Source organism: Sphaeramia orbicularis, chromosome 3 (genome assembly GCF_902148855.1).
Source record: "Sphaeramia orbicularis chromosome 3, fSphaOr1.1, whole genome shotgun sequence".
Taxonomy (NCBI): Eukaryota; Metazoa; Chordata; class Actinopteri; order Kurtiformes; family Apogonidae; genus Sphaeramia; species Sphaeramia orbicularis.
The window spans coordinates 60,362,825-60,434,913 of NC_043959.1; the positions used below are offsets into that span (position 1 = coordinate 60,362,825).

Here is a 72,089-nt window from a genome sequence, read left to right on the forward strand (position 1 = left end):
AAGGAATGTAAATAGAGAAAAGCGCAGGTTAGAATGTGTCCAGATGTGACAGCGAAGATGAATGAACACTTTTAGAACAACTGTTTTCCAGTGAATGAAAAACAGTGAAATACTGGAACTAAATGGTAGAAAAAGACAGGATTTAATTCAATTCAGTTCAGTTCAGCTTTATTTGTATAGCCCAATATCACAACAAGGTTATCTCAAAGGGCTTTACAGAGTCAGTTGGAGTAAACAACAGTCAAACAAACAGCAAGAAAATGAGTAGTGTCCAGGGCATCCCCCGTCCTTAGACCCTCCTTCTCGGCAAGGAAAAACTCAAAACCCAGTGGGAAAAGGGAGAAACCTCGGGGAGAACCACAGTGAAGGAGAGATCCACTCCCATGGACGGACAGGCCATAGATGCACCAGGACTGATGGACGTCCATTTGCAGATGTAGTTCTAGTCTGCAAGGATGCCGTAGGGTGGACACATGGGGGGTCCATCCCGCTGGATGAGACAGGCAGGAGCGAGGAGGCCCAGGATTTAAGGAAGATGTCAGGTGCCAGTCTGTCGCTGCAGTGACTCCTTTTTAATATTGTAATATGTGTGTAGAGCCTAGTGTCTTTTTTTATCTTCAGTCTATAGGAGCACAAAATGCTAAAGGCTACAAGACTTGGCATGTGATGTGTGTTTTTATAGGCTTATCTTGGGAAGAAAGTACTTATATAACATGAAGAGAACAGTCTTTTAAATATGATGCTCCAAGCTAATTTAACCACTGCTAAGTATGACTAATCTGACACTACATTACACTGTAATGAGAAAGAAATACAGTTATTATATGACTTGTTTGAACTCAGTAACCTCTTCAGATTTATACAACTTTGCTCTCCTTCCTGCTTAACCTATCTATATATTTCTGTAACATGCTGGTGTTGTCATTCTTTGTGGGTAAGTTAAGTCCAGTCTTACGTTGCCTAACTAGGGATTAGAGCTGCAACCGATTAATCGATGGGGTCAGTGGTTTCCAACCTTTTATGGCTCCTGACCCCATTTTAACATCACAAATTTCTGGTGACCCCAGACATTAAAAACAGAGACATTGTTTTTGCTAAAATTAATTTGTTTTTGATCATGTAATAGTTTGCTATACTATATTGCAAACAAACATTAATTTTAGAGGACATTTAGTCTATATAATGTATATTATTATGGACGAAGGCAGAAAAGCCAGGTGCAGATTACTGCACAAAGTGGGAATTTTATTTTCCTCGCGTGTACAGTCAGTCCAGCTGTGATTTACAAGGAGGACAATAATACTGAACAAACAAGAACTGAAACTATGAATTATGAAAGAGCTGCAGCATCTGAAACTGACCACAGTGAACATTTGACACACAAACAGAACCACAGTGCTGCAGTTTCACACTCATAGTTTGTCTTTTATGTATGTGACTGTCTCTCTCGACTCACCATATATTTTTTATTATTAAGTTTTGTTTTTGTTTTTTTTTAATCAATTACTAGAAATTTCAGGTGACCCCATTGGAATTCCAGGCGACCACATGTGGGGTCCCGACCCCAAGGTTGAAAAACACTGGATTAAGTGCTTGAAGCAAATACAAAAATTCATGATTCAATTAATTGACTCGAATTGATTGAAGGGAAATATTCTATTGCGGTTTTCCTGTATTGAAGCTTCTATGTGCGTCACAATAAGCGTCCGTGTGAAACACAACAGTGGAACCAATGTTTAACAGCAGAGAAATGAAGGAAACAAAGCTTTGATTCAGGAGAATTCTGGTTGAATGATTTATTTATTTTTTAGCACTTTGAGTTGATTAATTGTTTCAGCTCTACTAGGGCTAGACATTGTAATAGATCATATTACCTTTTTTGATCCGCATGTTGGGGAATAACAGTCTGGATAGACCGGACAAACAGCTTCGACCAAGGAAGTTGTGAGAACTTTTAAATTAAAGTTAAATGAATGAATATACATATATACTGTATATGCACTCTTGATCAAATTCTAAGACCAGTTGAAAAATTGCCACTGTCTTAGTTCATCCAACCTCAGCAGTGATGACGCGTTGCCAGAGGCCTTACTTATGCAGCTCAACAATCCGACCACATTCACAGAAAGGTTTTTTGCCTTTGCCACAGCAGGTCATGACAATGTGAATACCTGATAGAAAATGACACTGAATCCACATTTTTGCCCAGATTTTGGTTTTTAAAGGCTGTGGTCTTAAACTTTTGATCAGCTGATGAACAGCCTATTTCATTTTAATTGTTGTTTTCAATAAATTACATTATTTATTATTAAATAAAAAAAACTCAGATTTTTTTTTTCTCTCTCCCATTTTTTCTTTTTGCATTTTGAAACTCTACTTAGAACCTTCTACAGATCCAACTGTGCGAAATGTACATTCATGCAGTTTTTCAGCTGGTCTTAAAATTTTGATCAGGAGTCCATATGGGTTCCATGTATTGTGATAAATTCAGAAATGTAACAGGGTGGAGCATTTTCATCTAAGTCAGGTCTTTGACTTCGATTAAAATTTTTCAAGTGAAGCATTATAGATAAACCCAACTTTTATTACTTGATCAGACATGTATTACAGTTTATTAATGGACAAACAGCTATTAGGATAACATTTCTGATAGGTTGTAACTTTAAGGTGTGAAAAACACAGTAATGTTCAAAAGAAGGTGATGACAGCTCAAGTTTATTATGGTTGGCACTGCTACAGTCTAACAATGGTCTCAGTGAAATTATAGTCTTTTATGGAAGGTGTCAAAATACACAGGAACAGGATGTATGATGGCTTCAAGGACATAAAGTAAAGTAAGCAAATAGAACAAGTAACTAGTTTCACCTGGATTAAATGCTGTTTAAATGGTAATGTTATTTAAATGTACGACTGGGGGAAGTTTAACTTTATAATATTTTTAGGTTTGTAGTCTTTGTTGAAGTTAAGTATGAATCACAGACTAGAAGCACTGAATGTATATATTCATAAAAAGGGGTATAGAATGTAATATGGCATATGCATATTAATGTTGATTATCTCTGTTTAACAATAAAACTTAAACTGACTAGTTTTAGAAAGAATATAACTTGTATAACAATGTATAACAAGTGTAAGGAAATATGGCAGGCAAATATGAAATGTAATAACCAAATGACAAAAAAATAAGTAAGGACATAAATAAATATATATATTTTTTAAAATTAATAAATACAAAGTACAAGGGGAATATGGCCAATTTATGTCATAGATGCACTTCAGTGAGGAAATTGTTATGTAATATATAACTTCTGTGCTTTTTACACAACAGTTAATGAGTTTAAGAAGTTTAACAGTCTTTGAGGGAAAAAAATCGTTTGTATTTTTTGATTGAATTGAGAGTATAGAACTCACATTCACTAATAGGCTGTTTGTACTGTTTTATAATAAATTCAGAGAGCTTTCATAACCAGTTTGTTACCTATTCATTTATTTATTTATTTATTTATTTATTCATTTTTATTGGCACAAAGCAAATTTACTTAACAAGAATGGGAAAAATATTACAGAAGAATAATATAGAAATACATTTGGAGACACGGTGGAATGGTTAAACACAACTATTACAACTATCTGAAACAAAATAAACAAAAAAAAATTAAGGCACTTGAAATGTAATGAAAGGATTGAAACAGAAAAATAAATAAATAAATAAATAAATAAATAAATAAATAAATAAATAAGTAAATCTGACTGGACAATAGAGCACAAAAGACTAAGGCAAGATAAAATTAAAACAGCAAGGACTTAGATAAACTAAAATAAAGTTTTCTGTTTTTTTTTTTTTTTTTTTTTTTTTGACATATTTACAATATACTGAAGAGATTTGTTATACTTAATAAAATCACATAAAAACAAGTTAAAGGAGGGGTTTGTGTTTTTCCACTTACAAGCATGAATGTAATATTTACCCAAAATAATAATAAGGTTAACAGTATCTCTGACATAAACTTCTAATGAATCCATAAAATAAATAATATCACATAAAGTAAAAGATGGAATATTTTAAATTTTTAAGGACAACCAACCGTGAATATCAGCCCAAAAGGAAATGCTGTGTGGACAATTAAATTATTTATAATAATTTATAATTTAATAATTAAATTAATTGTTACCTCTCTGCTCTTTGACTGACATGCCGTTTGTGGGAGTGTCGCACGCTGATGACGTCATCGCCCATGTTTTGAGTCGGACTTGGTGTGCTACGTTAGACTTCACACACTTAAAGGTGAGTAATTATAGTCTGTACATGATTTTGGTCTAAGCAAGAGAAGCAAAACCAATGCGACGTATTTCGACTACAAGCGTAACCGAAGCACCACTAATATCAGTGAAACTAAGTGACTTTAACCACTAATGCGACAGACGCTAGCAGTTAATGCATGTGTTTAGCGCGTGCACTGTATGACAGAAGAGTCAGTCATTTTAGTAAATACTCCAATATTTGTTCAACTAGAAACAACCTACTGCACAAGGTGTGGAGGTCGAAGAATTATCTGGTTAGTAGTGTTTGATCCTGTACTAAGTAGAACTCTTAATGATGATTATGAGTTACCTTCCAGACTGAAAAGTAAGGACATGTTACATGAAAGTTAGAATCTGTTATTAAATGACAGATACACAGCACTTCAGTAATTAATTTAAAACCCACGGGACATGAAAACTGTATGTTTGACTCCGCACATCTACATATTATGTTGCTGTAGTAACTGTATGCCTGTAATCCATTTATTATTATTATTTTTTTTAGTTATTTATTTTTTTTACATTGCTTAATTCAAATTTTCAGTATACAAAAGGCACAAAAATTGCACAGTTACATATTCATTGTCCATAAAGGCACAGACAGTGTGCAAACTCCAATTGAAGTGTACAAAAAAAAAAAAAAAAAGACATACATATGCTCTCAACAGTCAAATAAATAACGAGAAGACATAAATCAACATAAGAAAAATAAAGAAGTCCCAATAAAGTAAAAACAACATTAAGTCTCTTTCTCTTTAAACCACATATCGTGTAGTTTGACAGTTTTTATGCTCTTCATTGAATCTAAATATCTCAGTGCTTTGATGTATTCCTTAAATTCACAATTAAAACAAATAAAACAGGGGGTTACTTTGGACACTCTACTTTTGTGGATGTGAAATTTCCCAAACAAAATTAATAAATTAAGAAAAAATTCCATTTTGTCGTTATTGTGATCAAAATAAGTGATAGTGTTTTTACATTCTATCTTCACACTTATTTTAATTTTGCACAGAATAGAACTTTCTCATCGAGACCAGAACTCACTTGAATGTACACAGTAATAAAATAAATGTGTTATTTTTTTCTTATTCATTGTTTCCTGTAATCCAATTATTACTGCTGCTCCAGTATGAGGTTTCATCACTTTATTTATTCATTCTTTTGTTTATTCCAAGCATTTACACAATACATGTAAATTCAAAATTCCAAAATCATTCATTTACACTCAAAAAGGTGTGGGAAGAAGAAGGATTTATTTAATCCCAATCCCATTCTTATCATCAAATAACATACACTGTAAAAACAAACCTTTAGAATCTACTCAATAAAAGTGAGGTAACAATTTGCATTCATTTGGGTTGAGTAGATTTTACCCCATATTTTGAGTGAAATGTGATTAAATTTAACAGCTATAACACACTAAAAGAAATGAGGTAAAATCTACCTTTCATATCCCAATAGATTACACAACAAATTACTCATAAAAAGTGAGTAATATTAACTCTCAATTGTTAATAGGAATATATTCATCTACTTAATTTAGGGCAGGGAGGATCAATCTAAATATTGATAGTATCAATACTAAGGTGTGTGTGTATTGGTATCAGATTAATACCAAAATTCCCGGTATCGCCCACTCTTAATTTAATTGTTATTGTTAACAACTAATCAGTATAACTATTTAACCATTACTTATTAGAGGAAGGTTAGTTTTAGTTGAAAAGCTGCCAGTCACAGGACGTATTCATCATTCAACCCCAACCCTAAGAAACATGCAAAGAATGACAGATGAGGACTTCAGTCTGGTATTTTATTCTTACCCAGCCTTGTATGGAACACCATTACAGAGAATAATGAAACAAAGGAGACACTTAGCTCATGGTGCAAGAACATGCAACTCAACAGAAACATTCATTCAACAAAAAAAATAACTAATTAAAACAGTAAAACACAAAATAATTGGGCTATATATTTAAAAAAAAAAAAAAAAAAAAAGAAAACTTCTTATCACCTTAAAACACTGTTAAACACATAAAAACTGTCCCAACTAGTTTGTCCCAATGCATGCTGGGAAACTCCCCCCAGCTGCTCCTCCAGCACATCACATGTTATAGGGTAGGTATAGGTATTATGGGGTAGATTTTATTCTATTATTTTAAGTAGCAATTGTTACTGTTAACAAATAGGTAGAATTGAAGCAGTCCTAATAGATTTCACTGGCTAAATATTACAGCTGATTAAAATGTAACTGATTTCCATAGTTCGCATTTACCAACCCCCAAAACCCTTTTTTACAGTGTAATAACTGTTGTAGCCAATTTAGATTTGTGCTGCACGTGTATGGTTGTACGTATGTGTGAATGTGGGTGTGTATTTGTGGTGAGGCACTTGGTTGCTATGGTCACCTGCACACCTGTGGGCATAGGTAGCAATCATCCAGGCAGAGGTTATGGAAGGGAGACGCCGGTGATCAGCCAGTGGGATTTAAGCCACCCAGTTTTTCAACCGTGTGTGTGTGTGTGTGTGTGTGTGTGTGTGTGTGAGGCCGTCTGAATGGGTGTTGTAGTAGTATTTTTGTATACGAGCTCATTTTAAGTCATTCGGCACCCGGCCTTTTGTTGGTGTTTTTTAAGATTTGCAAGTAAATAAAGTGTTATACGCACATCTGTGGCGGACTTTGTTTTTACACACCATCACGAGTTGGAAATGTCTTCAAAATCCCTCAAGTGGCATTTTTTGTAGCTAGGTCGCCACTATAATAACGATTTAAATACTCACTCCTGTCCTTAGACTTCAAGCCAGAACAATGAACAAAATAAGCCTATATCAAATTATTTCATCATGTTATTATCGTCTGCTAGTTTTACATATATTTGTCTTTGAGTTACCACTTTGTTATCATCTACGGTTATGTTTTTTCTCTCTCTCATGATATAATGCAGGGTTTTTCAGCCTTGGGGTCACCTGGAATTCAAATGGGGTCACCTGAAATTGATAAAAAAAACAAACAAACAAACAAAAAAACAAAAAAACTTACTAATAAAACAAAATGAATGGTGATTTGAGAAAGACTATCACAATACATAAAAGATGGGACAAACTCTGAAGCTGAAACTGAAGCACTGTGGTTCTGTTTCAAATGTTCATTGTGGCTGGTTTAAGACACTGCAGCTCTTTCATAATTCATAGTTTGAGTTGTTGTTATTGTACATATCCTGTCCAAGGAAAATAAAGTTCTTACTTTGTGCAGTAATTTCAACCTGGGTTTTCTGCCTCCGTCCATAATAATATACATTTTATAGCCTAAATGTAATCTAAAATTAACGTTTATTTGCAACATAGTATAGCAAACTATTCCATGATTAAAAACAAATTAATTTCAGCAAAAAAATGTCTCTGTTTTGAATGTCAGGGGTCGCGAGAAATTTGTGAAGTTAAAATGGCGTTAGGAGCCAAAAAAGGTTGGGAACCACTGATATAATGCGTCTCATTGTAGTCTCACTGGCCTCACAGTATAATATTATTAAGCCAGTATTTATATTCATAGTAGTACAGCCATTGCCATGTGATTCTGAGGTAATTGAAGAAAAATTAAAAGCATTTTGTATGTTTCTAATACTCTTATAGGCAAATAAATTGTATTTATGCAAAAGTCAGTTTGTGTCATTTCTAAAACTTTTAGCCATGACTGCAGAATTGCTATGCGGTATTCATTCAGTTTTCACTTAGTGCCAAGATTCCAATGTTTTGCCTAGGTATTTGTACAACTATGGTGCTCGAGTGAGACAAGAAAACATTTTTTCAGTAGAAGAAATGAAATCTGAATTCCTGAACACTGACATGTAGGACCAGTTGCTGATCTATGAATAAAATAAATTGACTTTTAGTCAAAAACTCCACATTGAGTTTTTTTTTTTTTTGCTTCAAAATGATAGAGAAAACCCTGTGTTATCACTAACAGTAACATTTAAAGGAAAACAGAAGAGTGTTGGGGATGAATAAAAGCTTGACTGTGATTGAAACTTGAAGCCACACTGAAAAAAAATTATGCAAATATACATAAAACATCTCCCTTTTGTATATAAATAAAATAAGTAGTGAAACTGTACATGTACTGTATCAAAGGAAATGGTGAGGAAAAATGAAACAGGGTCTTATAAAGTCATCTCTCTTTAGAAATTAGAAATCAACTTGTACTTCCTTTGGGACAACAAATGGGAGAGAGAAGAGCTGAGATTCTCCATCAGGTTTATTTTAGTTGTACATGGTTTAATAACCATCAGTTTGCCCTGATTTATGAGCAGTTTCAAGAATCCTTTCAAGATTTGGACACTCTCTTAATTTACAAATTAATGTAAAATCAATATGGAGAGACTAAAAACTCACTCTGATGTTTGATGTCTGGCAAGTTTGTTTGTATTTATTTTAGATTATGTTATCTAGCTGGTCAAGGTTTTCCAACTGATGGACACAGATACGATAACAACAATACATGAAACAGTCTACAGGGTGAGTCAGAAAAAACGCTCTTTTCATTTAAACAAATTGTACCACTGAAATGGAAATGCTTATTTTTCTTTTGATCATACAGTCATATTGATGTGGTTATTGAGCATGTCTGGCGATTGAATCATTGATTTATGGCATAGCATAACAGAGGGAATGTCCATTGTTTATTGTGCACTGAAATATCTGCCAACACAGTTTATGCCACAGTGAATGAAATTGAAATTGTCAACCATTACAGCAAGACTCTTGATCATCTACAATTGGTCATATGTTTGAAAAGTTTTAATAATTTTTTTCTGTTATGACGTGTAACGCAGGTCACGTGTTATGATTAGACGCCACATATAGAACACCTGTGTAAGTTTCTGTCCTCAGTCTGATGAAGGGCCTTGGCCCGAAACGTCACGATTAAATGGTTTGGGAGCTCACTGGTTGTGCGGACCTTCCTTTATTTTTTCTCACGTTCTACTTTTTTGGGATCCGGCACACCTCTAATTTTGGATGTGCGTGTCGTTCACCTTTTTTCACCGAAATATCTGCCAACACAGTTTATGCCACCGTGAATGAAATTGAAATTGTCAACCATTACAGCATGTTTACTCGCCATCAAAATGTTTTGCCTCAACGAAGTCGTCTGGCGCGACCTTCAACCTGGCTACCATTCAGATTGATGCAAATCTGTGCTCGTTGTCGCATCTCTAACACAGCTCTTCTCGCCATTCGTGTTCGTCGTAGGGCTTGGATTTCAGCCGTGATGCGATTTCGGAGTTCCTGAAGAGTTTGTGGAACAGTCTGATACACACGGTTTTTAAGATACCCCCACAAGAAAAAATCAAGGGGGGTCAAGTCAACTGCCGGATGGTTTCTTGGACACTACCAGTTTCGCAGAATTTTGTCACCATGAAAGCTCTCTGCACATCCGTAAACTGTGGTCTTGCCATGATGAAAACTCCCTGGGCACTGTCATGTAGGCCTATGTCCTGAGTGTGAAAGCAAAGCCCCGACTCCTGTAATTGTTGTCAATTTCAAGTTTGTTCACTGTGGCATACATTGTGTTGGCAGGTATTTCAGTGCCCAATAAACAATGGACCTTCTCTCTCTTATGCAATGCAATAAATCTATGACTACATCACCAGACATGCTCAATAACCACATCAATATGACTGTATGGTCAAAAGAAAAATCAGTGTTTCCGTTTTAGCAGTACAGTTTCTTTAAATGGAAAGAGCGTTTTTTCTGACTCACCCTGTACACAGCCTGGCCAAGCACAGATCCACTCTAGTATTTGACTGGAGCCCATTAGCTTTGATTATATGATTATGTGGATTCGCTGTGGCATCATTTCAGTAAGCTTATATCAGTGATAGTCATTAGTAGGGATGTAAGAAAATATTGGTTCTGCAATATGTCACGATATTTCATTTCACAATACTGTATCGATTTTAAAAAGCACTGTATCGATATTTTTCATTCACGTTCATTTTTGTTTTTCTTTTCTGTTTATATTTAGTTTATTATTATTTATCACTCTTTTATTAAATAATGTCAGTTCCTTTCTTGGGATTGCACAAAAATAATGTTCTGATGTTGGTTATAAATTAATAGAATATGAACATTTGAGCAGGATTTTAAACTGTAATGTCTGTAAAACAGAATTTAAGTTTTAACAGAGGAACATTTTGTGATACAGCATTAGATCCTGTTGTGGTCAAATAAAAATGTGTTTAGTATTTGTGCAGATTTCTGGTGTAGTTCAATTCTTCCAGGAAAAAATCTTTTAAAAAAAGAAAGAAACAAAAAAATTGCCTTTTTAACAGTACCATGATATATTGTGATATATCGTATCGTGATCCTAGTATTGTGATTTGTATCGTATTGCCAGATTCTTGCCGATACACAGCCCTAGTCATTAGTAATGCCATATCATCTGCCTCTGTCTACGGTTGCATTCATTTTTACTCTAAGATCTTGCATTGATGATGAAGAGTCCGCTGTGTAAAGTCTTCATCACATCCCAAAGACTCTCAGTCGGGTTCAGGTCTGGACTGTGATGGCTGACTCGTGTGAAAATGATGTCGAATGCTCCCTGAACTGCTCTTTCACAATCGAAGCCTGATGAATCCTGGTATTGTCATCTTGGAACGTGTCTGTGTCTGGGAAGAAAGAACCCACTGACGTTCATTCTAGTCATTCAGTATTTTCAGGTTCAGCTGAGTCATTTTATGGACACGTAACATTTCTGAACCTAGACCTGATCAACTGAACCAACCTCAGATCAGAACACTGCCCCCACAGACTTGGACTGTAGGCACTAGGTGTTAGGGCTGTAAGAAAATATCGCTTCTGCAATATATCGCAATATTTTATTTTGCAATACTGCACTGATATCAAAAAGTTTGTCTGTGTGCAAGAAAACTCAAAAAGTTATGGATGGATTTGGATGAAAATTTCAGGAAATGTTGATACTGGCACAAGGAACAAATGATTCAATTTTAGGGGTGATCTGGGGGGGGGGCACTGATCTGCCTTGGCAGAGGTCTGCTCTCTCCAAGTGCTTCTAGTTTTATAGATCTATTTATTTTTAATAATACAAGTAGTTATGTTAAGCAACAAGGTTGTATAATTTTATCGTCGTAGAGAACAAAGTATTTGCCTGAAGCGACTATCGGTGAACTCAGTGATACTCTAATCTGAGCTGCTTGCCAAACTCAAGCAACAGTAAATATGTCCCTGCTGTCACACAATCTTATCTAATGTAGTTTCACTGCAATCAATTTTTGCATAGTGTTCAGTGACTCAGCTGTGCATATTAAAGAATTCACACTGACATGTGCTGACGGGTGATGGTTTGATCAGAATGTAAATTATGGGAATCAGTTTCTGTGGTCTTAACAGTCTCTAGATCTCAACCCAACTGAACACCTATAGAAGATTTTACACCGATGTGCAGCGTTTCCCCTTGAAATTTTTGTAGCAGTGGTGCTGTGTCGGTAACCTAGCAACACTAGGGGGGTCCAGAGGAAAATTTTGCAAAGTAACTAGGGATGCACCGATACCACTTTTTTCCAGACCGAGTACTTACATTTGAGTACCTGCCAATACCGAGTACCAATACTAGTCCTTAATAATCCCATTCCAGTTGTTAGTTCCTTTTGTAAATGTGCTTTATTGTCGTTGTCATTAGTCTGACTGGAACAAAGTGCTGCTACTGACATTTAATGTGTTGGAATGAGCATTTGTCAATTAATCCACCAGGGGGCGCCGCTCTGAATTAACCATACTGGACAAATACCACGAAGAAGAGGAAAGTTTAATGAGAAGAAGAAGAAGAAAGTCAGTAATAACAAACCTGTAGACGACAGAGGAACACTAATGTGATACTAATGTTGCAGCGTTTTCTCTGGTAAGGTTTAAAAGTTTAGCTTCAGCAGGAAGAGAAAAGACAAATGAGTGAGAAGTTTGGTTTTCACTTCCGCTGGCAGCGGTCTGCACCACAGAATACCCACTGGTATTCTGTGTCTGGGTACTCATCCTCCATCAGCTGGAAAACAGATGGAATGTACGCAGAGGACGGACAGAAGGCTGCGTCTGTATCTGTCTGTGTCTGAACGCTACTGTCAGTCAGCCTTACTGTGATCACCCTCATTTATTTGGTTCAGTCTCCACACTCTTCACACTCACACACATTATTCCTCCTCCTCGTACCTGCTGCACTGAACTGGGAATGGCACACGGACATAAGTGATATCGGTGCATTTGTATCGGATTACTTTTACAAATACGAATATGAGTACACACTGAGTATCAGAGCCGATACCCGATACTCGTATCGGGATTGGTGCATCCCTAAAAGTAATCCTTTAAATTGTGACTTCTGGAGAGTTTTGTGGACAGCAGTTGACAAATTGCAACTTACCAATCACCAGATTCAAGTTATCTTGACCTAGATGTCTCATTTAAGTACCAATTTTATAGATTTCCAGCACAAATTATAACAAAAAGACAGAGGAAAAAATAACGGTGTGTCAGTGGTAAAGATTTATTTAAGCCAGTTTAATGGCATAGACCACATCTTTCATTTGAACATATGAAAAAAAAGAAAAAAGGGAGATGTTGTATTGCTACTGTTTTGTCCGTCAACACTTACCATAGATGTAGTAGGACTGATGCATGATGGGATAGGTTGTAGGAGAAAAACCGCGTGTCTGCAATGTACGAGCGGCAGTAAAGATGACACAGAACTCTCAAAAGATGGTTTTTATTTAATGCAACACAGAACATTACAACTCGGTTTCTCGGCCATTTTCCACATTTGTGTTTTCTGGGTTTGTTTATTTTTTTGCTTCTAACCTGGATCCACCTGGTGACATCCACTCATGTCGTCACAGTTCATTTAGAAAAAACAAGTTGTACTTGGCGCCCATTGGGAACCACATTTTCGGTTCCTGAACGCTCTGACTTATAGTGTGAACACGTCGGTCAGTTCGAGATTAGGTGTGTGAACCAGCACCGGCACGGTTCTCTGTCACTCTGAAAACACCACTACAGTGTGTGTCTGGTTCTACAATGTTTCTTTTTCATTCTAAGTGGATTCCAGATCGTTCGCTTCAGTAGCATCGGCAGAAAGGGTAGGGAGGGAGGAGGTTGCATTATGACGCCTAAAGCAATAGCCAAGTTGGTTAACTAGCAGCTAACAACTTGTAATAAAAATTAGCACATCACGTTACTTCAAAGTCAGTGTTTTTTTTTGTTTTTTTGCAGTGGCACTGAGAATTCAGCAGCAGCAAATATATATAGGGTAACCCTGGATGAGTTAGAAAATGCATTCCATGACCAGCATCAAAAATCAAGAGGGGGAAGCCTTTTGGAGTAGCGGTGTTCATCCCTTCAGTTAAGTTCAGACTTGTAGAATCGATACCGAGGAACACTGAAGCTGTTCTGGAGGCTTGTTCTGGCTCAACACTAAGGCACTTTCTGTGGGGTTTTCCCCTTTGATTTGTCACTTGTCTGTTCACTGGATTTCCAAAGAAGCTACCAGAAGGAAACAGTCTTCTCTTGTATGAGCCAAGCATTTTTTAGTAAGTCAGGGTGATGAAGTAAAAAGTCGATTCCTTTCAGGGCAGACACACCGTAGAACACACTGGAAGCACAATGCAAACTTCTGCACAATAATAGCTCTTTGTTGATATTAAGAGATTGGCCTAGAGCAGTGGACCTCTGCTGGTCTGGCTTTGGGACCCACTATCACCCCCCAGTGACAAGCCATGGCCCAAACTGATAAAAGTTAAACTTCTTAAATTTATTTAATGAAAAGTTTGATGAAGGGTTTGTTTTGAACCTGAGATAATACAGAATAACACAGTATGAAAACAAAGAAGACAAGTTAAATGATAAGCCTAAGTGACCAGCAGGTGGTGATGCTAAAGAGGGAAATATTCCCTTTAACACTCAGTTAGGTACATTTTAACAAAAACTAAAAAGTGCATTCAGTCACTTATTCAAGAATTAAACACACCGAGGTTTTTGTCCAATGTTTGTAAAACCGTATCTGATGTAGTCGTCCTACCTGAGTTTTACCATGATTTGAAAAGAAACTTTTGGGTCTTTTTTTATGCTGTGAAATGTCTGGTGTTAATTAGTATTACAGTGGATTACTGCCACCTACTGTTGCGGAGTGCACAGGATTTGTCTCTTAACATTATTTTTTGTCCAAACAAAGGCCCACGACTCACTGAAAATGGGTTTGTGACCCACTTTTGGGTCATGAACCACTAGTTGAGAATCACTGGTCTGTACCACAAGCCCATTGATTGTAAATAAAGGAAAACCTAAATCATATGCATAGTTAATACATATAATCTACAAGGTCTTTCAAAATGACACATTTTTAGGTTGACTTTGCACCAAGTCTCTCTGGAGGCTGGTTTAGTGTTCTACTTAGCTAGTGCTAATAAGGGTGTTTATTAATTATGCAAGGATGACATTATTTTTTATTGAACACGGCTCCATATTTTAGTGTTTATTATGTACTTTAAACTTAGTTTATGTAGCTGAAGTCAGTAGACGTCAACATGACTGACTTAGTCGGTGTGGTCTGTATTTTCACAGTGGTTTCTTGGTGAGACATTTCCTCATCACTTTCCCCAGCGCCAGCTTCTTGTCCAAATATGGTTATGTTTCTTTTCAATAAAACAATATGATGATGGGCAAAACGGCAAACCTGAGGCTTCTCAACTGGAGTTCATAACCAGAAATAGGGCTGGGAGATGTCAAAGAGCTTAGTTTGTCTTATGATCTTCATTTGCAGGGTAACATACAGACTGTGTCATTAAAAATTAACCACTGTCACAACTTCTGTACTTGGCTAGCATTTGTTTTCTATTCTGTAAAATTGCAGTATTTTACAGAGTAAGTTTCATTAATCAATGGGTTTGTAACATTAACTTTGCTAGCGCAGGTTTCTAGGCTAGTGACTTTTTTTCAGGTTGTCTATGGTGATGCTTCAGTGTCTGCTTGTGATTAAGTGTTCGGGTTTAGTCAGTCAGTCTGATTTTATTTATATAGCGCCACATCACAACAAAAGGTATGTCACGACACTACATTTAGAGTTGGTCTAAACCAGACTCTTAAGCCAATTCACAGAAACCCAACAGAATCCAACAGGAGCAAACATTTGGTGACAATGGTGAGGATAAGCTTCCTTTTCATCGGCAGAAACCTGGAGTTGACCCCGACTCTGGAGGATGGACCACTGATGTGACCAGTTGGGGTTAAAGAGAGAGAGAGTGGGGGGGTGTGGGTGGGGGTGCTGTTACTAGTATAACTACCAATAGCTAGTACAAATACCTATAACTGCTATCACCACTAAATAAGAAATGCACAAGAAGAAATGATGTAAGACACTAACCGCAGAATGTCAGATGTTAGTCCATGTTAAGGACTTGTTTTGCTGCTGCTGAAGAAATAATGAATAATTCCCTTAAGTGCATTAGCTGCAGGTCTGATGTGATTTACACAGATGCTTTGGGGTTACACATAAGTGAAAATGCTTTTTCAATAATATAGTAATGTTGTAATGTTGAGTTGGAATGAGTTTCTAGTTAGATATGACAAAAAAAACAAACAAAAAAAAAAGATGCACAACCTAAATCTCCCGAGATTACAGAAAAAATACAGAAAAACATGGACAGTATTTTGGTTTTTATCTGTTATACATTTTAGAAGAGATGAGAAGATTGTGACTTATGCTGCGTTTCCACTACGTAGAACCGGCTCGGCTTAGCTCGGGTACCAGATCCTCTTCCTGGAGACCGTTTCCATTACAGGATACTACTGACTTTACAGTACCTGGTCGTCATAGCGATGCGGCGTGTTACTTCTGTGTCGTCTGCTCAGAGTTGCTGATAAACTCACTCGTTGCATGTTGTCTCATCAAGCTCATGCTGAATTTTTACGTCGGCCACCAAAGACTGAACCTCCTGGACCGACCATGGTGTAGTTTTGTGGGCTGTCATCATGTGGATTAACCTACCGCTGTATTTACTGTAAACTTCCGCATCTGTTTTTTGTAAAATGTCGGGTCACAGAGACGACTCTCTGACCAATCAGTGGTCTGCAGTGTTTACACCTCACCTTTTAGTATCTGGTCCCCAGTCCTGGAACCTCGCTGGAGGTGATACCAAAAAGCTAGTATCAGGTACATGATTCCAGGTCCTTTTTCGTAATGGAAACGCAAAAAGGCCGAGTTTAGTCGAGTCAAGCCGGTACCATGTAGTGAAAATATGATATTAGATCATGGATCATGATTCTACCTGGTTTCATGCACTTTTTAGGTAAAGTCTATGGTTTACATGTACTAATATTCCAGAAATGAAAAAATAAGTGTGACCTTGCGTTTTCCAGTATGTTTAACCCTCTGGTGTCCCGTCCACCAAGGCCCTTACCAAGCACCAAGTGTGCCTTTTTGGCACATTTGTGGAATAATGTCAAAAAAATGTTCATACAGTTTGTTTTTAATTCTTTACACTTTTTTCTATTTCATCAACTTGAGCCGTAAATAAAAATACCAAATACTCAATAATTGTTACATTTTTAACCCTTTAAATGTTTGTTATGGAAACAAACCATTTTTTGGATGCAAAAAACACAAAAAAATTGTTTTCAATATACTACATAAAAAGTGGATCACATATTATTTGATTTTTTCATCCTGGCATATGTCAGTGATTAACTCCAACACTGGTTAATTTGTATTATTATTTTTGGCGCTAGGTCAAATGTTCAAAAATCCTAGCATCTGTCACCAAGTGTGCGTAAAATGCACACCTATAAATCAAACTATGAAATATTATATATTGATTTATTTTTCTGCTCTAATTTGATTTTATTTTTGTAAATCCAGCTCAGTCCTAATCATACAGATCAAATGGAAGCAATAGTGTTTTTTATGCACACTTGGCAGACAGATGCTTGTCTGGTCATTTTCTTTTGTTTACAATGTGCACATTTGAGTTGGTGGACAGAATTTTAAAGATCATGCAAAAATGAACAATTTCTGAATTCTAACCTTATTTAAATTGTGAAAAATAGTATGAAGTTTTTTAACATGAAGTGCAAAGTGTGCCTAAAAGGCACACCTGTATACCGGAGGGTTAAACAGCAGGTTCAGTATTTCTGTTCAGGCCAAACCAGAGGGTGTATTTATGTCTCCAATCAGTCCTCAGCCATTCCATCCTGTGCCTTTTCCTGCTGCTTGTTATTTAAGTTGGAATAATCAATAAGACTAATATGGACGGTGCAGTTTCATCATGTCATGTTATTGCCCCCACAGCAGATGTCATCCTTGTGTGGTACCAGCAACAGTTTCCAGGATGCAGGTCAAGAGTCCACAGAGAAACAGGCGAGTATAACAAGACAGTAACTAGCATTTGTCAGTGTTGTTCTGTAAATGCACTTGACAAATGCTAGAGTGAGACACATCAAAGTGTGTTTTATGGACTTTTATGACTCATTTTACTTTGGGAACCGTAATCTCCTATCATGCACTCATTAAAATGAATAATGTTTCAATTATACTGACTCACTTGCAGCCCAAAGGAGAAATAGCCATGGCGTGAAAGTGAAGCCAATGCAGAAGAATCTAAGTAATTGACTTTCATTCAAAAAATGTCAGCCTCTCTGTTGTAATATTATTAAGGCATTTCTTCCATGTGGCAATCAGGTCTTACTTTATTTGGATCCTCTAATAAAGTACTAGTCCGTTTTTTTTGGGGCGGGGGGGGGGGTTTCATTACTGCTCTGTTAATAAGATTGTAAGGCTAATAGAATGCTTTTACATGTACCGTGTTATCTCTGACAGACGGATTACTCACCAGCTGAGTCAAAATATTTTGACACAGATCAACTGCAATTATGGTTAAATTACACACAACATCCAGTTATGTCACTCAAATATTTAATGCAGTTTACCTTTATTTAAAACCCAGACTGTGATCGTAACTTAGTTGCATTAGCTAATGTTTGTATTAATATAGTTTTTACATTGTTAGCTAGCTTCCTAATTAGGCCAGAAAAGGCTAATCAGTGAGTTTATGTCATATTCTCAGTTGAGCAAATAATTGAAATTACTTGGCGCTTCTCCTCATTAACTGTGTGGACAGTGTTTTCTATAAGTTAGTGTTAATGTTAGGTCGACAACTTTCATCTACAGAAGTCATTTTAGGGCCAGAAATGACCATATTTGGATAAAAGGGTCAGGCTAAAGGTAAAAGCTAGCTTACCAGTAAGCATTTGCTTATCTGGTCTGGTTTCAGCTGGTTCTATATGTGAAGTGTCATGAGATAACTTTTGCTGTCATTTGGCGCTATATAAGTAAAATATGATTGATCGATTAATTGATTGATTTGCATACTAAAGTCATTTTACAGTCTTCATAGTTCAAGTTATTAACCACAAATGCAATCGAGGTGTGTGTCAGGAACAGAAGTATACTTTATTCAGTAAACAGAATCTTCAAACATGCAGATCAATCACAGCCAGGCACAATTAATATCATCACCCTAAAGCAGTGTTTCTCAAAAGGTGGAGCGGACTCCCCCGGGGGGGCGCGAAGGCTTGCCAGGGGGGGCATGGGATCATTCCTAGGTGTTTATTTTTTCTTCAGGTTCGAACATGTAGCAGGTGGAACTAATGTTTTAGCGTTGGAGCACCCTGGACTCATTTTAGGGACGTACAACAAATAAATGTACTGCCATGGTGATCTGTGACTGGACTAGACAAAGAGTTTAGGTTTGGAGAGTGGACAAGGACTGGACTGGAAAAGAAAAATGTGCAATGTTTCTGCTTTTGCACAGTTTGTACAGTTTGCACTTTGATGTTCTCAGATGTGCAGTGTAAACGGGCTCATTGCAGCCATTGATATTGTTAAAATGTTCATCTTTGTTACCAAAATGTGTTTGTTGTTCTAAAAAAAAAAAGTACCTTATTGTCATAGTTGTAAGATAATTACACATTTCCTATTTTTATTTTGAAAAATAATGTCTCAGGGAGCAGTCATGTTGAGTTCATTTGTATTGTTCAGTCAAAAATCTATGTTATTTTTAATTTGCACAACAAATTATTCAAGGAAAAGCACAAAGTATTCTTACAATATTGATGTTTCTTTCAATAAAAGTAATAATTGCACCACAGGCACAGTGTTGTTGGGGCTGGGGGGGGGGCTTAGAGATTTTTCGTGCTCCAAAGGGGGGCCCGACAGAAAAAGATTGAGAACCACTGGTCTAAAGTCTTCTTAATGCAGCAGTCATTTAGAGATGGACAAATAGTACAACTATCTGAAGGTCAAAATAGGAGCAAATAAATAAGACTAAACTAACTCCCATCTAAATATGTGTGTAGTACTTTTATAGCAGGGGTATTAAACCTACGGCCCGTGGGCCAAAAGTGGCCCACCAAAGGTCTGTGGGATGAATGTATGAAATGCAAAAATTACAGTGAAGACAATAACAATCAAGGGTGTCGATTCGATCTTAAGCGGATCGGACCAGTAAAATAATAACACAACCTATAAATAATGACAACTCCAAATTTTTCTCTTTGTTTTCGAGTGAAAAACGTAAAATTACATGAAAATGTTTACACTTACAAATTATCCTTTCACAAAAAAAGGAATAACATGACCAACCATGTGCGACCTGATTTGATTTGATTTATTTCGAACATGCAAAGAAACAAAATAAAACAAAACAAAGCAACTTAAGACAAAACCAAATAACATGTAAATGGACAGAATCTATCTTCAAGCACATACAAGTCTGAATATTGCATGGTCAAAAAAGAGTAGGAAGGAGTGTAAACTTATTTAATCCTACCCCTCAGTGCTTTTACACCTTTATCATTAACTTAATACAAGACTCAAACAATACTATTTTCCTAATTTTAGCATCTGGAATAAGAACCTGGAATATCTTAAGAAAAAAAAAAAGCTGTTTTAACAATATTCTGCCTGTTAGTAAATGTTTTGTACCTTTGTAGATCCATTATAAATAAGTTGTAATATATATGTGTAAACTAGTGCTGCCACTAACGATTAATCTTTCGACTCATTTTTCGATTAGTCGACTAATTTAAACTACTAATTAAAAAAAAAAGTACTTGTTATTTTGTTGTGTCTCTTTTATTTTGAATACAACTCGAGGGCCAAAACATAAAATGTCACCTGTACCATAATAAATGTAAACAATATAAATAACTTAAATATTACCAAACAAAAAAATTACAAAGTGGGATGTTTTCCAGTAAGAGCGGGGGACCAGGGGAGGGGGGAGGGGGGAGGATGAACGGGTGCACACCGATCCGCAGACCGATAAGATAGATAAGCTGAGGTATAATATTAGTGTTCATGCTATTCACATTGTTTTAAATGGTACTTGTAAACATTTTCATAATGTAATTTTACTTGTAATTTTAGTTGTCATTCTTTATAGGTTATTATGTTATTATTTTACTGGTCTAGCTCTCTTGAGATCGTTTTGGGCTGTATGTGGCCCCTGAATTAAAATGAGTGTGACTCTTCTGTTTTAAAGGGAAGTTCAGTGTAAGTCTATGGGAGCTAAGGATGGAACCATATGAAAATTTCATATCATAGTTATTGTGACCAAAATTATCATGGTTACCATTATTATTGCGATATGGTTGAAACTGTGCTCAAAATGTTCAAAAAGTACTAACACATACTGAAATAATTTAACCCAATTGTATTTAAATAAATAAATAAATAAATAAATAAACTAATTGACACAATGTCCTTTCTGTTGCAGAAACATTCAAATATTAACCCTTAGTGGTCTGAGTCTATTTTGTCCATTTTTCAGTCCTTTTGATTTTGCCTTTATATACTATATAAACAAATGTTTACTATACCCATGTTTGGGATCTGTTTTTTCAGCACAATTTCATCTAAATCATCTGTCTATTATTTTTTTCACTTTAACCTACTATAAAAACACAAAAGGACAGAAAAGACACAAAAAATATAAAATCTGATTTGAAAAATGTATATACTTTATTGCATAAATAACACAAAGATGTTTAACGAACCTTTTCAAAGACTTTAAAAGTGAATATTGGTTCCAAATATTAGATATAGGAAATTAAAATTGTAATAGACTAAAACTACACTCAAATATTTGACATAAAAGCAGATCTTTACAGAGGCGTTTTTCCCCTAAACGTGTGGTAATCAAACACGGTTATCATGATAATTAGAATTTAAACGGTAATTCTAACTGTCTGCAATTTTACCGTGGTTTATCTTTATACCGGTAATCGTTACATCCCTAATGGGAGCCAATTAATTCTGGAACCTAGTGGCTGCCAGTGGTATTACACGTAAACATACAGTACATCCACCTTCACCCTTGGTTTTATTCCACACTCTTCTGACTCAAACAAAACCAAACTAGTGATGCTCAAAATACCAAAATGAAGTCCACAAAGTGTGTAACTTCACCATGGCTACATCCACTTTGTTTTGTCTTTAAAAATGAGAAGACAGCTGCACTAATGTAAGATTCCTCATTTATACGAGTGCAGGCTGTTATATGTGCCGGTTTGCTGTCGTTAAATGAAGTGTGTGTTGATTTTATGCAGCTCCCTCTGTTTCTAAAGCTGCTGGAGTCGATAGTTTTATGCAAACAATGTGAACATTGTGTGTTTGGTTTGGACTACTTTCAGCTGTGGGTTTATACTTGTTTACTGCTCAGGTAAGTACTTGCACTCGCAGGAAAGTGTCTGTGGTTTAGGACTTAAAATACACGACAGTCAGTGTTGTAACCATGGAGCGTGTGTGCTGTTGCAGGTTACAGAAAATCAAGGAGGAATAAACTATAGTCAGGTTTTATAGAAAAACCCTGAAGCTACAGGAGCTACTGAAGCGTTCTTTATTTAGGATGTGATTTTGTGTGTAGACCAGTGTTTTTCAACCTTGGGTTCAGGATCCCATGTGGGGTCGCCTGGAATTCAAATGGGGTCGCCTGAAATTTTTAGTAATTGATTAAAAAAACCCTTCCTAATAAAAAAATATATGCTGAGCTGCGAGAGACAATCACAATACATAAAAGACATGACAAACTCCAAAGCTGAAACTGAAGCACTGTGGTTCTGTTTATCTGTCAGATGGTCATTGTGGTCAGTTTCAGATGCTGCAGCTCTTTCATAATTCATAGTTTGAGTTTTTTAAGTATTCATTGTCAGCCTTGTAAATATAAGCTGGACTGACTGTACATATCCTGACGGGGGAAAGTAATAAATAAAATAATAGTCATAATAATAATAAGAAGAAGAAGAAGAAGCAGAAGAAGAAGAATTCTCATTTTGTGCAGTAATCTCAACCTGCCTTTTCTGCCTCTGTCAATAATAATATACATTATATAGACTAAATGTCCCCTAAAATTAACCTTTATTTGCAACATAGTATAGCAAACTATTACATGATCAAAAACAAATTAATTTTAGCAAAAAAATGTCTCAGTTTTGCATGTCTGGGGTCACCAGAAATTTGTGATATTAAAATGGTCTTTTGTATTTTTATTTGTGTCGTTTTTGGTCTTTAAAAGTATTATTGGCAGATTTTTATTACTATCCTCGATGCACTTTCAATACATTTTTCTTTTATATACCAGGAATTCCGTCCTTCTGTCCATTTGAGATTGTTGTCCAACTGATTTGTCAAAGACTCAGTTCTTTTCAAATTCAACATGCATGTTCTCCACCACTATGGGAGGTGCAGTGCATAGTTGAAGTGGATGGATTTCAGTTTTTGGATTTTTTAGATTTGGACAGAATAATGTTTGTCTTGGTTGGACTGAACTACCCAAAAAGGACAGTAATGTAGTTTACATTACATTACATTACATTTACAATTATTTTTTATCTAAATTACAAAAATTTCTGCTCACTTTTTCACTTTTTTTGGTAATTTAATTTTTTTTTTTTTTTTAATCATTGTGACAAAATCAGCTGTGACACCACGCCATTTTGTTGATCACATGTGCACTTAAAATGATCATTTGGACCCCAGTAGATGCACATGCATTATGTAAACAGTGATTATACTGAACAGTTCACATCAATTGCCAATGAAACACCAACATTAAACACTCATCGTTAAACCACTTCGGCCTGAGTGGTCCTGGTACCTGACTGAGACGCATTTATTAATAAAACATGAAGTCCACTATTTTGAAAAAGGATGGGAAATTAGAGTTTCAAAATATGCAACAAGTTCATTATAAAAGTATTTTGAGTACCGATGATCTGAATTATCATAAAATTGGAACAAACACATTTAAGGTACAGATTTTCGTTCATTCCACAACATAAATAAAACAGATGGTCTCAACTGTCTCACCTGAACAAACTGGATGAACAACACAAACTCTAAAAACCTAAAGGAAAATGATCAATACAGCCACAAAGTCCAAAATTATACATTTTAGTAGTTGTGTTTCATCCAAAACTCATAATTGCTTGAAATGAGAAGCTTATCATCTTCTATTCCAACCTGAGGAAAGACTTTCCCTTTCATTCATTACTTACAAGGAGAGTGATTTTATGAAATGAGGATGATGATGATGATGATGAAAACCTAAATGAGTAACACATGGAATTTGCCACCCCCTGCTGGTTACATCCAACTAGCTACACAGATGAACTTTTTTTTTAGTTCAGTTTAATTTAGTTTATCTAACCCAGACATCTATCGGTAAAGGATGACTTAGGATAGCAGTCAAGGATAGCAAGAGCTTTTAGAGTTTGATCGGTTGTCAGGAAGTAAAAACAAAAAAAAAAAAAAATCCAACAGCTGTTTGGAACACTTGGTTCTCCACACCTCTCCAAATAGCTAAAATATCCACCTATGGCTGTGACTAAACTGGGTGTAACATTGTAGTGCGTGTTTTCTGTTAGGGTTAGGCTGTATTTCTGTTGTATCAGAATTAATGCAGTCAGTAAACACGGATCTTACTGAACCGGTTCAGTAACATGTGTCATGTGTGTTTACTGAGTCATTAACTCTTGCCCCACCAGCCTTTTTGGTCATATTCACTAATCTTTGAAGGCTCACTGAAAATGTTGTGTTAGGAGTATGTGAACACTAAATACGTCAAAAGAAAGAACAGAACTTCAACTTTTAAACACAAAAAACTATTTTGTTCTATCTTTATTTGTTTGTGAGATATGAACATTTGAATATTGGTCATTTTCAGGAAAAAACTGAATTTTGAGCAAAAAACTGAGAAAATTGTGGGGTTTTTTTGTTTTTTTTTTTTCAAAAGATATTGATTTTCAAGATAAAACTGATTTCCTATTTACATTTTTGACTCTTTCTTGTTTACAAACAGTAACACTGTATTCAAAATCCCAAAATAAAATAATAATAACAACAATAATAATAACAAACAGCTGTAAGATATCCCATCATTCCACAAAATCTGAGGGGAATCCACACCAGACTGTACACCAAACATCTAACAGATGAACACTAGCTGTCCTTTGTCTTGTCCCACCTCTGTGTCTGTCTTCTCCTTGTATGTCCTCTAGAAATGTCTCTTTTCTCTTTCTCCTGTCTGTCATGTCGCTCTGTGCCCCCCCCCTCCTCCTCATCTCCGTGTCGGACCCTCGCCGCTCTGTGTTTCCCGTGTTCCGTGTCCGTCTCCCTCACCTTCTATTTCTCTGCTGCTGTCTCTAAAACAGGGGTGTCAAACATGCAGCCCGGGGGCCAAATGCAGCCCCCCAAAGGGTCCACTCCGGCCCCTGGGTTGAATTTACAAAGTGCAAAAATTCCACACTTTTGAACTGAATTAAGCAAAAAAATAGCTTGAATTGAGGAAAAAATCTTGAATTAAGCAAAAAAAAAAATTCAATAAAGTAAAAAAAATTTTGAAGTAAGTAAAAACAAATTACCTTGGATTAAGGAAAAAATGTTGAATTAAGCAAAAAAAATCTTAAATGTAGCAAAAAAAAATCTTGAATTAAGCCAAAAAAAAAAAAAATAGCTTGAATTAAGTAAAAAATGTTGAATTAAGCAAAAAAAAAAAAAAAAAATCTTCACTTAAGTAAAAAAAAATCTTGAATTAAGCAAAAAAAAATCTTAAATTAAGTTAAAAAAAAAAATTAGTTTGAATTAAGGAAAAAATCTTAAATTAAGCAAAAAAAATCTTAAATTTAGCCAAAAAAATCTTGAATTAAGCAAAAAAAAAAAAAGCTTGAATTAAGGAAAAAATGTTGAATTAAGCAAAAAAAAAAAAAAATTCACTTAAGTAAAAAAAAAAATCTTGAATTAAGCAAAAAAAATCTTAAATTAAGTAAAAAAAAAATTAGGTTGAATTAAGGAAAAAATCTTGAATTAAGTAAAAAAAAATTCAATTAAGTAAAAAAAATCTTGAATTAAGCCAAAAAAATCGTAAATTTAGCAAAAAATCTTGAATTAAGCAGAAAAATCTTTAATCAACAACTTCAAATGTTTGTCTTTGTTTAGTGCAAAAAATAACATTAAATTATGAAAATATTTCCATTTCCAAACTCTCCTGTACCAATAAAATGTGAATAACCTGAACAAATGTGACCAACCTGAATTAGCAACCTGATTAGTAAGTTTTTATTTTTTAGTTTTTTTTATCAATTACGAGAAATTTCAGGCGACCCCATTTGAATTCCAGGCGACCCCACGTGGGGTCCCGACCCCAAGGTTGAAAAACACTGCTGTAACTAGATCTGTGTGTTGTGATTTTGCATCCTGGACTTTTTTTTTTTTTTTCCAGGACCCCCAAAAGACTAGCCTGGCAGTTATGTGTCGGTTATTGGGGATCCTCAATAAAGAACAAACAAGAATAAACAAGAATATCGTGTATCACCATATAGCCTAAAAATATTGCAGTAATAGTTAGAGGCCATATCGCCCAGCCCTAGTACCAGTATACATTTTTGAGTCCAGATTTAGGATCAAAGAAGCACAAAATAATGAGAAGAGCCTAAAGATGAATGAATTAAAAGAGTGTTGAATGTGAGCCGTGCTTGTGTGGTTGACAGTGTTGTGTCTGTTGCAGGACAAGGAGCACCCTCGTGTCCTGATTCCTGAGCTGTGTCGACTCTTCTACCAGCTGGGATGGGTAACCGGAACGGGTGGAGGCATCAGTCTGAGGAAAGGGTCTGTTCCACCTCTAAAACCCTTCATTTACTCCACTCAGCATATCAGATTTAATTTATTTATTGCCACACTGACATAAAAGGTTAATATTTTAGTGCAGCCACTAATTGGCACACTTAATATGTATCTTTTTTCTGTCTGCTAATCTTTTTTGACAATAATCTCTCAGTTTGAATCCTGTTGTGGAGTCGTCGTTTGTTTCCCTCACAGAGGCATTTGTACACCGACAGTCTGATGCGAGGTCACTCATAATGGTTTTGACAATGTGTGCAAATCTGGGCTGAAGACAGAAGGCCACAGTTTTGCCGTAATGAAAAACAAACAAACAGAATGCTTTTGACAGGTTATTACAAATATTCTTGAACTCTGTTGTTTGGGATGACAGCTACAAAGAAAGCACCACCCAGTAGCAAGTCTGTGTTTGAAATGACAGACTTATAACTTAAGCTCCAAAGGAACTTGATGAAACCAAAGGATATTTACTGACGGTGTCTCTTATAATTATTCCCTTTCATTTTGTTGAATTACTGGGTATTTTTTCCTTCAGAAGTAAGCAGTTTCAGGTATGGAACAACAAAGTGCAGGTTCATACCTTTCTTTTTTTTCTTTAAATAGTAATAAATAATATCCTATCACATTTTTTTTTTCTTCAGTCTTTTTCAGTCAGACTGAGATGGCCTAAATCTGTAGCCTCCAGTTGGTCTGTAGTGCAGAGATAGAACAACTTCTCAGACCTATTCAGTTCCTGTTAGTGGGAAAAAAGAAGTCAGTTTAAGAACCCTAAACCTGCATTGGTACTAGGGATGTAAACAATTAATCAACTAACGATTGATTGTCGATAAGAATTTGCTCGATTAAATTATTAATTGTCGGTTAATTTGCCCTTTTCTACCTTTCCACACCTGTCCGAAGGCTGCGGTTTGTCCACGCTGCGACGCTGCGGCTGGGATAGGCGGTCATTGAACTGGATCATGGCGTTGATGAGTTAGAATGTGTGTATGGACATGGAGGAGCAAACACAGACCGACCGTCTGTTTGTGGGAGCGGTGCACCCCCGAATAAATACACTCACAAATGCGGGGTCGGTATTGGAGCGTTTTCCTGGAGGTTGGTGTAGTCTACAGTCAGTGAGACAGAAGTTCAAACATCCTCCAGGCTCCTGATTCAGGACACATATGGAATGCATTTGTGAAGCTTCAGGAGGAAAAGAGAAACGAGCGAAAAGTTTCACTTTCACTTCTGCTGGGGGGGGGCACGGACTGCACCGTACCCCCATAAGTAGGACGGAAAGTGACGCACGCGTGGTTACCAACACGCACACATCAGCCGACGGTACTGCGCGTGCGTGCACCCCCCATTACACACCACCACCTTCCACCTTCCTGAACTTCAGGCAGCTCCGTTATTTCCTGTCTTTCATTATTGGACACACTGATTAATCCAGGTGTGTCTGCTACTTCTTGTTGTGACTACTGATTAATTAGACACACCTGATTAATCAGTGTGTCCAATAATGAAAGACAGGAAATAAAGTATAAATAAATAAAATATAATTTCTGTAATGGAACAATATATTCAGTGTTTTTCAGGTTAAGATTATAGTTGATTTAAACTTCAAAACTGTGGCCACTTTATTATGGTGCAGCCCAGATTTCTTGCTAGCTTGGCTTGTGTCACATTGCGACATGATGGTACGTGTACATACTGATGAAGCAAGTATTCTGGATCAACCAAGAAGTGGTCTGAATGATTTTATAGTACTGCTTTGGATTGCTAGGAATTTCAGCGAGGGCGATTGTAGGAGCGGTATCTGATAGTCTGTGGTGACCCCTCCTCTCAGGCGGTGGAAATGCCAAAAAAGTTATGGCAAGTTGAGGCGAGTCAAGCTGATACCATCGAAAGAAAAGTTGCACAGAGGCTTAATGTTCCAACTGTATGAGTCTTCTGACCTGCAAAAACAGATGGAGTAAAACATGCTTCAGTTGGTTAATAATCACAAAACACTCCAGATTTGCTCTTCACACCAAAGAACAGAAACTCTGCTTGAACAAACAAGATTGGATTTCAGTCAAAGCGTTCATCTGCACTGTTAACAAGCCCAGCAACACTAAACACACTGATTACATGTATGTTGTTGAAGACATTTGGTCCAGCCTGTTATCTTCAGATGGCTAATTAGCAAAATACTAATGATAAATAGAGACGATGAGCCACCATGCGGAAAGGTGTTTCCCATCTATCTGTGCCACTAATTACATTTCATTATAGCAATAATGGGTAGTTGATAAAAAGTGATGGTTGCCTTGTCTACACTGTGCCACAACAACATTAAGAGCAGCTCTCTGTGCATTAATAAGAACATTAAAGTAGCATTTAGTTGTAACACAACATATATTTTTCTATAGTATAATCGGAAGTACCGGTAATAGAATTAATACTTCTGAGAGATGTACTGTAGTGCAGTGCAGCAGAAGTCTTATGTTGGAGAAAATGTAAATACTCAAGTAAATTTCAGCTCAAGTACTAAATGCGAGCTCATCAGCCTTAATTTGTTCCTGTACTGGTCAGGTTTACGACATTAATTGTGCTTTGTTTGTTACTTATAAGCAGAAGAAGTGCAAATTCAGTAAAGAACCAGCCTTAATGCAGCACACCGGACCTTTTTATTACATGAATTATGTACAGGGTCAGAACCTATGGGAGCAGCCATCGCCGTCCAGAAGTGACGTACCAGCATTGATTCTGTGTGATGGAGTGCGAGTAAACAAGCAGCAGTCAGTGAGAGAGATTGAGTGGAAAGCACGTGTTTGCGGTTGTCCTAGAGACGTGACCCAGCACTGGTCAGTCATGTGTCATCTTAGACTGGTGTCTGCTGCACGGGGTCACTGACCAGTTCATCACAGTCCAGGTAATCGGACGAATCAACGATGTCAGCATGACTGACTGACAGAGCAGTGACTTAGTACTAGCACATAGACAACGGGCTATTATACAAGGCTACGTTCAGACAGCAGGTCTTAAAGGAGTGATACTTTGCTTTTTTAAATAGAATTATGCATTTTAAAACATTTCCCTGTGGTCTCCATAAACTGTAAATGCTCTGCTTGGGTCTGAATTCTTCATTCATTCAGCTCCACAGGTCCATCTTAAACCCTATTTCTGACTAATGACACCAGAAAAGGTGGTTTTGAGCGCTGGCCCTTTAAATGCACATGAGCCGCTTCAGGCCCTGCCCCTTCCAGGTCGTTGGCTGTGCTGCTCTGTCCCATTCAACCAACAACTGAACATTTTAGGTAATGGGCTCCAAGTTTGGACATATTTTCAGTTTTTGCTACAACCACTGCTGCTGACAAACAATTATGTCGTACTCAGAGAAATGTTCGTCGGAAGTCTGGACCTTATATGTGCAAATATGAATGAATGAATGAATGAATATTTATTTCAGTTATGTACAAAACACATTAAATCACATTAAAAAAACAAACAAACATAAAATTAACATAATTGTTAACTGAAAAAGGAAGAAGCTGAAGCCAAAGACTTATTTCTGCTTCTCCTATTCCCATCCTTACTCCAACTCCACACCTGAAGTTACAGCAGATTAAACATTAACACAAATTATTCTACATTCGGTTTCTTAAGTCTCTTTGAAATCATATGACTTTCATAGCCCTTGAGAATTTGACAACTTAAAGCTTTTTTGAAACTCGACAGTGAGCTACACAATTTCACTTCATCCTTCAATTTGTTCCATAATTTGACCCCAGTAACAGAAACACAGTGATATTTAACGTTTGTTCTTCCTTTACATGTTTCAGACACACACATCCCTCTTAAATTATAATTCCCTTCTCTTAACTTAAAAATTTTCTGAATACAAACAGGAAGATTTTTACTTTTAGCACGAAACATAAATTCCATTGTTTTTAAATATACAATATCAAAAAATTTTAGTCAACCAGATTCTACAAAAAGTGGATTACTTGATTGGCGATAACCAGCTTTGTTTACGACTCTAATAGCTTTTTTTTGGAGTTTAATTATCGGGTCTATATTAGTTTTATACACATTGCCCCATATTTCCACACAGTCTGACATATATGGCATTACAAGTGAACAATACAATATATGCAAACATTTTTTGTTTAACAAATCTCGAGTTTTGTAAAGAATCGCAACAGCCTTGGACATTTTACGTTTGATATATTCTATTTGTGGTTTCCAACAGAGTTTATGGTCAATAATCACTCCCAATAATTTTGTTTCATACACCCTTTCAATTTCAGTTCCATTAATTTTCAATTTTATATCATAATTTACCCTAACACCACCAAAAACCGTAAATTTTGTTTTATCTTCATTAAGTGGTAACTTATTTACGTCAAACCATCTTTTTAACTTGATCAATTCCTTCTCCACAGTTTTTAATATTTGTTTCATATTTATTCCCAAATAAAGCAGATTAGTATCATCTGCAAATATTGTAAATTTTAACTCACTAGATGCCATAAAAATATCATTTAAATAGAGTATAAATAACTTAGGTCCCAGAACTGAACCTTGTGGGACCCCACATGTTACTTTTCTAAGTTGTGAATTTGTATTTCCAATTGTTACAATATCGTGACGTAACTAGTTATAGACGTAACAAATTAAGAAGGAATTCAAACAGGTTGTAGAAATCCACTTGATTTTTGCCAAAATAAATATAAAGATAGCTTTGCAGCACCTGGAGGGTTCAAAGTCAAACTTTATGAACTATTTGGGTCCAAATACACAAATAAAAGAACCACAGACTAATAAAAGTAGTTCAGCAAAATCTGACCCCTTTAATGCACAATTCAGATTTTTTGGGTGATTTTTTTGTGTGCTCGTTCATATTACACGTTAAATGCGACTTCTATCAGTTTTGAGTATGAACTGAATGTGGCCCTGAAGTGACCCACATGTGTAAAAGAGGTCCTGATGTAATACGTGACCACGCAATCATGCACTGTGTTTACGGAAGTAACACTCCCGGGATGCAAAATTGTGACATTTGTCGCATTTCAATGACGTAAAGGTCGGATAAACGTGACCTGGCTGTTCAGACTGAAGTCTCATCGCAAAGTATCAGATACGTATTGGATTTAGGACCGCATATGAAAGTGGCCTGGGTCAGATTTGTGCTGTTCTTGTCTTTAACAGATCAGATACAGGTCACATGTGGGGGAAAAAAATCGTATTTGAGCCACATTTACCTGTAGTCGGAATGTAGCCTAAGTTATCTGACAGAACCGTTAATTTTATACGTGATCTTTTTTGAAATAGCTACCAATAAAAATTCATTACTGGTACCAATTTATACTGTTTAACATCAGTGAAAATCAAATTCAAACATTTATCCATCCAGTAAATATATATAATTTGGAAATAATAAAGACAATACATTTGTTTCTATCCAGTTCAAATGGGATGTTTGTGATATGAAGCGATTTGCATACACAGTGTGAACACACAGCAACAGTAATCACAAAAACCACAATTAATTTTAGTTAATGAACTACTGCCCCAGGTTTCTTTATCTTTATAACCACCGTGTACTAAATCTCTGACTATCTGGGCAAAAGTCTGCATGTTCTGGAGATTGTGTGACCAATGTGTGGCCTCTAATCTACTCCAATACTCCGTAAAAACGGGGTCCGGCCAAACTTAATTTAAATTATCAGCTTACCACTTATGTTTCGGATGGAAGAACCAACACAGGAGAAATGAAGAAATTCACCAAAAAGAAGGGTTGTGGTTTAAAAAGTTAAAACAAAGCTTGATTTGTTACTTCAGGCAAAAAATAGAAAAAAATTACAAAAATGTGAACATCAAAGAGAAGTCAGTTATCAACTAGTATCTCTTACGATGAACTCACTAAATCTACTTCCTCCCTTTAAGAGTCTCCTTCATTACAACTACAACTTAGATTTGCAAATCAAAAACACCCATCAAGCAAACAACTTAGACAACCTAGAACATTTCATTTCTTCTTTTCCTTTTTGGTTCATACATTTTCTCTTTTGTTTTTTTATATTGAAATTGATTTAAATTAATTAAAATAATTAAAATAAGCCTTATTGCATGTTTTAGGTCACAGGTGTAAAACATGCGTCCCGGGGGCTAAATTCAGCCCACCAAAGGGTCCAGTCCGGCCCTGGGGATGAATTTGTGAAATGCAAAAATTACATTAAAATATTAACAATCCTTTTAGTTCAGGTTCCACATTCAGACCAATTCAATCTCTAGTTAAATACTATCAGAATAACATAGAAATAATGACAACTCCAAAGTTTTCTCCTTCTAAATATAAATATTTTCATGTATTTACACTAAAACAAAGTATAATTTCGCAAAAAAACTGAATAACCTGAACAAATATGAACAACCTGAAAAGTCGTTAGAGAAGTAAGGACAATTTTAACAATATTCTGTCGGTTATTAAATGTTTTGTGTGTTTGTAGATCCACTGTGATCTGTAAGTTCTAATGTACATGTGGAAATGATAAACTGAGGCAGAATATTGTTAAAATTATATGAATAAATAAATAAATAAATTTATTTTTGGTTTTACATCAGTCATTGTACTCAGTACATCAATTGTAATAAACATAAAAAACCAAAAAAGGAATAGGCTAGAAGCAAAAGCTTATTTTTTTGCCTCTCCTTTTCAACTAATACACTGCTTACGTCAACTTTAATGTGAACAGCATTTAGCATTCACACCATAATAACAAATTTTTTAAAAAAAGTCAACAACAAAAACACATCTACCATCTCAATTCAATATTTCTGAATAATTTAAACTTTAAGTACTCTTTTTTTTTTCTTTTTTTTTGTTTTGTTTTTTTTTTTACACTGATTTTTTTCAGTTTGTTCATGTTATTCACATCTTTTGAAAGGATAGTTTGTAGATGTAAACCTTTTCATAATGTAAATTTGCTTTTTCCGTCTGAAACAGAAAAGTTTGGAGTTGACATTATTTATTTATTATTCTGTTATTATTTTACTGGTTCAGCCCACTGCAGATTAAATTCACCTGAATGTGGCCCCTGAATTAAAATGAGTCTGACAGCCCTGGTTTAGATGGTCATCTGACATCTAGGGCAAGACAAGCGTCTCACAACAAAATTGTCAAACATAAAAGTTCTACAGATGAAATAGTCACAGGAGGACTTTATTTTAAGTTTTAAAGCCTTTTCCTGCTGTTGCTTTGGTTTGACTCAGAAATGACTCCGCCTGGAGCGACCTCGCCAAACCTAGCTCTAAAAAAATCAATCGGCTTCTCCCTTTATCTTTGTGTGTCTGTTGCTAAATAAAGAAGAGCACATAGCGTTATCCTCGACATTCTCGCATGAAGCGTTCTTAATATTTAGGCAAAAAATATGACAAAGTTTTCCACAAGGCACAAATGAGGCTGACTTTCTGACTCTGCAGGTATCGATTCCTTTATTCTTTTACCTCAGGCTTTATGTTCATCTTCAGGTGCATTGGTAGAGACTTTACAAAAAGGTTTTCCAACAATAAGTGTGGAGCTGGTTAAAGATACGTGATCCGGTGTGTTGACGTGAGAGGCATTCACTGAAATGCTATTTGCACTTGGTATTACAAGAAAATTTAACAGCAGAGCCTTATACACCCAGAGTTAAATCAAAAATGATTAACTTGTGCACAAACTGCTGAAGAAAATCAATAGAAAAATGTTGCAGAAGTTTAGAGTGATGCGCCGTAAGTGCCTGCAGAGTTATTTAAGGATTGCAGAGGCCACAGAGTTTCTTTTCGGTACACACCATAACATTTTCTCTGAAGCGAAGACAAATAACCTGAGAAGAGTCCACTTGTCGGTCTGCTGTTGAAGGCCATGGCAGTCCAATATGTCATGAAAAGCTCACTCCTGGGATCACTACCTCAGCCACTAATGTCATGTCCTACTGCTTCACCTTGATACAGATACATGATAGTAAAACGTGTTTGTATATTTCACAGAGACCAAATCTACATCGCACCATCAGGTGTCCAGAAAGAACGAATACAGGTGAGCAGTTCTAAGTCCCACAGACGTTTGGTTCACAATGTTTTTTTTCTTTTCCTTCTCTGTTTAAAATAATCAATGTTGAACTTGTGGGTCATTCAGCCAGAGGACATGTTTGTATGTGACATAGAGGAGAAGGACATCAGCTGTCCACCGGCCTGGAAGAAGTTAAAGAAAAGCCAGTGCACCCCGCTGTTTATGAACGCATACACAATGAGAGGTACAACGCTTTACTGCACTCAAACACATACTGTAACCCCACATCAACCCTTGGAACTCAAGTTCTTCACAAATTTGATTCACACAGAAGTTGTGATACTGCAACTTCTCAAAAGTCTGACTGCAATGATTTTGAAGTTTAATAAACTTAAATTATACATTTGCATATCGAGGGTTTAAACTGTGTAAACCAGTGTTTTACTATAAATACTAAGTATGTGGGAAGTTTCTGTGACTAACTTTAATATTTATCAAGATCTGTATAAAAAAAAATGTTTCTAATCTGCCACAAAACTGTTTAACTCGACAGTATAACACAGTGTTTTTCAACCTTGGGGTCGGGACCCCATGTGGGGTCGCCTGGAATTCAAATAGGGTCGCCTGAAATTTCTAATAATTGCTAAAAATAATAAAAAATTAATAAAAATACTAATAAAAGATATATGGTGAGTTGAGAGATAATCCCAATCCATAACAGACATGACAAACTGTGGTTGTGAAACTGCAGCACTGTGGTTCTGTTTGTGTCACATGTTCACTGTGGTCAGTTTCAGATGCTGCAGCTCTTTCATAATTCATAGTTTCAGTTCTTGTTTGTTCAGTATTAATTGTCCTCCTTGTAAATCCCAGCTGGACTGACTGGACAGATCCTGAGCCTTTGTGCAGTAATCTACACCTGGATTTACTGCCTCTGTTCACAATAATATACATTATATAGACTAAATGTCCTCTAAAATTAATGTTTATTTGCAACATAGTATAGCAAACTATTTCAATTTCAACTGAAGTTTTTCACAAATCTGATTCACACAGAAGTTGTGATACTGCAACTTATCAAAAATCTGACTGCAATGATTTTTAAGTTTTATAAACTTAAATTATACATTTACATTTTGTTGTGTATCATTCAGTTACTGTATTATGTATTTGTTGTGGTTCGATACTAAAATTAGGAAATTTGTATTGTTTGATTCTTGTATTAAGTTAGTGATAAAGGTGTAAAAGCACTGAGGGGTTGGATTAAATAAGTTTAGACTTCTTCCTACAACTTTTTCGACCATGCAGAATTCAGACTTGTATGTGCTTGAAGAAAGATTCTGTTCATTTCAATGTTATTTGGTTTTTGTCTTAATTTGCTTCGCTTTGTTTTATTTTGTTTCTTTGCACGTTCTAAATAAAGAAATAAATCGAGGGTTTAAACTGTGTAACACAGTGTTTTTCAACCTTGGGGTCGGGACCCCACATGGGGTCGCCTGGAATTCAAATGGGGTCGCCTGAAATTTCTAGTAATTGTTAAAAATAATAATTACAAAAAAAAAAAGTTTGTGAAGGTAAACTGAAATCTCTAATAACTGCAGCTGAATCTCTCTGATCGTTTTGATCATTTATAGCCGTTTCTTCAATAGTTTTTGTTTTTATTTAGCTTTTAAAGATCCTCGTATATTGTAATTCATTCTTTCATCCAATTTTTTTAGCTTCTCTAAATCAAAACTTTGCTCATAATAGGTAAAACAGATGTATTAATAATAATAATAATAATAATAATAATAATAATAATAATTTGAATAATAATAATAAAAGCTAAAATCCTCCAAATAAAAGTAAATCTTTATACAAGTCTGTGTAAGTAAACTGAAATCTCTAAGAACGCTGCAGCTGAATCTCTGATCGTTTTGATCATTTAAAGCCGTTTCTTTAGTCGTTTTTGGTTTTATTTAGCTTTTAAAGATCATCTTATATTGTTAGTCATTCTTTCATCCTATTTTTTTTTTTTGCTTAGTAAACTGAAATCTCTAAGAACTCTGCGGCTGAATGTCTCTGATGGTTTTGATCACGGACAGCGGTTTCTTTCTGTTCTCGGCTGCAGATATTATTTGAGTCGACAGCAGAGGCCTGGTACACAACACCCCCCACATGACTATCTGCCTTTCCTTTTCTATAATACAGGGGCACAAGCAGTCATACACACCCACTCTAAGGCTGCTGTCATGGCAACGCTGCTGTATCCTGGCAAAGAGTTTAGGATAACGCACCAGGAGATGATCAAGGGGATTCGCAGAGGTTCCTCAGGCACCAACTATCGGTATGTAATCAAGCAGCAAGGATTAACCAAAGAGCTTCTAAATATTTTCATTTCTCACTCAAGTGTGAGTCTCACTTATGGAAGTATCTTGGCACATGGAATGATTTAGTAGCGAACACAGTGTGAATTTGCACAGACAGTAATGTTTGGCGTCTTTGTTTTTTTTTTTTTTTTTTTTTGCTCCTTTTTGTGCACCGGTATCCAAAATAAATGTGTTTCACTTGCCAAAGATCAGTTTAGTGAATAAAAGTTTACAGGAAAGAGTGACAATAATTAGCCGAGGTGTGGTTCTGGCAGAACTTTAACGAAGAAGGAAGAAAAATTCCCAGCATCGCCTGAGGTGACTGCCAACCCTGTGGGAACCAACATGTTTGGCTCCTGGCCCTCAGCAGGATTAGAGGAAATGTACACCAGGTCCTTCAGTCAGTCACAGAGTGCACTTTCATCCACTGGGCCTGGATTCCCACATGGAACAACAGAGACGTGGACGCATCGTCTTAACTAGGGGTGTAAGAAAATACCGGTATCCCAATATATCGCAATATTTCACTTCACGATACTGTATCGATATTAAAAAGTACTGTATCAATATTTGTAGGTATTTATTCAAATGCAGATATGGAGGAGGTCCATTTTTGTTTTTTTGTTTTTCCAGTTCTTTTATTTCTATTTTCACATGGGTATTTTGTTCTGTTGTTTGTTTACTACAAAAGTACTATTGTGATATTGCAGGTCATAAATGTAGCTTTTTTTTTTCTAGCTTACCGACCGACAGGCCGTAAGCTATTGTCGTCATGCGGCGTCCGGCGGCGTCTGTCGTCTGTCATCCATTACAAAACTTTCAGTCATCTTCTTCTCCGAAACTACAATTCCGATTGACTTCACACTTGGTATACAGCTTCTGTATGATGATGTCAACAAAAGTTAGTGAAATTATTTGGATCTGGATCTGATTCTAGATTTAGTGCAACTTTGAAAAATGTCCCCATTATAAGAGATAGGAAGTGGATGGACGCAATAACTCAGTAAATATAAATGATATCCAGTGTAAATTTCTACAGTCCAGTCCACACACAAACTGGAAAGTAGAGTCAATAAACAGTAGATGCAGTGTTAAACCAAAAAATTCAGTAAAAAATGTGATTCTAGCAGAAGTTGTGTGGGATCATCTGGACAGAGAATAAACACCGCCTCAGCCCAGGGAAGGAAACTGCTGCATTAGAAGACAAGATGACCGAGGAAAACTTTGAGAGTCTGAACCAAAATCACACTAAATATTGATGCTGGCCTGTATTAGACATTCAGTTCTTTTTGTGTGTGCGTTTAATACTGTGCACTTATAAGAAAAAAAAAAATACTGTGTACATATCTCCTGTGTTTTCTGGTTGAATCTTAATAAAGAAGCTGCGAAACCATTACGTATGCTCATCACAACCCTGCAAAATGTACAAAACTGAAGATGGCCTCAGAGTTTTACGCAGGACTGAAGTAAAACTACTGAATTTATAGTTATTTTAATGATCGGCCCTTAATAATGACCGTAAGTTGAAGAAGGCAATATAAATGAGCAGTAAATTATACGTAAGGCTTTATAATTTGATACGTCTCTAGGGTGGAACAGGATCACTTCTAATATTTTATTTTCATGTTAGTTTAAGATCATTTACAAACCTGAAGGAATTTGGGTTGAAAACTTTCCTTGTTTTAACATCACAGATTTTTAGGTTAATAACCCACTATGTGTATGATTTCCAAAAATATAAATGAAGAAATATATTACTGTCTCCTAATTATCTCCTAATTCCAAACTAATATATATATTTTTTTATTCTTTACTGTTTTTATAATTGATGTGTATGTTTTACCTTCAGCCTCTTCCAGAACATAAAATCAAATGTTGCTGCACTGTTCAGTGGTATTTTGCAATGAAAATAAAGCTTATTCTTACTAATATTTTGTAAATACTTCATATTTTTTTAATGAAAACGTCCAGTTGTTTCACAGACAGTTTCACTGAAAGTTTTTAGATTTGTAAAAGAATGATTACCAGTCCTTAATTGCACATGAGATTATGGTACTGCCCCTTTCCTCAGCCCCTCCGAAAAACACCTACTGTCACATCCTATGTTTGCAACAGTAGATAGATAGATAGATAGATAGATAGATAGATAGATAGATAGATAGATAGATAGATAGATAGATAGATAGATAGATAGATAGATAGATAGATAGATAGATAGATAGATAGATAGATTGATTTACTGATTTACTGATTTACCTTATTAATCCCAGGGCTGTCAGACTCATTTCAGTTCAGTTCCACATTCAGTCTAATCTGATCTAAAGTGGCCTGGAACATAAAATAATATAAATAATAGGAGAAGAACTTTAGGGTGAAAAAAGTAAAATTCTGTGATGAAAATGTTTACATCTATGAATTGTACTCAAACATAACATGAACAAATATGAACAACCTGAAAATTTTTAAGAAAATAAGTGCAATGTTAACAATATTATGCCTTAGTTTATTATTTATCCATATGCATCACAACTTAGAGATCACAGTTGATCTAAAAAAATACACAAAACATTAAATAACAGATAGAATATTATTAAAATTCCACAAGCTTCTCTTAACAGATTTCGGGTTATTCACTTTTTTTTTTTTTAATAAAAGACTACTCTGTAAATGTAAATATTTGTGCAATTTTACTTTTTTTTACACTAAAACAAAGAGAAAAATTTACCGTTTCCATTATTTATAGGTTATTATGGTAGTATTTTACTGGTTTTGATCATTCTTAGATTGAACTGACCTAAAATGCTTAGATAGATAGGTGGGTGGGTGGGTGGGTGGGTGGGTCAGCTGGTGGGTGGGTCGGTAGACAGACAGACTAAAATGCCATGGACTCATAACCCCCCCACACCAGGAATGGCAGGGACTGTCCAGTGAATGTTGTGTGGATCTCATAGATATTAACATTTATAAATTTACTCACTGGATCTGTTTCCATTGATTAACATTTGCTATTTATCAAGTACAAACATTACAGCACAGTTTTTATCACTACTTAAACTCATAATTTAATAGAATATAACTGCAAGTTCCCAGAAGGACACACTGTTATTTATTTGTGTTTTAATGAATGTTTATATTATGTATCATGGACGGTGTGAGTCTGACAGCAGATATATTTTAGGTAGGGGGAAGGAAATGAGGTGCACAACAACGGGAGACGAGCAGAGTTGAACCGGTTCCACGTAGTGGAAATGAGGAAATAGAGGAATTAGTAAAGAGTCTGGAGTTTCACTGTCACTGTACACCCCCCCCCCCACCCCACCCCCAAACCAGGCCCAGTGTCATCTGTTCTTATTATTTGTTCATACTGTATATGTTCTATTTTCTGTGCAGATGAAAATATAAAAGACAGTTCATGCAAACACACCTGTTTGTACTCTTTTATTCCCTCAGCCAATGAGAATCGATAAGAGAATCGGATCGATAAGCAAAATTGATGATGGAATCGGAATCGTTAAATTCTTATCGATTCCAATCCCTACTTGTGGTTGATTCTTGATCGCACATGCAGGTGAGATACAGGGCCAATGGTCCTATTATTTTTTTATGCCTTAATGACTTGTTTTGTTTGTGTATGTCGTGTGCACAGATATGACGACACTCTGGTAGTGCCCATCATTGAGAATACTCCAGAAGAGAAGGACTTGAAAGACCGGATGGCTCGAGCCATGGACGAATACCCAGAGTCCTGTGCGGTCCTCGTCCGAAGACACGGAGTCTATGTGTGGGGAGAGTCATGGGAAAAAGCCAAGACCATGTGAGCTTTGTCTTTTGTTCCAGTACTCACACGAGTGGATGTGGGACACGTGGAACAACTCATTTTCTCCTGGAACAAACTCAAACGATGCTGCTTTTTTTTTTTTTTTTTTAGGTGCGAGTGCTACGATTACCTGTTTGACATGGCCGTCCAGATGAAGCAGTGTGGACTGGACCCCTCGGCCCTTCCCATGGAAGAGAAAGGAATCGTTTGACTTTCTCAGCTGGCAGCTTTTTGTGAAAAAGAAATTTGGTCCAGAGGTCAGTGCAGTTGAGTCAGGAGCACAGATTGTAATCATTTGCCTTTCACTCTTGCCTACTTCAGCTTTGATGAAATTTGATGGTGTTAAAGGAAATTTGATAGAGTTAAAGGAGAGCGACTGCTTGTGATGCTGAATCCCCCAGAGGAACGCTGCAAAACACTGTGGGACGACTCAGGAGTGAGCAGATGTCAAATCAGCGTCCTCAGGTTCAAATGATTTTGTATTCAGGTTCGACTGCAGTGAATCAAAGTCTGAAATGTGTGACAGGCATGGACACACCGCGATTCTGAAATATGAGGATGATTAGAGGTCTGGGCCGCAATCAGTAAAGGAGCATGGAATGTACCGGACATTGTGTGTTTGAGCTTTTTCAGGCATTTCTGAAGTTTATCGACATGTTAGAAATTTAAATGTAAAACATAAATAATAAAAGTTTTTAAATGAAAAAGAAACATTTCTGTCCTATTTTGTGATTCCGATAGGGATTCGTGTTTCTTTTTCCACTTTAGACAAAATTGGTGATAAATACTAGAAATGTAAAACCAAAAATGTTCAAATGCTTCTAATGAAACATGTCGAGTCAGTCAGACGGTGATGCTGGAAATGCATGGACCCAAGAAGAAAAGTTGTTACATAGGCCGTTTCTCAATACCAAGAACGCAGAGTACGGTCTTACAGAGTCGGTCTTTGTAAGAACGGTCTCAGAGAACGTACTTCCCAAGAACACATGTTTATCTGTAATTAGAACGGCTGCGTACTTGTGAACTTTCCCCCTGTCTCTGCTGTATTTACACCATCTGCTCCGTAATGGAATTCCCTCAAATCACCACAATGTCACCCGATTTCATTTCAGTACATTTGGACTAGGGGTGTAACGATTACCGGTATAACGATAAACGGCGGTAAAATTGCAGATGGTTAGTATTACCGTTTAAATTCTAATTCTAATGATAACTGTGTTTGATTACCGCACTTTTCTGGAGAAAACGCCCATGTAAAGATCTGCTTTTATGACAAATATTTGAGTATAGTTTTAATTTATTACAATTTTAATTTTCTATACCTAATATTTGGAACCAATATTCACTTTTAAAGTCTTTGAAAAGGTTCGTTAAACATCTGTGTGTTATTTATGCAATAAATTATATACATTTTTCAAATTGGATTTTATATATTTTTGGTGTTTTCTGTCCTTTTATGTTTTTATAGTAGGTTAAAGTGAAAAAATAATAGACAGATGATCTAGATGAAGTTGTGCAGAAAAAACAGATCCCAAACATGGGTATAGTAAACATTTGTTTCTATAGTATATAAAGGCAAAATCAAAAGGACTGAAAAACAGACAGAATAGACTCAGACCACTAAGGGTTAATATTTGAATGTTTCTGCCAAGAAAAAGTGCATTTGCCAATTATTATTATTATTTTTTTTTAAATACAACTTGGTTAAATTATTTCAGTGTGTATGTTAGTACTTGTTGAACATTTTAAGCACAATTTCAACAATGCCGCGATAATGATAACCGTGATATGAAATTTTCATATGGTTCCATCCCTAATTTGTACTTGTATTTACTTGTCATTTTAAAGCCGCAACCAATTAATTGACTCAAAGTGATCCAAAAAAATCCTTCAACCACAATTCTCCTGAATCACAGCTTTATTTCCTTCCTTTCTCTGCTGTTAAACATTGGTTCCACTGTTGTGTTTCACACGGACGCTTATTGTGACGCACATAGAGGCTTCAGTTCAGGAAAACTGCAATAGAATATTTCCCTTCAATTCGAGTCGATGAATTGAATCGTGAATTTTTGCATTCGCTTCAAGCACCTAATCGATTAATCAGTTTCAGCTCTATGTCATTTATACATTCTGTATATTTTTCAGAACTGTAATACATGTCATCAGTTCAGCCGGGCACAGTCGCCGTTCATGTCAGTGGAGCTGGCACAAACTGCATCTTGGGAATTATTTCCCGGCCAAGTCTACACGAGTCACCAACCAGTGCATCCTTGGTTTAAGCTAGCGGACAAGAACAGCATCTGGGTATTCCATGCATTGTTGGTTTATACCAGGGGTGTCAAACATGCGGCCCGGGGGCCAAATGCATCCTGCCAAAGGTTCCAATCCGGCCTGTGGGGTGAATTTGTAAAGGGTAAAAATCCCACCGTCCAGGCTGTGGAACTCACTTTAGTGTCGGTTCCACATACAGACTGATATGATCTACAGTCAAATAATAACAGCAGAAGAACCCACACAAAACAATGACTGCAGATTTACTACTGGGTCTGATGGGAAAAAAACTGTATTATGTCTATAAATCACAGGTGTCAAACATGCGGCCCGTGGGCCAAATCCAGCCCACTAAAGGGTCCAGTCCACCCCACTAAAGGGTCCAGTCCACCCCACTAAAGGGTCCAGTCCACCCCACTAAAGGGTCCAGTCCGGCCCTCTAAAGGGTCCAGTCCACCCCACTAAAGGGTCCAGTCCACCCCACTAAAGGGTCCAGTCCGGCCCTCTAAAGGGTCCAGTCCACCCCACTAAAGGGTCCAGTCCACCCCACTAAAGGGTCCAGTCCACCCCACTAAAGGGTCCAGTCCGGCCCTCTAAAGGGTCCAGTCCGGCCCTCTAAAGGGTCCAGTCCGGCCCCTGGGATGAATCTGTGAAATGCAAAAATGACACTTAAGATATGAATCCTCTTAGTTCAGGTTCCACATTCAGCCCAGTTCAATCTCCAGTGGTTCAGACCAGTACAATACTCTCATAATAACCTAGAAATAATGACAACTCCAAATTATTTTCTTTGTTGTTGTGTTAAAAAAATAACATTACATGAAAATGGTCACACTTACAAACTATCATTTCACCAAAAAAATGTGAAAAACCTGAAAAAATGTAAACAACCTGTAATTTCTTAAGGAAAATTCAGTGTAAGTTTACTCATGTTCTGCCTGTTATTAAATGTTTTGTGTATTTGTAGATTCACTGTGATCTGTCCGTTGTAATTACCCCTCCCAACTACAATTATTGTATGAATTTTAACTTTTTTGTTTTCCCATTTACTTATAATAGGCACAGTTTCCCATGTCTGTAGCAGCAAATCTATGGGTTGAATTCAGACCAAATGTGGTTTCTAGATTACCAGTGACCCAGAATGGATCTCATTCCATTTTGGGAACAGTAGGTCACAGTTCACATTTTTTATAAATGTTTAAAATCTTCCCATTTACTTCTAAAGGGCCAAACATGTGTGAGGGGCGGGGTTTGTTGTGTCTGCCACCACTTCTGCACATGTAGAAATGAGAAGATGAGGCACAATATTGTTACATTTGCACTTATTTTTCTTAGAAAATTTCAAATTGTTCATAGTTGTTCATGTTATTTACATTTTTTAAAGGATTATTTGTAGATGTAAATATTTTCACAATGTAATTTACGCTTTTCACTCTAAAACAAAGAGAAAAGTTTAGAGTTGAGATTATTTGTATATTATTGTTATTATTTGACTGTTCGGCCCATTTCAGATCATGTTGGGCTGAATGTGGAACTGAACTAACATGAGTTTGACCGCCCTGCTATAAATAATGACAACTTCAAAATTTTGTCCATTTTAGTGCAACAAATAATCTCTTAGTGCAACAAATAATCTCTTTACATCCCTTAACAGTATTGTGATATATCACGATATATCGTATTGTGATCCTAGTATTGTGATTTGTATGGTATGGCCACATTCTTGCCAGTACACGGCCCTCCTCCCCACTGAGCGCCACTCATGTTGTTCCCAAATGTAGGTCCCATGTTCACAGTAGAAGGGGCGGGACTGCAGCTCCATATGTCACCAAACTCATGTCTTTGCTTGTGTTTATGAAAATATAAATGTTTGTTTTATTTTGTTATAATTTCATAGAACTGAAACCAAACGATTTGGCTGAATTGTAAAAGAGACAAGGGCAACTAGTTTGGCATTCTCACTGACCCACTGTAAAAAAAAAAAACACCTAAAAAGACAGTTCAAGACGTTTGTTCAGAAGACGTTTTCTGAAATCAAACCTTAAAAGAGCGTGAAATCCTGGAGTGGCTGAAGAGTAGACAACTTCTTTTTTATTCCTTGGCTCCCACAGAATGATGCCTGTATTTTTCACTTTTTGACAAACATAAATACTTATTTGGACTTTAACCCTTTCATGCATAGTGGTCACTACAGTGGACAGCTATTCTACAATGTAGTTTAACTGGAACTTCTGTAACAGTACCTGAATGTCTGCATGAGTGAATATAAAGGCTAGGAAATAAAATGTTAGTAATATTTAACCCATAAAGACCCAGTGTTTTGTTTTTTGTTTTTTTGATGGCAGTTCCCAAATGATTTTTTCTCTCTATTTAACCTTTCTTAAGTATTTATCACCATTTTACTATTATATTATCCTCTGTATTTAGCATTTTTTCAGTGTAAAGTAGGTATTTTATTATATTTAATCTGCCGATCATGTTGATGTTTATTGAAACTCAGAGTAAATTCAAAGGTTACTGAATCAGGAACAGTAAAAAACAGGGGAAAAAAAGTGACTTTTTCAGCAAATTTATCATTAAACTAGTGTCTCAGTCCACTATCATTGATCCAACTCCATGGGCTTTACTGGTGAATCAATGTTGTAGAAGATGACAGTGTTTCCACGGTAACTACGACGGAGCTTCTGAACGTCCAAATGGGTCATATCTGATGGCCATGAAAAGATGAAAAACTGCATTTGATACTAATTATTTACATTTTCATGGAGTTAGAAAAGAAAGTCCAGCTGAGTGGACATTTTTTTAACTCCATGAAAAATAGGTTCATAAAAAAAATTGTGTTGCATTGTTTTTTTCACGCCTAAAGAGGAATAAAAACACTCAAGAAAAAATATTGACTCAGGTTCTCATAATTCATGCATGAAAGGGTTAAATCAACATTACAAACACAGTTACTCTGGTCATCTTGTCAAACTCATTCCAGTAAAATTAACTCTGAACTGCAAACGGCTGTAGGTGTGGACGTGCTTTCATTCTCACTCCTTCAGTCCTAGCGGCGGGCCGGCGTCAGTCACAGTGTCAGTAGATCCTCGGCCAGCATGCCTCCAGTCTTCTGCATACTCATCTCTTCTGAAAGCCAGAGTTGTTCTTTTAACAAGCTCCCTCTGCTGCCACCATCCCACCGCTTTTTCTACTGTATTCACTCCAAAAAGAACACTGTCAATTCTGCTGCAGGCTTATGTGAAATTGGAAAAACAAGGGGAAAAAACAACACAACTGTAATTTTGTGCACTTCCAAGAGTCCTCCTCATCCTTTCAATGAGGAATTCAGATAAAGTCATTTACAAAAGGAGCTCAACCTCCACCCATATCCTGTCAAATTCTCCCAATCAAACATTTTCTTCATTTATTGATGAGCTCGAGTTGTTTGTACCATACTGTCCTGAAAAAAGCTCCATTTGCCAATTTCCATTTGAAAGATGAACCAAATATTAAACCTACACCTCAGCTAAACGTATTCAAATGCACTTTTTCACATGTTCAGATGTCTGTTCCTTCTTGGTTAGCAACAGTAACCAAGGGGGGCTTGACTTAGTGAAAGGTCACTTAGCTCATCTGAAGTTTCTAAAGCCATGACATCAAAAGTATTCGAACTAAAGATGAAAGGCTGTGATTCTGGGCCCTGGCCTTGGGCTGTTCACCAGACCACAATCAGCTGTTTGAATGGAGTCTTATGGGACAAGTGGCTCAGGTCCAGTCTGGAATATCCAGATTTATCTCCACACTTTGTCCACGCACTGGGTACAGGTACATGATGTTTTTTAAATCCAATTTATTTTTCCAGAAGAAATTAATTCAGAACTAAAGTATTTTCTCTTTTGTTTCCATGGAAATGTTAAACCTGAATAAAGGTTTACATGAGGTATGAATGAGGTAGATCAGTGAGCAGAAGGGTTTGTGCTGCAGCACTCGCAGTCCTTCTGTTAGCTTAGCTTAGCCCTTCTCTTAGCTTAGCATAGTCACTGCATTTCCATGGTCACACATATCCAGTTTTTTAAAGGTGATTTGTTGTCTTTTCTCAGTGATTTTGTCAAATCCGATTCTCTCTAATTATTTCTTCAGATCTGCGACTTACTGCACTCATACAATCTGTGGACTGTTGTGTTGACGGAAGTTGGAAAATCTTTTTGTTGAAGGGATGCATGCGCTAAATTAGCTTTGCTTTAGCGTTTTAGCTTTGCATTAGTTTTTATTTCCCAGATTTTCTTCCTGCAGTAAGTCACATGACCATGATCTGAGCCTCAGTTTGTGATCATATTGACCCCAGCGGACTAAAGGAATGATTAGGGAGAACTGAACTGACCCAAATCACTCCTAAAATACTACAAATCACCTCTAAAAGCCTGGCTACGTCTGAGCAGAGGAATGAAGCCATTATGCTAAGCTAGGCTAAGCTAAGCTAACGTTAGGGCTGCAGTTCAAACTGTTTGTCCCACTTGTGGAACTCATTAGTTCAGGACAAATGAATGAATCCAAAGCCAGTGTTGAACTGTTCCTTCAGGGTTTTCCAGGCTGGTAGATCCCATCAGAATATTCCACTGGAACGCTTTGGGAAGACTAGACTGCAGTGCAGATTCTTCCACCAGCGCAGAATGTGTGCGTCATCGCCACAGGACAAGACACTGAGCATGTGCAGAATGGAAGGAATAAAGTCCAAACGGAATAAAGGCTTTACATGTCCAGGAAGAATTTAGAGCGCAGTTAAAAGAGGATTAAACCACTGACTTTAATCAGGTTTAAATTTAATCCCAAATTTTCTTTTTCAACTGGAATAAGGTGTTTACATGGACATCTGAAATAGGATCCAACCTTTAATCAGATTAAACCAGGAAGAAAAGTTGTCATGGAAACACACGGACTGTGGCGCTTAAAAATCTCACCGAGTGGAAGCATATAAATAGAAAATAAAATTGGACCTAAAACTGAACCCTGTGGTACACTACAGGCAATCTGGGTGTTGGTGGATGTGTGGTTGCCAATGGTGACCGCAAAGGTTCTGTCTAGAAGGTAGGAATAAAACCAGTGTTTCCACGGTAACTATGGAGCCTCTGAACGTCCAAATGGGTCATATCTCACGACCATGAAAAGACAAACTGCACTTTACACCATTATTCACATGTAGCGATAGGATAAGTGGATCAGCAGGTATTCAGCAGTTTACATCAGGAGGTTTTGGCGGCTCCACAGTCCATAAATGTGAACCATGGACAAAGCACACATGTACTTCACATACATGTACAGTAAAGTGTAAAAGTCGGAGGCCTCCGTTTGTATTGTGGTCTTTTCACTTGTAATTGTTCGTTAACTTTATTAAGATTCAACAAGAATCCACAGGAAGTAGTTCACAGTATTGAACACACAGAAAAATCGGAACTAAATGGCCACTGCAGGCAAAAGTCAGTGTTTAATTTGACCTCTGTTTGGACTTTGTACATCTTGAACTCTGTTTGATGGACTTTTTTTTTCTCCAGTCCTCTAGTGGTACATCATACCTTATTTCCTTCAAATCTTCCTTCTTTAGACCTTGGCTGTCTTCTTTTTTTCTGTACAAATGATCCCACACAGTTTCCACAATATTCACATTTGCTCTGCAGTGTTTGTTTTCCATGTTGTTACGGTATCTGTTGTATATTCCAGTTGTATCCTGATACAGAGGCTGACAAATGCATGTCAGGTCATGGAACACTGCTAAATGTTAAGTGTAATGGTGGTTTATGAGTTTTGCACAGGACTGCATGTCTGTTTAGATCTTTGAAACCAAAGTTAACAAGTGTTCAGAGAACACAAACCTCCGCCAAACACCCTGAACGCTCTGCATGTGTGGATCGACTGTTTCTGTTTAAATTCCACAGTTTCCAGGTTGTTCCATACAGCAGAAACAGTTGAATCTGGTCCCAGTCATGTGTCTGTCCAATTAGATTCAATTCACATCAATATTAGTTGAGTTCTAATTTTAAATGTGTGGGAAATGGGATTTTCAGTGTTCCATGTAAATGTCCACAGAGTCCACATTCCACAGTGGATGTGGACAATTTAGTTCCAGATACAAGAGATTGTTCTAAGCTACAGGTGGATCCAGTTGGAGGAGAATTGGAGTCGTTTGGAATTTTTGATGAATTTTGGAAAATGTCTCAATGATGACAGATGGAAAATTGTAGATGTTGTGACCTTGCTGTGACCTTGAACTTTGGCCTACTGGGACCAAAAGTTAATGGGTTGGTCCCAGGGCCTAGGCCTATCTGTGGGGAAGATCTGGGAAAGATGGGTGGAAGAATTTTACACTAAAGATGAAAACAAACAAACACACAAAGCAAAGTAGTGGTGGAGGTAAAAATCACCAAACTCACCAAACATGTCTCAGATCACATCACCGCAAAGACATCTGCTCTACTGTGCAACGAGACATAGGGTCGGCTCGACTAAGGTCCTAATTTGCGTGAACTAATTTGCGTGCGTAATCTAGAATTTTGTGTGTGCGGTTGAACCGTGGTTTGCGGGTGATTTTCTTGTTGCTTGTGCATACGACAGCAGGTGCAAAGTCTGGGAGACCACCCTGTTTAAATGAGGGTTTTGCGTGTGCTTCTGGTTGTCGTCATGGAGACAGTTTGCAGGAAAAACTGCTCTGGAATACACTGTCAGCACTAATGGTAACGGTGACCGGAATGATCCAGATGCAAGGAAATGTAACGCTGTGAGGAGTTTTGTCATAGAAGGTATTGCATGACTCCTGTGACTGGACCCAAATCATCCTCTAGTTCATCTAGAAGTTCTAAAATGGCATTACTGGGAAGTGGCGGCGGATTCATTTTAGAGGTGGGGGGGGCTGTGGGAGTTGTTGAACTGAATGACTGTCAGGAGCACATCATTTTGTCCCACTGTGGCCGAATGTCAGTGCATATTTTTAATTACAGTCATCAGATCAAGTGGAAAAGTCTCAATTATTTTTTCTTCCGTCATTCCAAAAATTTTCACGAGGGTGAAAAATCTGTTCTTTGCATTTTGTTTCATCGTTTCGATGTCCCCTTGCGACAATAACCACAGCCATGTGTGCGCAATTATACAAACAAACGTCCCTTTGAGACGTGTTAAATGTAGGCCTAAAATGTCAATCATTACGTTCGGGTCGGGCCGGGCTTCTCTCTCGCTGACTTTTTTTTTTTCATTGTTCTTCTTTGTCTCTCTGCCTCTCTCTCTCTCTCTCTTAAAGTGCCGCGCTAGATTCTTAAGGACGTACTGCTGCTGTGGTTTATGGCCCAATTTTCAACCCGTCAAAATGACGGACGGCCTTAAATTTTTCCCGTCAACTCTTAAAAAAATCCGTCAATGATGGAAAATTGTCGGTTAATGTAACCTCTGCAGACACAGAAGTATAAAAGATGTAAATGTTTATACAGTCTTGTTTAACTTAGATTTCGTTACAAAAGACAGGCTTTAATTTGTTATCATAAATCACCCCTCCTCCTCCCTCCTCCTCACAAATAAAATATGAAATTTCGGGTTTGCTTCGGGCTCGGGCCTGCAAATCAAGTTAATTGGTCGGGCTCGGGCTGGGTCGGGCTTTAATACCCGCGGGCCTGGGTCGGGCTGGATTTTTTAGGCCCGATCTTACCTCTAATGGGGATCACTCATCTTCCGTTGTCCCGGATCCGTACAGTACCATCTTCTTCTGGTCCAGGTCCAGGTCTCAGGGTCATCAGCCTCAGCAGAGGAGCCCACACAGCCCTGTACCCACACACATGCACCAGCTCCACAGATAGAATCCCTCCAGTGTGTCCTGGGTCGGTCTGTTCCACGCACGGATCCTCCAGTTTAAACAGAACCACATGTGGATCACTCATATTAACCTGGTCCACACACGCACGACTGATGCCTGTCACTGACTTACACTGGGATCACTTCTGTGGCCCAGATACCCAGAAAAGAAAAAAATCTATATGCATTTATTTCTCTTACTTGCTAAATTTTTCATTCACAAATGTAAGTTCTGTAACACAAAACCAGATATTATTTATTTTTTGAAAGTTGTTGAACTTTATTTAAAGCTGTTAGATAAATCTGGAAACAAAAGGCTGTAAAAACATAAGTATTTGCTCTGATTTGGACATTGTATTGTAGTGCATTCCATTCCCCTTGGCAAACATGTTCTGTCAGTTTCTTGTTATATACATTGTTTGTATACTCTACTTAATTCAATAAAGATTTAATGAAAAAAAAAACCCAACTTCTGTGGGCCCGTCACTGATCCCATCACAGATTTGAGGTTGGAGCAGTGGCTTACACTGTGGGCTGCTCATGACAATGACATGCTGACTTCTGTTGTCTGTTCTAGTTTAACCCAAAAATCGAACTCCAAATGGAGTTTTTAGAGGAGGCAAGGCAGATTTATTAGTCTAGCACAATTCATACACAGGGCAATTCACAGTGCTTTACAAAAATGGAAATGAGACAGATTAAAAACACACAATTATAATTAAAACATTATCAATAAAACAAATAATAATCAATTAAAACAGAGTAAAAGTTCAGAGGTCAGATAGAATCAGGGTCGTCATCCCTGAGAAGAGACACAATCACTGAGTCATCTGCAAACCTGAGGGCATGAGCCCCAGGTTCTGAGTTTAACACTCATTGGTGTACAACACAAATAAAAGAGGGGAGAGGACCCACCCCTGTGGCCCCCCAGTGGAAGATAAAACAACATTCGATAAAACACTGTTTACTCTCACACGTTGCGACCTTGCAGATAAAAAGTCCATCAGCCAGGATATGAGGCCAGGCTCGATGCTGTGGATGCTCTTCAGTCTTTCTAAAATATGCGCTTGGATGCAATTAAACGCTGAGGAGAAGAAAAATGGGATGATGCATTAGTGTCCACTGTGTCAGCTGATATGGAACTACAACAACCAAACCCATGAACATACAAGAGAACAGCTGCAGAAGAACTGTCCACTGGAGTGACCACTGTGCATGAAAGGGTTCATTTAGAATATCTTTGATTACTTTGAGCAGTTTTTGTAAGTGTTCAGGCTTTTTAAAAACACTGTAAACTTGGTGTCTGTAAATGTGAACCCTCTGAAAATATGATGAAATGGATCAAAGTCAACATGGCAAATTGTCTGTAGTGCTTTTCTGAAATTTCACATTATCAGACCGAAGGAGCCGGGTAGTGATGGGACTGTTGGTTCTTTGAAGGGAGTCGTTCAATCAGGAGTCGTTCACTGAAAAGAGTCGTTCAACAGACTGGCTCTGTTATGTTTTTGGAATTCTTTTGAAACACCAGTGTTTGAATGACTAAATAGGCTACATGTGATGATTGACATTCCATTTTAAAGGTGTTGAATTGGCGCAGCAGTAAATATTATCTTACTGTAAAAAAGAATGGTTAGTTCAAATGTGTGGGTTAAATCCATGACATGAGAGGTGACATGAGACAAATGATGGAACTGGAGCAAAAACATCCCAGTACATTATGTGGACTAGTCTGTAGAAGAAAAATGAAGAAGAAAAGAAAACATTTTCTAATGAAAGAACATTTGATTCTCCTCAAAACAAGAACAATAAATGTGTGGAAACATACAGAAAAAAACTGCACAAAACACAACAGTGATTTCTCTCCAGTTTTGACCAGTCTTCTAGCTCCTCCTCCTCCTGTCTTCTAGCTCCTCCTCCTCCTGTCTTCTAGCTCCTCCTCCTCCAGTCTTCTAGCTCCTCCTCCTCCAGTCTTCCAGCTCCACCTCCTCCAGTCTGCTCACCTCACGCTTCAAACTGTTATTATTTTTTTTTTTTACTTCTTGCCATCAGACATGCTCAGTGCACTCTTTTTTTTCTGCTGGAACATTCTCCTCCTGCCCAATCCCTCCCCAGTGATGCTAAACTGACAGGCAATTGGACACTCCCTCTTTTAAAAAGAAAAAAAGTAATAAAAATGAACGGCTCTTTACAAGGACTCGGTTCTCATCGTTCATTTCAAAGAGCCGTTCAAAAGATTCAGTTGGTTCATGAACGTCACGTCACTGGAGCCGGGCTAACAGAGGGAACACAGACTGAAATGACAGAATGCACAGAATGGTGAAAAACTGACTGAATGCATTCATCTAAGGCGTATGCAAACTTCTGGCTTCAGCTGTGTTCCAATGTTGCTGCCCTTTTGCAGTCGTATTAATATGCATTACCTGTCAGACAGAAAATTCAGCACCAAACACATTATAAATTTAATATGAAGAGAAACAAGGTGGTGTGCGATATTGTGGTGGACGAGGAGCTGTGGCAATGAAATCACAGAATTCTCCTTTTCAAACATACCTAGTGGCGGAGTGAAACTACTGCAGGTTTAATGAGGAGGAGCTGTGAGCTGGTTCCTGAGAAAAAAGGCAGCAAGACAGAGATATAATTACACCTTCGTAAAAACCCAGCATGTTTTCTAGGCGAGCTGCTTCAAGGTGTGGTGGACAGGTCAGATAAGGCGCTATTTTGCCACTTTGATCTTTATAACTACATCAAAACGAACTCTGTTGATGTGTGATGTTGTAAAACCTAATAGGAGTAAAGGTAAAATAAAATAAAAAACAAACCTAGTAAAAACTGAATTTCCCTTTAAAGCGCTGTACAGTTTCTGTTTTCTAAGAATCAGGCTCCAATTCATAGTTTTCTGCTGTCGAGTAAACAACACGCTGCAGGGGATGACTTCTTTGAGTCGGAGAGGCCGTTTGCACACACAAACCCCACATTTCATCATGTCCTGACCTACTGCACACCACAGCAACCAAATGGAGAAGAAGTTTACTCAAACCCTGGCTTCAAACAGTCGTGATTAATTCTTTCAACCTTTATTTTGACCCAGAGAAAACACTATATTGAGGATAGGGCCCATTTTTTTTCACCATGCCAAGAATCAGGGTTCATATAGGTCAGGGGTGTCAAACTCATTTTAGTTCAGGGACCAGATTGAGCTAAATTTGATCTGAAATGGGCTGGACCAGTGAAATAATAACAGAATAATATAGAAATAATGCCAACTCCAAACTTTTCTCTATTTTTTAGAGCAAAAAAAGTTAATTTACATTATGAAGAGGTTGACATCAACAAACTCTCCTCTCAAACAATGTGAATAACATGAACAAACTGAAAAAAATCAGTGTAATTTGAACAATATTCTGCCTCAGTTTCACACTTACACATGTACATTAGAACTGACAGATCATAGTGGATCTACAAACTCTAAATATTTAATAACAGGCAGAATAGTGTTAAAATTGTATGCACTTCTCTTAAGACATTTCAGGTTAATAAACTAGCTAAAGAATGCTCGCTTGAAGATTTACTATTTAAGATCTGAAGGTCTGGCTTTGTCTATCTTGGGGTACATGTGGCTGATACTATAGTTAATCTGTATAAGAAAAATTTTCTTGCTTTGCTTACACAAATTGAACATGATTTTGAGCGATGGTCCATCCTTAATCTCTCTGTTGCAGCTAAGATTAACACCGTCAGAATGAATGTTTTTCCTCGCTTTCTATATTTATTCCAGTGTATACCAATCCCTCTTCCTCTCTCTTTTTTTCGTATGGTTGATAGTCTTATTTTGGATTTTGTTTGGAGTAAAAGGACTCCTAGATTGCGACGTCAGATTTTACAGAGACCCAAAGCTCTGGGAGGCATGGCGTTACCCAATTTGCTGTACTATTATTGGGCAACAAACATCAGGAACTTGAACTATTGGGTTCAATATGAGGACACTGAAGCTCCCCCCTTGTGGTTGGTGGTGGAGGCAAATTCTGCTGATCCGGTAGCATTGAAAGCCTTATTGTACTCACCTCTGATTTCTTCTTACTCCTTCTTACTTCTTCTTACTGTATGAAAAATGTTTTGACATTATTCCACAAGTGTGCCAAAAAGGCACACTGGGTGCTTAGTAAGGGCCTTGGTGGACGGGATACCAGAGGGTTAAAAACAGGAGCCAAATAGAACTTAATCATTTCATTTTGTTTACTTCTATAGAGGCAGCACTAGGCGACGTGCACTGATGTAATTCTTGTATTTCGACCTGCATAATAGCCTGAGAATCAAAAAATGCCATACTTAAGTTTGTTAGATCGATAGTTTGATAGATTTGTCATAGTGTCAATGGGAATAAATTAGCATAATAATGGAAGTGCTGAAAGTCGGTTTTAGAACCTGTAACACAAAGGAGCTTATCAGTCTTAACAGTGAAAGGCCGGTAACTCTAAGGTAGAATTCTTCTTTTTGTCAGTGGAACGTGGTGCTGTCATACGTCAGGTGTACATACAGATGTTTAGATGCACATTGGTGGTGAGAGGAGGTGACACATAAAAGCACTAGGTTCAGTCAGAGAACCACTGTTACTGAAATGCTCTAGTTTTTGTCAAACTATCATATTACAGGAGGGTCTTGAATCCAGTATGTTATTATTTTTAGCCTGGAGAAAAAGAAAAATCTACCCATCAGTATAGCCTCCACATTGATTTTTTGTTTAGCTGTGATGTGTTGAGGGTAATTGCTGTTCTTCAGCTCTCTATCAAAGCATGTAGAAGCAAAGAGGTGGACGGCTGTTTTTTTTTTTTTCTTTTGACAACCGTTTTCAGTCCAAAATGGTGGAGGGGGAGCTATGACACCACGCAGATGTAGAAATATGTATGAAGAAAGATCTTATAAATATGAGTTATTTGACAAAAGTACAGTGTGTCGCCACAGAATTTGAGTAAAAAGAGAAAATTATGCCTTTTAACAACTAATTTCAGGCCATAGTGGTAGAAAAGTAGCTTTGTTACAATTGAATGAGATATTAACTTTTACATCATAAAAATCAGTCTTTTCATATAAAGCACATGCAGAGAAACCGTCTTAAATACCCACAATCCATTGGTGGGAGGTCATGTGATTAGTCTACACAACTGTACAAAAGACCTTTTTTCCCTGTTACATGTGCGTATTACATAAGCTGTTTCATACAGCATACACGCTATAAAAAACAAGAAAAATTAAACAATAAATCCAATACTTGATATTGTGCGTAAGAAACAGGTTAAATATGTATTATAAATACTAAGTATGTGGGAAGTTTCTGTGACTAACTTTAATATTTATCAAGATCTGTATTAAAAAAATTGTTTCTAATCTGCCACAAAACTGTTTAACTCGACCGTATAATACAGTGTTTTTCAACCTTGGGGTCGGGACCCCACATGGGGTCACCTGGAATTTGTAGTAAATGATAAAAAAAAAACAAAAAAACATGCTAATAAAAAATATATGGTGAGTCGAGAGAAACAATCGCAATTCATAACAGACATGACAAACTGAGTGTGAAACCAACATGGAAACAAATCCAGTACCGTCTGGATGTGCTTCAGGTACCTAATGGTGTCCCTATAGAGGTGGATTAAATGAGGCAAAAAAAACCTTCAATATCGACTTTTCATTTTGTAATAATTTCCACAGATTTTTTAAAATGTATTTGCTTGTGTAATAAATGTGTTAAATTGTAAAGAGCCTTTGTGGACACCCTGTAGATTTCATACAAACTCTCCTTAAACCAGTGTTTGTTGCCTGGAATTCGAATGGGGTCACCTGAAATTTCTAGTAATTGATGAAAACAAAAAAAAAAATACCAATGAAAAATATTTGGTGAGTTGTAAAAATGCAGCACTGTGGTTCTGTTTGTGTCACATGTTCACTGTGGTCAGTTTCAGATGCTGCAGCTCTTTCATAATTCATAGTTTGAGTTCTTGTTTGTTCAGTATTAATTGTCCTCCTTGTAAATCCCAGCTGGACTGACTGGACAGATCCTGAGCCTTTGTGCAGTAATCTACACCTGGATTTACTGCCTCTGTCCACAATAATAGACATTATACAGACTAAATGTCCACAATAATAGACATTATACAGACTAAATGTCCACAATAATAGACATTATACAGACTAAATGTCCACAATAATAGACATTATACAGACTAAATGTCCTCTAAAATTAACCTTTATTTACAACACAGTATAGCAAACTATTACATGATCAAAAACAAATTAATTTTAGGAGGTAGTTCCATAAACCTTTTTTTGGCTTCTATCCTCTCCTGCACAATGGTGTTACATGCATGAAAATGTTTTTTTTTTTTCTCTTGCCGTCAATAATGTGCAAATAAATAAAATAAAATAAATACATAAATAAGAAATATGTGATGTGGTGTAGTGTGGTATGATATGTGATTGATATGAGGTATGGTATATGGTATGTGATATGATATGATATATAGTGTGATATTATATGTGGTATGATATGATATACAGGGTGAGTCAGAAAAAACGCTCTTTCCATTTAAAGAAATTGTACTGCTAAAACGGAAACACTGATTTTTCTTTTGACCATACAGTCATATTGATGTGGTTATTGAGCATGTCTGGTGATGTAGTCATAGATTTATTGCATTGCATAAGAGAGAGAAGGTCCATTGTTTATTGGGCACTGAAATACCTGCCAACACAATGTATGCCACAGTGAACAAACTTGAAATTGACAACAATTACAGGAGTCAGGGCTTTGCTTTCACACTCAGGACATAGGCCTACATGACAGTGCCCAGGGAGTTTTCATCATGGCAAGACCACAGCGATTGCAGGTATTATTTCCTCATCGAGTTGTCTGTTTGGGTCAGGAGAGAGAGTGGCCACCTAGATCCCCGGACTTGACCCCCCTTGATTTTTTCTTGTGGGGGTATCTTAAAAACCGTGTGTATCAGACTGTTCCACGAACTCTTCAGGAACTCCGAAATCGCATCACGGCTGAAATCCGAGCCCTACGACGAACACGAATGGCAAGAAGAGCTGTGTTAGAGATGCGACAACGAGCACAGATTTGCATCAATCTGAATGGTAGCCAGGTTGAAGGTCGTGCCGGACGACTTCGTTGAGACAAAACATTTTGATGGTGAGTAAACATGCTGTAATGGTTGACAATTTCAATTTCATTCGCGGTGGCATAAACTGTGTTGGCAGATATTTGGGTGCACAATAAACAATGGACATTCCCTCTGTTATGCTATGCCATAAATCAATGATTCAATCGCCAGACATGCTCAATAACCACATCAATATGACTGTATAATCAAAAGAAAAATAAGCATTTCCATTTCAGTGGTACAATTTCTTTAAATGAAAAGAGCGTTTTTTCTGACTCACCCTGTATGGTATGATATGATATATGATATGTGATTGATATGAGGTATGGTATATGATATGATATGATATGATATGGTATGATATGATATGTGATATGATATGATGTATGGTATGATATGAGATGAAATGAGATGAGATGAGATATGACATGATATGAAATATGATATGTGATTGATATGACGCATGATATGATATGATATATGATATGATATATGACATGAGATATGATCTGATCTATAACAGACCTAATGTTGGACTAGGATGGTAGTTATACACGTACATATAAAGTGACACAAGTCAAAGAACCAATGCAAATGAAATGACACAATGAAAAAGAAAATGTCCTGCAGGTAAACATGAGGAGAATTCCAGATGTTTGTGTGGTTTGTGTTCCGTTTCAGACAGACGGTAGAGGCTCAGTTGTTGAAGCAGACGGTGTGTGCTTCAGTGTGGGTACGCTCCACATGCTTTCCTTTGGTTTTCTTGCACATTTCGCTCATTTTTGCTCCAAATCAATACTGATCCCCAGTGGTTCTTATTTACATAATACCCGTCCTGCTTGTATAACCTTTCTTGTAATCTCTTATTGGAACCAACCCCTGCCTCCCCAGGGCCTTCATGACACCAGATAACTTATATATATGTGCTAACACTTCCCTAAAGCTCATTTGAATTTGCGTTGTTCGTAAAGCTTTATAAATAGTCCAGTGTAGTGCCTGGATAGACGCAGAACCACAGCGGTGTTTTTGATCCTCTTCTCCTTCGTCGCTGCTGCCATTAGCCATCTTTTTGGGAACACATTATCAGTTGCCGCACAGGGCATCTCATTATAAAGTGTACAGAAAATGTTATTTTCCACAACCTTTTCAGTCAGTTGAGGGATGTATAATGGTTCAAGTGCTGTAGTGGCGCCTCTCAGCCCATCAATTATGTTCAAGTTGTATTAACGTGTTTGGCACCCATGTCTCAGGAGAAAAGGAACACTCACCGCTGCACCATATTTTTTATGATATTGATTAAAGTGTAAATGTGTTTATGATTTTTAGCTCCAGTAAAAGCCTTGTGACAGGCCAAATGGTGATATAAATTCATATTATTGACATGCAGACACAAGTACTGGAAGCTGATGTGTGTCGGACACTCCACTCAGACATGAGCGCAGCAGCTCACACCAGCTCAAAACCCACATTTAAAGACCTGTTCGGCATCGTCACATTCTCACACCACTCTGATGCGATATTTGTTTTTTTTTTTTTTTTTTTTCCTTTTAACGTCATTAGGCACAGTTGTGTTCAAAATAATAGCAGTGTTCTTCAAAACGTGAGTAACGCTCAAAATCCTTATAATTTTTTTTTTTCTCCATTCATTCATTCATTCCATTCACTAAACTAGGGATGCACTGATGATGCTCAAAATCAGAGGTTATACAACTAAATATTAGTTTAGTGATTCACAGGAATGCTAAATCTTGACATTTTTTTCACTTTGAGTAAATATTTGAGTTTGTAATGAAAAATGCACCCACTGCTATTGTTTTGAACAGCCCAATATCATTATTTCCTTCATTTTCTGTAAAGTAATTAAATTATTGATACATTTTTCTTCATGTTTTGATGTAAAATATAATGTGCAGTGTTCCCAATGAATGGAAATTAAAAAATATTATAAGGATTTTGAGCGTTACTCACGTTTTGAAGAACACCGCTATTATTTTGAACACAGCTGTAGGTATCAGTGGCTGAGTGTGTGAAAGGAGATGAGCCAGAGTACCAGGCTGTGGACGAAACCCAGGGGTGTAGAACTGTGTAGGGACTCTAGGGACCTGTCCCCACCAGTGTCCATCCACTACTGTGTCCTCACTATCAGTCCAACCGCTGTCCTAGTGTTTAGTCACTGATTCTGGCACACAAAGGGTTAACTGTCTGTCTCTACTAGAAGTCCCGCCTCTAATGTAAATGTCACTCTCCAGTTGGCTCTTTGGTTTTGCTAATGTACATGTGATTGGCCGTCCCCGCTGTCACTCCATCTACTTGTAAAAGGAACCTGCAGTCGGAGCGCTAACGTCACTTTTTAGTTTGTGTTTGTTCTGTCAGGGTCACATCAGACAGACGGATTAGAATATGAGTGGAGTCATTTATGTGTGTGTGTGTGTGTGTGTGTGTGTGTGTGTGCTCGGTAATTAGGATGTAAAGGATGTCAAAGAAAAGAAAACTGGTCATAAAACACTTCTATAGGAGTCCCAGTGTGAGTTAGTTCAAGGGTCTAGAACTGTAGAGGTTCAACACAGATACTGAAGAAAAGACACAATTAATACCAAACAGAAACACTTTTAAAAGTTATTTTACTGATTATTTTAATGCATTTCTATGGAAGAGCAACTGGTTTAACAAACACACATAAAGAAAATTTGTGGGGAAAATACAATCAAACCTCAGATTGTAAATGTGATTCTAGATGTGATTTTACGCATATTTTTGGGAATAAATTACATGAAATAATTGAAAGTAAAAGCCTTTTTTGCTCAGACAGTAACTGAACCATCAAACTGTATGAACAGAGTATCCAGAATGTGTTCATATGTCATGAATCAACATATTTATGTCAGGAGAGAGGAGGAGAAAAAGGAGGAGAAGAAGGACATGGACAAATGAGAAGTGGAGGAATAATATTGTTAAAATTGCGCTGAATTTTCTTACGTTTTCTAATTTAAATTTCAGTTTTTTCTGTTTTTTTTTTTTTGGATAGTTAGTTATAAAAGTAAGTATTTTCATAATTTAATGGATTTTTTACACTAAAACAAAGACAAAAATGTGGAGTTGTCATTATTTCTATATTATTATGTTCTTATTTTTCTGGTCCGGCCCACTGCAGATCAAATTTAGCTGAATATGGAACTGAACTAACAGGAGTTTGACAGCCCTGCTTTATTCAATACAGAAATATTTTGTCATTCTCATACAACTCCATTCTGATATTTTTTTTCTTTTTTTGGTTTTTTTTTTTTGCCTTTCACCGTCATCAGGTAGGTATCGATGTGAGTATATGAAAGGAGATGAGCCATAGTGGCAGGTTGTGGACTTTACCCAAGAGTCTAATGGTGCTTTAGTCCCAGGGGTTAAATGTGTCTTCTTCAGTTCAGTGGTGGATCTGGTAATTGAACCCAGAAGGAATGGTGTGTGAGTTTTAGTCTGTCGATGATTACACGCTTCATTTGATATCACTGAAAGTCAAAGTCAAAGGAACGCAGACGGTTAAACGAGCTTGGGTTATTTTCCCTGATGTCCCTGGCATTTTCCCACATGATAATGTCAGATGTCGTATGTATCAGTGGTCCCCAGCCTGTTTTGTACTACGGACCGGTTTCATGCATGAACATTTTCTGTGGACCGGGTAGAGGTGCTGCTGATTCTACAGAACATTTGCAGATAAATAATGTCAGAGCAATACCTTGTTTTAATATAAAAATCTGCATAAACACTGCATCCATGGGGGGGCGCCATTGTTGTTTCATGGGCTATGTGACGTCAGAACTCAGAACTGGGAGAACATGGATCTAGTACGAGTTCACGGATGGGAAGTCCAGGGTTTGACTGAACATTCCAGTGCATTTACACCAGTAGAAGGATGGAAAAACACCAGTTACCATGAGACTGAGATTCATCCAAAACCTTGTTGAGCTGCATTATGTCATAAATTCCCATCAGTCCACCTCTGAGCTCCTCCCACTGGCTGCCTGTCCGTCAGAGGACAGACTGTCCAGTTCTGTTGCTGGTCTATAAAGCTCTGAATGGTTTAGGACCAAGTTCCATCAGTGACCCCCTGACCCAGTATGAACCCCCCAGACCCCTCAGGTCATCTGGATCCGGTCTGTTGTCAGTTCCCAGAGTCAGAACCAGACCTGCAGAAGCTGCGTTCAGCTTCTATGCTCCACATGTGTGGAACAAACTCCCAGAAAACCTCAGATCAGCTGAAACACTCTGTTTATTTAAACCCAGGTTCCAGACCCTCCTGTTCTCAGCTGCATTTGAATAGAGTTTAGATTCATCAGATCTGCACTGTTCCTTTTAAGCCAAACGTTTTTATCTGTTTAATCTGCTTGTCTCTTTTATCTGTTTATCTGTTTTACCTATTTATCTGATTTTTGTTTGTTTGTTTTTCTCATGCCTTCTGCTGTAATGCTTTTAATGTTTTACGTAAAGCACTTTGAATTGTCTTGTACATGAAATGTGCTATAGAATTAAAGCTGCCTTGCCATTATGTAATAAAAATTCAAAATGTTATAAGAATGTCACGTCATCTTGTAATAAAGCCGCATTATGTCATAAACTGACGCATTTTGTAATAAACTACCTCAGTGCATTATGTTGTAAATTTTTGGAAGGCGCAGAGAGACGGGGAAGAGCGTTCACGTATGAACTGGAGCTGATCTGTGTGACAGAAATGGATAAAACACACAAGAAATGTTTGCTGTTCAATCTGAGGGGGGCAAGGAACATTTTTCCAAGATCATAAGATACTGTATCAGACACAACTGACACGACAACAGAATAATAATGTGTTCAATTCATCTGTAAACTGTGGTTAAAGTCCTGATTCCATTACCTGGAGCTCCTGTGACTAACTTCTTCTAAATTGCTCTGAAATTATATTCATTTGGATTGTTATTGCATAATGAAACATGTTATTACATTTTTTTAAAAAATAAAAATGTGTCCAGTGCATTGTCATAAATTTCTCAAATTGTAATAACTTACTACATAATGCGTTAACGTAGTTTATTACAAAATGCGTCAGTTTATGACATAATGCGGCTTTATTACAAGATGACGTGTCATTCTTATTACATTTTGAACTTTTATTACATAATGGTAATTTATTACATAATGCGGCTCAACAGACCCTGCATGTGTGGATCAGAAAAACCACTAGGATCCTCAAATTTAACACTGTTTTTATTTATAGCGGTATATAAGACCATTTACAGCCATGTTTTCAACATAAATTGCACTAACACCTACATAGATTTTCATGTCCCAGTTTTGGTCCTTTATTTGGCCCCAATATTTTATGAAAAATTCATTAATTTTGGGATGGCTCAGAGAAAAAGTATCATTTTTTTCATTTATCTGAGGTCATCATTAGGTCCATCCTGGGGAGAAATATGTGTAAATTTCTCTTTTATTATACGAGTTGCCTGGAACGCAGCATTATCTCCATCCCTGAAGCAGAAAGGAAAAAGCTGAAGTGAGGAGGAATGGCTATGTGCAACAAATTAATTCTATTTTTAAAAAAAAAGATTGAAAACAGTAAACAAGAGCAGCACTTTCTGTCAAGGAATGACCAAAATGAAAGAAAAAAAGAGATGTAACCACTGGGAGCATTAGAAACTAGCCTTGGTGTTAAACTCGCTGACTAAGCTGTGGAGTTGAGCTGTGTTTTTGTAAAAGAATAGTCCAGCTGTTGACGGTAGAAATATGAAACTTAAGGAAGAAAACAACTCTTTAAATGGCTCCTCATGAAGAGCATGTGATATTACAGCGGTTTAAAAAGAAACTCCACACTTGGCACTTTGGGTTGTTTTTGCCTGGCGCCTTGAAACTGGGATATATCTGCAGTTATGAGAAAAAATAATTGTATTCAGAAGTGCAAACAGAGGTTTTCTAGGGAAGTGGATTGAGGTTCTTTACATCTCTATCAGCAAAGTCAGAGCAGGCGAGAAAACAAAGTGAGGCCTGGGTGAGAGGATTAAGGGAAGAAGAGGGCCCAGAGCAAAGTGCTGCTGCCGGTCTGATAAGTCTGCTGAGGAGGCTGATTCACATGGAGTTTGGCACACATCAAACCACTGCTGCTGCAGAGGACATAAGGCAAAAGTAGAAAGACAATTCCTTTTTTTTTTTTTTTTTACTTTTTTTTTTTTTGCTAACTGTAGCTTGAAACCTGTAGCAGAAAGAAAAACGGTAACACTTTTTAACCCTCCGGTATCCAGGTGCGCTTTTTACGCACACTTTGCACTTTGTGTTAAAAAACTTCATATTATTTTTCACAATTTCAATAAGGTTAGAATTCAAAAGTTGTTCATTTTTGCATGATCTTTAAAATTCTCTCCACCAACTCAAATGTGCACATTGTAAACAAAAGAAAAGTATCTGTCTGCCAAGTGTGCCTAAAACGCACTATTTCTAACATTAGAACCACTGTTTTGGATCCAAAGCCTTTAAGGCATAAATCCTGCTTTTACTGAGATCTGGGCTTCATTTGAGAGGGGAGGGGCTAAATTAGTTTATTAACATTGGTAATGTTGCTGTTAATCATTGACATATGCCAGGCTGCAAAAATCACATAATATGTAATCCAATTTGTATGTAGTATTTTGAAAAAAAAAACAAAAAACAAATTTTGTGTTTTTTGCATCAAAAAATGTAGTGACATCATGATGAAAAGAGATCGTTTAAAGGGTTAAAAAAAAATCTAAAATTAATGATTATTTGATCTGTATGATTAGGACTGACCTTAATTTACAAAAATAAAATCAAATTAGAGCAGAAAAATAAATCATTATATAATATTTAATAGTTTGAGTTATAGGTGTGCATTTTACGCACACTTGGTGACAGATGCTAGTATTTTTGAACATTTGACCTAGCACCAAAAATAATAATGCAAATTAACCGATGTTGGAGTTAATCACTGACATATGCCAGGATGAAAAAATCAAATAAAATGTGATCCACTTTTTATGGAGTATATTGAAAAAAATTAATTTTTTATGTTTTTTGCACCAAAAAAATGGTTTGTTTCCATTACAAACACAGCATTTAAAGGGTTAAAAATGTGACAATTATTGAGTATTTGGTATTTTTATTTACGGCTCAAGTTGATGAAATAGAAAAAAGTGTAAAAGAATTAAAAACAAACTGTATGAAAAATTTTTGACATTATTCCACAAGTGTGCCAAAAAGGCACACTGGGTGTTTATTAAGGGCCTTGGTGGACGGGATACCAGAGGGTTAAAAAGTCCACACTATGAAGCATTAGTTAAGCATTAATAAATACTGAATTCATCATTTATAAAGCATATTTCTGACATGAATTTTCATTAGTATATGGTTTATCAGCACAGTTATAAATGTTTTACTCATCATTCATAATCCTTCAGTCATGCAGTTTGTTTTAATAATCCCATGTGCTGTGTCTTTCCCTTGTTCGAATAACTCAGACTTTTGTGAGTTTTTAGACATTACCATCCTTTAAATCTCATTTGTAAATGCTTTAAATGTCATAGATCACAGGTGTCAAACATGTGGCCTGGGGGCCAAAACCAGCCCACCAAAGGGTCCAATCTGGCCCACAGGATGAATTTGTGAAATGCAAAAATTACACTGAAGATATTAACGATCAATAGTGTCAAAATCATTTTATTTCAGGTTCCACATATACACATATAAACCAATTAGATCTCATCTGGGTCAGACCAGAAAAATACTGTCATAATAGCCTATAAATAATGACAACTGCAGATTTTATCTTTGTTTTAGTGAAAAAAACAATAAAATTACATGAAAATGTTTACATTAACAAACTATCCTCTTACATGAAATGTGAATAACCTGAACAAATATGAACAACGTGAAATGTCTTGAGAAAAGTAAATGCAATTTTAACAATATTATACCTGTTACTAAATGTTTTGTGTATTTGTAATTTTAAGTTGTAATGCACATATTCAAAGGATAAACTGATAAACTGGGGCAGAATATTGTTAAAACTGCACTTGTTTCCTTCAGACATTTCAAGTTGTTCATGTTATTCAGATTTTTAAGGAAACGATGCAGATATAAACATTATCATAATGTACATTTTCTGTTTTCACTGGTATTACTTTACTGGTCCGGCCTGCTGCAGATCATATTGGGGTGAATGTGGAACTGAACTAACATGAGTCTGACAGCCCAGTCACAGATAGTGCACACTTTAGATGAGCTCACACCACAGGCTGAATTCATGAGTAGTTAGTGCTTTAGAACTACCTGAAAGAATGAATTCCTGTTTCAATAACTGTTTATAGGACATCTACTGGAAAATAAATGTGTGAGTTAGTGTAAAATACACACTAACATATTCACTCACCATTAGTACATGTGTGAATAGTGTATGTGTGAGCAGAAATGCACATCACAGCTGGTTTGGAAGTGATGCAATACTAAATGTTTAAATGCTGAATCCATAATTTATAAAATATGAAAATACAATCATTAAGCACAATGTAGATGAGCTTATTAATGATGAGTAAAACAATTATAACTGTGTTTATAAACCATATACTAATGAGTATTCGTGTCAGAAATATGCTTTAGAAATGAATTCAGTATTTGTTAATGCTTCACTAATGCTTCATAGTGTGTATTTATTGTAAAGTGTTAGCAGGAAAACGCTGTGGCCTATTGTTTGTGAGGCAGCAGCTGCTCACATCAGCCACAGACACTTCACTTCATTTCTATGGCTCACCATGCTTATTTAGCCGCCTATCTAAGTTAGATTATGTGGCGTGCTCAGTAAATTAAACCTGATCGACAGTTTTCTCATCAGTCTGAATGCCAACGACTACAGCCTCAGCACCTTGGCTTAGATTTCTTAGTGTTTTGTAAACTTCCGGCTTTAACCCTGAGCACAAATACGGCTCTGGATGAGTACGATATGACTTTACAACACAGGCTGATGTTACTTTCTAAAGTCAACTGTGCAAGCTCATCTTATAATGTAGAATGTTTTTTTCTACAATTTGGAATCCCCAAAATAAAATGGTGCTAAACACGCTTCTGCACTATGCTGATATTTTTGAACCATACATGCATGTAGAAATAAAAAAATATTTCACACTCCATTATAGTGTTTAAACTGTGATAAAAGCTGTCTCACATCCACTAAATAATGTTTAATCCATAAAGACCCAAACAACCACCATCGAACAAAATCATCTGCTGATGTAAAAATATTTAATACCTGATGATCCAGTAAACCAGTGTTTTTCAACCCTGGGGTCGGGACCCCACGTGGGGTCACCTGGAATTCAAACGGGGTCGCCTGAAATTTCTAGTAATTCATAAAAAATAAAAAAAATACAGATAAAAAATATATGGTGAGTTGACAGAGCCAATCCCAGTCCATAGGAGACACCCTGTGGTTGTGAAACTGCAGCACTGTGGTTCTGTTTGTGTCACATGTTCACTGTGGTCAGTTTCAGATGCTGCAGCTCTTTCATAATTCATAGTTTCAGTTCTTTTGTTCAGTATTAATTGTCCTCCTTGTAAATCCCAGCTGGACTGACTGGACAGATCCTGAGCCTTTGTGCAGTAATCTACACATTATATAGACTAAATGTCCACAATAACAGACATTATACAGACTAAATGTCCACAATAATAGACATTATACAGACTAAATGTCCACAATAATAGACATTATACAGACTAAATGTCCACAATAATAGACATTATACAGACTAAATGTCCTCTAACATTAATGTTTATTTGTAACATAGTATAGCAAACTTATATGATCAAAAACAAATTAATTTCAGCAAAATAAAAGTCTCAGTTTTGAATGTCTGAGGTTGTCATAAATATGTGATGTTAAAATGAGGTCATGAGCCTAAAAAGGTTGGAAACCACTGCAGTAAACTAATCCTATCAATACATGTAAAGATCATCACGGTTCCTCTGTCTACTAATTACATTTAGTGTATGATTTAATTTTACGGATCATTTATTTTTAGCTAAAACTATTTAATGATTTAACCTAAAAGTGCATCAGCCGATAACTCACTTCAAGAGCACACATCATTAAAAGCAATGTGTGGCAATCTGCCACGCAATTCTGTTAAGATATACAGTGTTGAGATTTGACAAACGGTTCTAAAATGTCCCAAGTGGCCCATGGAACATCCATTTTATTCACTGTACATTTAATAGTTTTAGATTAATAAGATTTTACACAACTTGCCGTGGGCTCACATATTAGTCATATGTCCAGAGCAAAGGGGATATTGGATCAAAAATCCCTTCAGATTTTGTAGAATTCATTGATCTTACCTTATTTAAGTGACTGTTTGGAGATATGGGGAAATACATGTACAAGTTCATTACAAAGACTTTTTATTTTGCAAAAAAGAGCAAGAAGAATCGTTCACAATGTTGGTTTTGGTGAACACACAAATCCACTATTTTTCCAATCTAAAACTGTAACACTCATTGACCTTTTGGAATTCAAAACTATTCAAATAATGTAGAAAGCAAAGAATAACTGACTGACGGGAAATATTCAAGAAATGTTTAGTGAAAGAGAGGGAGTCTGTGATCTAAGGAGAAAGTTAAATTTAAAGATTCATAAAGTACGAACTAGGTTAAAAAGTTTCTGTATCACCATCTGTGGAGGAAAACTGTGGAACAAACTGTGTGTGGAGATAAAACAAATATCAAACATAATTCAGTTTAAAAAAAGATATAAAAAAAAAATGATTCTTGAGAGGTCCAGTATTAAATAATGACAATGAGTTCTGTTTGTTTCTGGATGATGTTGCACTGATAAATCTGCTGGAATTAGTGAAGAAAATGGTTGAATTGTTGAGTCTGTTTGTACGACTGGACTGCCATGATCATATTGTTGGGTGTAATTCAGTTACTGCATTATGCATTTGCTGTGGTTTGATGTTAAAATTAGGAAAATATTATTGTTTGACTCTTGTATCAAGTCAGTGATAAAGGTGTAAAAGCACTGAGGGGTTGGATTAAATAAGTTTAGACTTCTTCCTACTCCTTTTCCACCATGCAAAATTCAGACTTGTATGTGCTTGGAGATAGATTCTGTCCATTTGAATGTTTGTTTTTTTTTTGTTTTTTTTTTTGCATGTTCGAAATAATAAATAAATCAAATCAAATATGTTGCACAGAGCAGGTCCTTCTGCAAAGCACATTTACACGTCGTATTTCATATATAAAAAGTCTGACTTCAGAGCACTGATGAAAATAAGCACTTGTATGTAAGTATGGAGCGCCAATTCTTTTATGTGATCTAATTTAACTTAAAGACGACCTTTTCTGTTCAAGTCTAAAATTGCAGGGTAAGAGTACTCGATCTGCAAATGTTTCGTCATGAAAGTACCATTGAAGTACAGCCAAGAAACATATGTATTTGGAAAACGGCTCAGTATGCATCTTTAAAAGATCATCAGTGCACAATAAGTACCTATTTGTGTGCTGTATCATTTGACTGCTTTTACATCACAGCATTTGATCTGTGGGTTTGGTATTCTGTGAGGGGATGCCGACATGTCTGACTTCAAACATGTGCAGCTCATTACAACTTTGGCTTTGAGAACACAGCTCATTGAGTTGAGCTTTGGTTTTCTACCCAGCGGAGTTCCTTTTATCCCCCAAAGACTTTCAGCTGATCCTCCAACAGATGAACTGGACCAGACACATGATCAATACATAAATACAGTTCTTTTTTGGAGCAAATATATGTCATTTTTATTATTTTAACCCTTTCATTCATGAATTATGAGAACCTTTGTCAATATTTTTTTCTTGAATGCTTTTATTCCTCTTTACACATGGAAAAAAAACAATGCAATTGATTTATTTTATTTTATTTTTTTTTTTTTTAAATGAACCTTTTTTTCGTGGAGTTCCAAAAACGTCCACTCAGCTGAACACCACCATTCAATTTGGGAATTGAAGTAAATACGCAAGGCAGAGTTTCACAAAATCGCAAAATCACTCGCAGTTTATTTGTGTTTAAATGGGCAGGTTCTGTATGTAACGCCACTGGACACGATGGGTTACACACAAAACCTGGAATGAGACTGAGATTCATCAAAAACCTGCACGTGTGGATCAGAAAAACCACTATCGTCAAATTTAACACAGTGTCTTTATTTATCGCAGTATATAAGACTATTTACAGCCATGTTTTCCAGATATAATGCACTGACACCTAGGTTGTTTTTCATGTCCCAATGTTGGTCCTATATTTGGCCCTAATATTTTATTAAAAATTCATTAATTTTGGGATGGCTCAGAGTAAGAGTATAATTTTTTTTTTTTTTTTGCATTTATCTGAGGTCATCATGGTCATTAGGTCCATCCTGGGGGGAAATATGTCTAAATTTGTCTTTTATTATTGGGTCTAAAAAGCTGGAAAAGTGCCAGGTACCAAAATGAACCCAGTTTCATAAAAGCACCCAACTGTAAACAAAAAACAACTCATGCAAGATTCTGATTAGAAACCATGTATTTAGGATTTGAAGTAAAGAAACATGTATTTAAAACTCATCATCAGAAAGTGATATACGGTGTGAAAACTATGAAATAAAAACATTTTTAATGCTGCTAATTGCTAAATTGCTAATGTTTTCTCACATCCTCTAATATTAGTTATTATTCATTCCATGGAGATAAAATCCTTCTGAGACCCAAAAAATTGACAGTTTTAGCTTTTTTACATTAAAAAAATTGTCTTGATTGGAAACTGCATAATGCAACAGTTTTTTCACATACATTTCTAAAATTATTTTTATTTATTGATTGATTTTTTTTTTAATGGAATGTTCTTTACAATGCACAGCATTTTTAAAGTTAAACTGTCAAAGTTTTGTCCCCTACAGAGGACAAAATGCACTGCTGGGTCTCAGGAGGATGTGAAAAAAAAAAAAAAAAAAAAATTTTGTTAATTACAGTCTAATAACAATTAGCAACTGATTTCCACTCAAACATGTTAATGCAGATCAGGTTTATCACGAACAGCAAAGTTATAGTAATGGTCTGAATCACAGTGTATGGGATGGTGCATAAGTGTCCACTGTGTTGGCTGATCTGGAACTGAAACAACCAAACCCATGAATATACAACAGAACAGCTGGAGAAGAACTGTCCACTGGAGTGACCACTGGAGTGACCACTGGAGTGACCACTGTGCATGAAAGGGTTAAAATTGACATTTTTTTTTCTGTGTGTAAAACACATACCATTTATTCACAAAGACATTCAAATGCAGAAGAAAAAAGAATATTCAGGACAGATTATGAGTCACTTGAGTTCACAGTAAGCCGATTCCAAAAAGAAAAGCTGAAGCTAAATGGTGGCGATAGCAGCCAAACCACTGCCAGTTTACCAAAGTTAAATCACCAAACAAATGACCCGTTCTAATGAAATGTTTATATGTTTAAAGTAGGGATGCACCGATCTGATACCAGTATCGGGTATCGACTCTGATACTCAGCGTGTGTACTTGTACTCATACTCGTAAAAGTAATCCGATACAACTGCACCGATACCACTTGTGTCCATGTGCCATTCCCAGTTCAGTGCAGCAGGTACGAGGAGGAGGAGTAATGTGTGTGAGTGTGAAGAGTGTGGAGATGGAACCAAAGAAATGAGGCTGATCACAGTAAGGCTGACTGACAGTACCGTTCAGACACAGACAGATACAGACGCAGACAGATACAGACGCAGACAGATACAGACACAGACAGATACAGACGCAGACAGATACAGACGCAGACAGATACAGACGCAGCCTTCTGTCCCCCTTCCTCTTCACTCTGTTCACATCAGACTTCCAATACAACTCAGACACCTGCTTTCTTCAGAAATTTTCTGACGACTCAGCAGTTGTCGGTTGTATCAGAGGAGAGGAGGAGGGGGAGTACAGGGGCCTGGTTAAGGACTTTGTAAACTGGTGTGACCTCAACCACCTCCAACTGAACATTTCCAAGACCAAGGAAATGGTTTTGGACTTTAGAAGGAAGAGGTCCAGACTGGTGCCAGTCACCATTCATGACACAGAGGTTGAAGC

The 72,089-nt window shown here is 36.8% G+C and overlaps 1 protein-coding gene across 3 annotated transcripts; it reads left to right on the forward strand.

The window, feature by feature from the left end:
• The first annotated feature begins 4,151 nt into the window (after positions 1-4,151).
• On the forward strand, positions 4,152-41,319 carry apip (APAF1 interacting protein). 3 transcript variants are annotated; one of them, XM_030131072.1, is made up of 8 exons: positions 4,152-4,285; positions 17,648-17,713; positions 26,418-26,518; positions 34,529-34,577; positions 34,677-34,794; positions 36,741-36,876; positions 40,545-40,712; positions 40,827-41,319. In XM_030131072.1, the coding sequence occupies exons 1-8, from the start codon at positions 4,193-4,195 to the stop codon at positions 40,924-40,926; spliced, it is 831 nt and encodes a 276-aa protein (XP_029986932.1). In that variant the 5' UTR covers positions 4,152-4,192; the 3' UTR covers positions 40,927-41,319. The 3 variants fall into 3 exon arrangements, with proteins under 3 accessions (XP_029986932.1, XP_029986931.1, XP_029986933.1); XM_030131071.1 differs by having other exon boundaries at positions 4,184-4,285; positions 17,645-17,713; XM_030131073.1 differs by lacking the exon at positions 4,152-4,285 and adding an exon at positions 15,392-15,397 and having other exon boundaries at positions 17,645-17,713.
• Positions 41,320-72,089: the final 30,770 nt, after the last annotated feature.

What these genes read in the sequence shown, in the direction of transcription:
- apip (XM_030131071.1), top strand. Translation starts at nt 4,193, where the DNA reads ATGCCGTTTGTGGGAGTGTCGCACGCTGATGACGTCATCGCCCATGTT. An exon ending in AAGAGTCCACAGAGAAACAG is followed by an intron (nt 17,714 to 26,417) that starts GCGAGTATAACA and finishes TGTCTGTTGCAG; the next exon opens with GACAAGGAGCACCCTCGTGT. An exon ending in TGGGAAAAAGCCAAGACCAT is followed by an intron (nt 40,713 to 40,826) that starts GTGAGCTTTGTC and finishes TTTTTTTTTTAG; the next exon opens with GTGCGAGTGCTACGATTACC.